The sequence below is a fragment of the Talpa europaea genome, assembly GCF_964194135.1.
Source record: "Talpa europaea genome assembly, chromosome: 15".
Classification (NCBI taxonomy): domain Eukaryota; kingdom Metazoa; phylum Chordata; class Mammalia; order Eulipotyphla; family Talpidae; genus Talpa; species Talpa europaea.
In genome coordinates this window covers 55,434,063-55,487,926 of record NC_140083.1, presented here as the reverse complement: position 1 = coordinate 55,487,926, position 53,864 = coordinate 55,434,063, and the positions used below count along the sequence as shown (strand labels likewise).

The 53,864-nt window shown below is 41.0% G+C and overlaps 1 pseudogene across 1 annotated transcript; it reads right to left on the bottom strand.

Moving 5' to 3' along the window:
* Window positions 1-17,220: 17,220 nt before the first annotated feature.
* LOC311185381 (sulfotransferase 6B1-like) lies at window positions 17,221-48,557 on the bottom strand (annotated as a pseudogene). The gene is made up of 7 exons: window positions 48,543-48,557; window positions 38,907-39,039; window positions 36,158-36,347; window positions 29,140-29,262; window positions 22,827-22,920; window positions 22,482-22,674; window positions 17,221-17,339 (listed from the first exon to the last, which is right to left on the bottom strand). The product of its transcript is annotated as a sulfotransferase 6B1-like (transcript).
* Window positions 48,558-53,864: the final 5,307 nt, after the last annotated feature.

Genomic DNA, 53,864 nt, shown 5'->3' with positions numbered 1-53,864 from the left:
GCTCCCTGGCCAGCCAGGGATCGAACTCCTATTGCAGAGGCTGCAGATTGCTTCATAGTGCGGTGCTTAACCCCTTGCCCCATGATGGAGGCCCAAGAAGGTGAGATTTAATGTTGCAACACATCTTGAGGGTTTCCTTAAAAGTCACATGTTTCAGCCCCAATTCTATTAGTTAATAAGTGAGGTAAAGTGCTGACCATCCAGTCCAGATGAGGGGTCAGGAAATTGATTCTACCTCCTGATGGAAGATCTACTTTTAATATAGTATATGAATTGATATAGTACATATGCATTGTCTCTTGATATGTCTCACTGATATGGAAGTTGGGGAAGCTGAAAGAAAAAGGTGTGCTTGAGGGTTTATTATTATGTATTTGTATTTTCCACTGTGTTGCAGTTATAACCTCTCTGTGCCTGAACTTCCTTACTCTAATTGAAGCTAATAATAATATTCTAATTGAAGTATCACTTCATAGGACTGTGAAAAAGTAACCATCATGTTTAGAAGTGTACTTGTTTCACAAAGGGTTTCTCAATGTTGATGACAACAATGATAACTGAGTTAGCAGTCAAGACATTTAGATTGTAGCTTCAACTTTGTCATTAACTACCAAAGAGACTGGTGGCAGATTATTTAACTTCCCCAGACCAGTATATTTGACTGTGAAGTGGGGAATTTATAATAGATGACTTCTATAGCTTCTCTAACTTTAGAGTTGGAAATGCACTCAAGTTTAGCTTAGAAGAAATCTTTCCTAGAGAAGAATATACACCATATTTATGATAAATGCACATAGTCAGGGCTCTGGGGATGACTGGCTATAAAATTAAAGTGCAGAAGTCTTGTAAATTTCTTCATATCACAATATACTTGGATAAGGAATAACGCTGATGAGACTCTGTGGCTCTTTTAAGGAGAGCAGCTCTTTAAAAAAGTAATTTTACTGTGAAGACTTATTTACTTTTTTTTTTCAACATAACAATGACACATCTATCATGTCAAAGACATTGTAATAGTCCCTGATGATAAAAAGGAAAACAAGACATAATTTCATCCCCGTGGCTGGCAGGTGAATATAGGGGAATGGGATAAGAGATTCATAAAGAGAGGTAAATTAACAGACCAGATCATAAGAGTCTTGTGAGTGACATTAAAAAGTTTTTACTTTATTCTAAGAATAGGGTAGAGAGAAGTCCTTAAAGGGCTTACAACAGGAAAAGCTTCTCAGTTGGAGGTGATAGTTGAGGTGAGCCTTAAAGATTGCAGAAAACTTGGTATCAAAAGATAAAAATAAAGAAATGGAAGACCTCCTTGGTGGTGAAGGTGGTTGAGCACAGCACTGTGAAGCTGTCCACAGCCTCTGCAGTGCGGGTTCAATCCTGGCTGGCCGCGGAGCTACCCACATGGCGCGGCAGACCTCTGCTGTCTCGCCTGCTGTTCCCCTCAGCAGTGTATTTCAGTCAGTCTGCCTGTTCTGCTCCCCACTCTGTCTCTGGTGAATCCTCTCACCCTCCTGCATATCTAGCCTATACCCTGGTTCTTGTATGCATGAATGAATAAATCTTAAAAAAAACTAAAGAAATGGAGTTAATACATGTTCAGAAAATGGAAGAGGCCTACTGTGTACAAGATCTATAAGACCTAAAAGGAAATGTTGAGAAATGAGAACATCTAGGACCAAATCAGGTGTGACTTTTAAAAGAAAATTCTTGATCCCTAAGCTGGGGTGTTGTCAGCAGACAAGCCTCAACAGTCAGCCCCGTTCAGCACTTCTTCAGCTATGAGAGTTGCTTCACCCAGGATAAATCCTTTCCTGGGGCTAACCCACATCCAGTGACAGGATGGCTGGCTGGCTTGACCAGGGTCCTGACCCCCTTGCAGAAGATAACACTGAGGGCCACAATAACTTCAGGGCGCTCCATGAAGACAGCTGGTACCATGAGATTATCACAGCCCCTCCCCCTCCATCCAACCCCCCCTTTTTCTCTTCCCCTTGCCCAAGAGTGACACCAAGAGCACTCCCTCACTGATCAACACTAATCTCCTCTCTGAGTCTGCTTCTCAAAGTGGGGCACCAGGAAATATTTCTTGAATGAGTTAATACAGAAGAACAGGTTCTAGACCAATCTAGTATGGGAAACAGGTAATTACTGTTCCTAAATCACCCACTGTTTCCTAAGGATTTAAAGGGCCATGTGTGACTACGGTGAAGCCTCAGTAGTCCCTGTTACACCCTCCTGTTGCTAGTCTGAGGTTTGTTTACTACATACTGAGACCACTCAAATCACTTCTTCCTAGTCTAAAAGCTTGAGGAATGTCACTTGTCTGCCTGAGCTGATTGAGAAAGCTCTACTACTAAAACAGTACTAAAGAATTTGGGTTTGCCCACATTTTATTGATGATCTTTCTACTGCAGGGGCATTTCATGCTTTGTTACTGACTTGCTCTCAAATTTAAAAGATAAAGTAGATGCAATTTTAATTATTTTTACACTGAGGAAAATACTTTCTATATTTAAAGAAAAAATCACAGTGGTTAATATTTTGGCCACTGGGTGTCATCACAAATCTAGCTTTTAAAATGATGGAGTTTTAACCAGCTGATGGGAAAGTAATTAATGGAGTCCAATGAGATTTAAAAAGATCCTTTCATGGTTGAACATTCACACATTGAACATTACCATCCATTAGAAGGAAGACTTTGTAAAGTGCAATTTCAGTATTTTTTTAGTCTTCCCAACAATCACATGGAAAAAAAGTTTCTTTTACTAGTGTTTGGAGTAGACCTGGAGGGAGGAGGGAAGTGGGGTGGGAAGGGTAAGACTGAATGAGGACATGGAAACAGTTGTACTGCTGACTTATCAGGAGACCAGAAGCAACTAAATAGAAAGACTATTTCCAAAGTTACCCACTCAGTCACCCAGTGACCTCAGGCCATAAAAATGACCTGTCTTAACTTTATTTCATCTGCTCAACCTCCATAAAGTAAGTCCTTTGGTTACAGATGGAGAAATGGAGGCACAGAGAGCTTAACAAATACCTGCAATAAGACTCTTAGGTGGCAGAGCCATGATGCAAGACATAGAACACTCCCAAGAGTAGCAGACCTCCTCTGGTGAAGGTCTCTGCAATGCTGTCAAAGGGTGGGCATCTTTCAACCACCTTTATCATAACTGTACATGGAAATCATTACATATAATCGATGTTAAAAGATCTATTTTAGGTGCATCCCAGCGCTACTCAATCAGAACCTTTGGGGTAAGATCTGGATATCTGCTTTTGAGTAAGGTTCTGGCAGCTGACTTTCCTGCTCACTGAATTTTGAGAATCCCTGAGAGTGGCACTGAAGGCCCCTTCCCCCAGAAAGGGAAGAGAGAGAATGGACTCTGGGTGCCTGAGCTTCCCAGAAGCTTCATTAGACTCTCTGAGTACACTGGAGGCGTGCCCCTGATTACTCAGGGGACCAGCCCACCAACCCACCCTTCCTGGGACACACTCTTGTTCACCTGTGGAGGCTCCTCTAACTCAGGGTTCTCAATCCTGCCTGCGCATCCAAGTCACTGTGCAGATCTGCAAAGTCACACCGATGCCTAGAACTAACCCAGATCAAGCAGGTCAAAACCTCTGTGTGTGGGGCCCAGAGAATTCTAAAAATTCTCATGTGCAGCCAGAGTTAAAAACTCAGTTTTGAGAATTAGATCTTCAGTGGAATCTTTAACAAGTACCTTGGAGTGATTGACATACCATTTCTGTGAAATACATACACCCCAAGAAATTGTCTTGAAGAATAAGAGGGAAGGACAGGGAACACCAAGGACATGTTTTTAAAGCTAGAAAAAGACACTTCTGGACAAAATTATACAATGATGTTTTCTGCTGCTCCAGAGACCAGGCAGGCTTGAATTCCACATCCCAGGAGTAAGAGTAAAGGTGCCAGCAGTTCAGCCATAGTCTTTGTGGTATACAATTTTATTATTACCATTCACTTACAAAGTGAAATATATGGGTGATTACCAAAGGGAGATGGAGAGGATGAGGGAAGAGGTTGTGGGGTAAGGTAACAGGCATGGGCCCTGAGCTTTGGTGGTGGGTAGGTAAAGCATGTTTATATGAGGGTGTTTACATGAAGACTCTGGAAACACTAACACATATGAAGGTCTCTGAACCCTTATGTTCCCAGCGGCATTAGTCACAATAGCCAGGACAATACATCAATCTAAATGCCCAATGATGAATGACTGGATAAAGGAATTGTAGTATGTATACTCGATGGAATATTACTCAGCTATTAAAAAAAATCGTGCCTTTTGCAACAATATGGATGGACCTGAAATGATTATAATGAGTAAAATAAGCCAGAAAAATGAAAGACAGTTACTAGATGGTTTCACTCATTTGTGGAATATAAATAGCCAAAGAAAACAAACAAGGCAAAACAGCCAGGTCTATTTCTCCTCATGCTTGACCATTTGGCCAGAAGGCAGCATTCTGCATATGACAAGACCTGATGGGCCATGTGGGCGGTCAGGACCACTGTCACCAGACACTGCACATCGAGTGGCTCCGCCACGTGTGGGGGTCCCCTGCCACCCAACTACAATCCCTAAGCTCCTTTATGGACCCCAGTCCCAATCCCACATGCAGGCATTCAGGAGGCTTGGAGAGCCCTATCATTGTACTTTACTTGTTTACATGCTGCTCTCCACTTCTCAAGGTAAGCACCAAAGAGGCAACACCTTCTGGTTTATTACAAATATTTTCCGGGTCTAGTATAGCACCTGGAGTGCGTTCTATGGGATTCTCAGTCCTTCTCCCATCACCTGTAAAAAGATCAGACTAATTCTCCAGGTGGAGGCCCTTTTGCATTTGCTTAGCAAAAAGGACTGTACTGGCAAGAGTAGGAGTAATAACAGGAGCCAACATGTCTAGGGAAATACTCTGACATTTCAATCTCCTGTCCCTTCCAGCCTCCACCCTACCCTGGACCCACAGTGCTCATTCTTCCCATTCCTCAGTGAGGTGTCCCAGAGGGAGGCAATTCAAGCATGGGAAAGGTGCTGACCCAGATGGGTCCTCAAGGGTCCTGTACAGTCTCCTTGTTCTGTAGAAATAAATACTGACCAAGTTCTCTTCCTTTGAATTTCATTTATTTTTTTTTATATATTTTATTGTTATATTCCCCATACAATTGCAGCCCCCCATTCTGACCCCAATCCCTCCCCTCCTGCCCCCGCCCCCCTAAAAGTGTCTCTGGTTCATAGTTTTTTGTTGATTTTGATTTTCACTTTCTTATAGTTATTCATTTTCCTGGTCCCTTATTTAAGTTTTCTAGATTCCTGCTATGAGTGAGACCATCCGGTATTTTTCTTTTTCTTTTTGGCTTATTTCGCTGAGCATGATCCCTTCCAGCGCCATCCATGTTGCAGCAAATTGCATGTGTTTATCTTTTTTGAATGCTGAGTAATATTCCATGGTATATATGTACCACATCTTCTTGATCCAGTCATCTATTTTTGGGCATTTGGGTTGTTTCCAAAGCTTAGTTATTGTAAACAGTGCTGCTATAAACATAGGGGTGCAGGTGTTCTTTGGAATTGATGTTTCTGTGTCCTTTGGGTAAATACCTAGGAGTGGAATTGCTGGGTCATATGGAAGCTCTATGTTTAGTAGGTCCAGAAATCTCCACACAGCTTTCCACAGTGGTTGGACCAGTTTGCACTCCCACCAACAGTGCAGAAGAGTTCCTTTTTCTCCACACCCTCGCCAACATTTGTTGTTGCTAGTTTTTTTAATATGTGCCATTCTCACTGGTGTAAGATGGTATCTCATGGTAGTTTTGATTTGCATTTCCCTGATGACAAGTGATGTTGAACATTTTTTCATATGCCTGTTGGCCATTTGCATTTCCTCTTCAGAGAAGTTTCTTTTTAGCTCTTCTGCCCATTTTTTGACTGGATTATTTTCTTTGTTGTTGTTGAGTCTCATCAGCTCTTTGCAGATTTTTGTGATCAGTCCTTTATCATTAGTGTTGGGTGCAAAAATGTTCTCCCAGTTGGTGGGGTTTCTCTTTGTTTTTGTTATTGTCTCTTTTGCTGTGCAAAAGCTCTTTAATTTGATATAGTCCCAGCTGTTTATCTTTGCCTTCACTATCACTGCTTTGGGTGATGTGTCTGTAAAGATGTCTTTGATGTGCAAATCACGTAGTGTTTCGCCTATATTTCCTTCTATATATTTTATGGTTTCAGGTCTTATGTCTAGTTCTTTAATCCATTTTGAGTTGATTTTTGTGTATGGTGTGAGGTGGTGGTCAAGCTTCATTCTTTTGCATGTAGCGACCCAGTTTTCCCAGCACCATTTATTGAACAAACTTTCTTTGCTCCAATGCATAGTCTTTGCTCCTTTGTCAAAGATTAGTTGACCATAAATCTGTGGGTTTATTTCTGGATTTTCTATTCGATTCCATTGGTCTGTATGTCTGTTCTTGTTCCAATACCATGCAGTTTTGATGATTATGGCTTTGTAGTATAGTTTGAAGTCTGGGAGTCTGATGCCTCCATTCCCTTCTTTTTTTTTCAGGAGAGCTTTGGCTATTCGGGGTTTTTTGTGATTCCATATGAATTTCATCAATAATTGTTCTATTTCTTTGAAGAATGACATTGAAATTTTGATTGGAATAGCATTGAATCTGTATATTGCTTTTGGAAGGATGGCCATTTTAATAATGTTTATTCTTCCAATCCATGAGCAGGGGATGTCTCTCCATTTCTTTGTGTCTTCTTCTATTTCTTTTAACAGTGTTTTATAGTTTTCTTTGTATAGGTCCTTTACCTCTTTTGTTAGATTTATTCCCAAATATTTGATTTTTTTTGTTTCAATAACAAAAGGGATGGTCTTTTTGATTTCTTCTTCTTCAGATTTATTGTTTGTGTATAGGAAGGCTACTGACTTTTGCGTGTTGATTTTGTATCCTGCCACTTTACTGAACTGATTGATGAGTTGAATTAGCTTTTCTGTGGAGTTTTTGGGGTTCTCTATGTATAATATCATATCGTCTGCAAATAGTGATAGTTTGACTTCTTCTTTTCCTATTTGGATTCCTTGGATGTCTTTCTCTTGTCTTATTGCCCTGGCTAGGACTTCCAGTATTATATTGAAAAGCAATGGTGAGAGTGGACATCCTTGTCTTGTTCCAGATCTTAATGGAATTGCTTTCAGCTTTTCACCATTGAGAATGATACTGGCTGTTGGCTTGTCATAGATGGCCTTTATGATGTTGAGGTATGTTCCTTGTATCCCAAGAATTTCAAGGGCTTTTATCATGAATGGGTGTTGCACTTTGTCGAAAGCTTTCTCAGCATCTATTGATATTATCATATGGTTTTTATATTTCTTTTTGTTGATGTGTTGGATAACGTTGATTGATTTTCGGATGTTAAACCATCCTTGTGCCCCTGGAATGAATCCAACTTGGTCGTGGTGAATTTCTTATGGATACATTGTTGGATTCTGATAGCTAAAATTTTATTGAGGATTTTTGCATCAGTGTTCATTAGGGAGATTGGCCTGTAGTTTTCCTTTTTTGTGTTGTCCTTGTTCGGTTTTGGTATTAGTGTAATGTTGGCTTCATAGAACGTGTTTGGTATTGTCCCTTCCTTCTCAATTTTTTGGAAGAGTTTGTGAAGGATAGGCACTAATTCGTCTCTGAATGTTTGGTAGAATTCATTTGTAAATCCATCAGGTCCTGGGCTTTTGTTTTTGGGGAGGTTTTTGATTACCATTTCAATTTCGCTAATTGTAATTGGTCTGTTTAGGTGTTCTATTTCTTCTTTATCTAGCTTTGGGTGATTGTAGAGTTGTAGGAATTTGTCCATCTCCTCTAGATTGTTAAACTTGTTTCCATATAACTGTTCATAGTAGTTACTGATTATTCTTTTGATTTCTGCTGTGTCCGTTGTGATTTCTCCTCTTTCATTGATGATCCTGTTTATTTGTGCTTTCTCCCTTTTTTCCTTTGTGAGCCTGGCTAGGGGTTTGTCTATTTTATTGATTTTTTCAAAGAACCAGCTCTTGGTTTCATTGATCTTTTGGATTGTTTTTTTAGTTTCAATTTCATTTATTTCTGCTTTGGTTTTTATTATTTCTTTTCTTCTACTGGTTTTGGGGTTTTTTTGTTGTTCTTTTTCTAGATCTTTGAGCTTCGAGATTAGGTTGTTTCTTTGCGTTCTTTCTTGTTTCTTGATGTGAGCTTCTATTGCTATATATTTTCCTCTTATTACTGCTTTTGCTGCATCCCATACATTTAGGATATTGGTGTCCTCCTTGTCGTTCAATTCAAAAAATTTTTTAATTTCTTCTTTGATCTCCTCATTAGTCCAATGGTCTTCCAGTAGTGTGGTTTTTAATCTCCATGAGGTAGGAAAGTTCCTTGCCTTCTTTTTATGGTTTATTTCTAGTTTGATGCCTTCATGGTCAGAAAAGATGGTTGATATGATTTCAATCTTGGTGTATCTGTTGATGTTTGTCTTGTGCCCCAGTATGTGATCGATCCTGGAGAATGATCCGTGTGCGCTTGAGAAAAATGTGTACTCCGTTTTTTTGGGGTTTAGTGTTCTATAGATGTCTGTTAAGCCCAATTGCTCTAGGTCTTTATTTAGAGCTTTGGTTTCTTTACTTATTTTTTGTCTTGTTGATCTATCCATTGTTGATAGTGGTGTGTTGAAGTCTCCCACTACGTATGTGTTTTCTCTTATGTCTGTTTTCAGAGAGGACAACAGTTGTCTGATATATTTTGGTGCTCCTTCGTTTGGTGAGTATATGTTAATGAGTGTTATTTCTTCTTGAAGTATTGTCCCCTTGATCATAATGTAGTGACCATTGGGGTCTCTTTTTATCTTTTTGAGTTTGAAATCTGTTTTATCTGATATAAGTATAGCTGTTCCTGCTTTCTTTTTTGGTCCATTTGCTTGTAGGATTGTTTTCCATCCTTTAACTTTGAGCCTATTTTTATCTTTTGTAGCTAAATGTGTTTCCTGGAGACAGCAAAAGGTTGGGTTTTGTTTCTTAATCCAGGCTGCAACTCTGTGTCTTTTTATTGAAGAGTTTAGTCCATTTACATTTAGAGTTAATATTGATATGTTAACATCTGTATTTGCCATTGTGTTTGTCTTTCCTTTGATTTTATTTATTTATTCTTTTAATAACTTTTTTTTTTTTTTGGCCTTCTTTCATTGTTATTCGTCGCTCTGAGGTTCTGGCTTTAGGACTCCTTGTAGTATTTTTTGGAGTGGGGGTTTAGTTGCAATGAAATTCCGGAGTTTCTGTTTGTCTGGGAAGGTCCATATTCTTTCTTCAAAGAGGAAGGAGAGCTTTGCGGGATAGAGTATTCTTGGTTGGCATCTGTTTTCTTGGAGTCTGTTGACTATGTCCCTCCACTCTCTCCTTGCCCGTAGTGTTTCTTCGGAGAAGTCTGATGTCAGCCTGATTGGTTTTCCTTTGAATGTTATCTGTTTCTTCCCTCTTGCCAGCTTCATTATTTTTTCCTTGTCCTGGATTCTTGGGAGCTTTACTATTATGTGTCTTGCTGTATTTTTCCTTTCGTCGTGGAAGTTTGGTGTTCTTCTTGCTTCTTGTATATCAATTTTCAGCTCCTTCTTCACATTTGGGAAGTTCTCTTCAATTATCTCTTTGAATATTTTCTCTGTTCCTACATCTCTCTCCTCTCCTTCTGGTATTCCTATAACTCTTATATTTCCTTTCCTCATGGAGTCAGATAGTTCCCGAAGTCTTTCTTCATTCTTTTTCCTTCGTACTTCTCTTTCCTTTTCTGTTTTGGTTCTTTTTATTTCTGTGTCTTCAAGATTACTTATTCGTTCTTCCATTTCATCTATTCTGCTTTCATTGCTTTTCCCAGAATTCTTTAGTTCTTCCATTAATTCTTTGATCTCCTGCATTTCTTTTACTTCCCTCTTTAGGGACTCAATTTCTTTCTTCTGACCATTGTTTTCCCTCTCTAGGGACTCAATTGCATTCTTCTGATCGTTGATTATTTTTCCCTTATCATTGTTTTCCTTTATGACTTCTGTCAGTTTTTTAATCACGGCAATTTTAAATTCTCTTTCTGGAAGGCTCAGAAATTCTTCCAAGTTATTGTCGTTGCAATCTGGGGGCTGGTTTTCTTTTTGTGGTGTGCTTTTTCTCTGGAGAGTTGCTAGGTTGCGTGTGGTTCTTCTCCTCCCTACTGTCTGTTTTCTAATTTGCCGTATGCATTGGGACACTGTGTTGTTGGGACTGGCCGGCATCTTGGGTGGGCTTCTCTGTTCCCCTCTGGTTCTTCCAGGAGTCATCTGTCAGTTTCAAGCAGCCTTTACTGGAGAAAGGTCCCTGTTCTAAAATGCCGATGTGGGGACACACTCCCCTGTGCGCCTGGTCTGCCCCGGCGGTGGGTTCCTGCTCCCCTCTGGGCTTGGACTGCAGGCCAGAGGGGGTCTGGCGTGGGCGAACTTCCCCCGCTCACCTCTGGCTCCTGAGGAAGCCTTCTGCAGGTAGTCTTTACTGAAGAAATGTCCCTGTTCTAAAATGGTGATGTGGGACACACTCCCTGCGCTTCTGGTCTCAGGCACACTCTTCTGCGCGCCTGGTCTGCCCCGGCTGTGGGTGCTCGCTCTCCCTGTGGGCTCAGACTACTTGTTCAGAAGGGGCCGGTGTGGGCTAACTCCCCAGCTGGCCACTAGCTCCTTCAGTAGCCTGTGCTGGGGTCAAGTCGCTAGGTGGCACCAGAGATCTCTCCTAGAGCCCTTGGGGAGCTGATTTTCCACCCCGTGGGACAGGGAGCAGAGCGGGGATGGTAGGGTACACCTCAACGGCTTTGGGGTGCTGTGTCTGCCTTGTGCCCCACCGTCGTGGGGAACCCACGCCCCTAATTTCGTGCCCCGGGTCTCAGTTCCAAAGCCCTCAGTTCCAGGACGCGGGCTGTAGCCCAGATCAGTAGCGCGGGAATGGCGCCTTTTGAATCCCGCTCCCCTGCCTGGGCGCCTTGTTCCTGCTCACTCAGGGAGGGCCTCCGCCCGGGTCTCAGTTCCAAAGCCCTCAGTTCCAGGACGCGGGCTGTAGCCCAGATCAGTGGCGCGGGAATGGCGCCTTTTGAATCCCGCTCCCCTGCCTGGGCACCTTGTTCCTGCTCACTCAGGGAGGGCCTCAGCCGTCTCCCCGCAAGCCTAGGTCGCAGGCGCGGGGACCTGGGCAGCTGCAATCCGAGCGCTGCTTTCGCGCAAGCTTACCGGGCGGCCGGGGCTGTGTGCTGGTGCTGGTCTCCTCCTGGTGGGCGGGGCTCTCTTTAATGGCGTGTGGAGCTCACCTCCGCGGCGGATCCTGCAGGGTTCGCCTCAGCTCCCGTTCGCGGGGTGTGGTGGCTGAAATAGTTCCTTTCCACTCACAGTCCCACTTGCTGCATCCGTTTTTCTTGTTGGGCGTTTTAGTTTGTTGTTTTCCTCCTCTCTGTTGGTCGGAGAGTGCCGCCTCTGTGGGCGGGGGAGGGGAGCAGGGTTCTGCGCTTCCCTCCCTTCTCGTCCTCTTTTATGGCAACTTTCTTCTTTGGGCAGTTTGCTGGAGTCGTCCGTTTATCTTCCGTGTCCCAGTTCTCACTGGGACCTGCCGCTTTTCCTCCCTATTAACTTTTTTTAATGGGAGATCTTACTCGCAGCGTATCCTCGCCGCCATGTTGCTCCGCCCCTCCCCATTTTTTTCATTTAAAAGGAAGACCCAGGATGACACAAAACTTTAGAGACAACACCTCTTCAACCGGGATCTCCTTGGGCCTGGAGAACACTGTTCTTAACTGCACATGTAACAAACAGGCCTGCTGGGTACACGCACTGGTCGTCCTTCCTGAGACGCGAGGCTCCCTAGCTTGAAAGTGTCCTACAAAGAGCAGCCTCCTTAACTGCGGCCTCAGTTGTGCTTGCACCATCCCAAGTGCTCAAAGAATTCCTACTTAGGTTTCATGAATTTCAAGGGGGAAACTCTACCTCTCCCCACTGGCCACTAAAGCCTTATAACTTCAGATAGAAATAAGAAGCTGACCTCTCATTAAACAGGATACAGAAGAATGAAGTGAAATACTTACTATTTAGCTAGATTAGCTAGAGCTGTCCTTTTGAACAACATTAACATTGTTAATTTATGCATTTACCTGATGATTTTAAAATATTTCTGTTTAAGCTACATGCAAAAAAATGAAATTAGGTCATTATTTAATGCCACACACAGAAGTTAGTATAAACTGGATTAAAAAATTGGCTATAAGACCTGCAACTATAAAATACATAGAAGAAAAGAGGGGACATATTCCTGGGCATCAGCCTCACAGATGTATTTGGGGACTCAACTTTAAAGGCATGGGAAACAAAAGCAAAAATAAACAAATGAGATTACATTAAATTAAAAAAAAAATTGTGCCGTGAAAGAAACCACCACAAAAACAAAAAAGGCAACCTATGCAGTGAAGATATTTACATATCACATGTAGAAGAGGTCAATTTACAAAACACATAAAGAATTTATCCAACTCAACAACAAAAAAAACAACTCAATCAAAAAATGGATAAGACATATACTCTTTTCCAAAGAAAACATAGAGAGGCCAACAGGCATCTAAAGAAATGTTCAACATCTCATATTATTCAGAAAAAGCAAATCAAAACCAAAGGGAGATACCAAGTCAACCCTGTGAGAATGGACTGCATCAAAAAGACTGGAAAGAAGTATTTGTAAGGTATTGTGAGAAAGGAACTCTTGTTCATTGTTGGTGGGAATGTAAATTGGTTCAACCTCTATAGTAAATGGCATGGAGTTTCCCTAAAAAACTAAAAATGGAGGGGCCTCCCTGGTGGCGCAGCGGGTTGAGCACAGTGCTGTGAAGCTGTCTGCAGCTTTTGTAGTGTGGGTCAATTCCCGGCCAGCCAGGGAGATCCCCACATGGCTCAGCAGACCTCTCCTGTCTCGCCCACTGCTCCCCTCAGCAGTGCTTTTGGTCTGTCTGCCTGTTCTGTTCCCCACTCTGTCTCTGGTGAATCTTCTCACCCTCCCAGGCCTCTGACCTGTACCCCAGTTCTTGTATAAAAATAAATCTTTATTTATGGTCAACTAATCTTTGACAAAGGAGCAAAGACTATGCATTGGAGCAAAGAAAGTTTGTTCAATAAATGGTGCTGGGAAAACTGGGTCGCTACATGCAAAAGAATGAAGCTTGACCACTACCTCACACCATACACAAAAATCAGCTCAAAATGGATTAAAGAACTAGACATAAGACCTGAAACCAAAAAATACATAGAAGGAAATATAGGCGAAACACTACGGGATTTGCACATCAAAGACATCTATACAGACACATCACCCAAAGCAGTGATAGTGAAGACAAAGATAAACAGCTGGGACTACATCAAATTAAAGAGCTTCTGCACAGCAAAAGAGACAATAACAAAAACAAAGAGAAACCCCACCAACTGGGAGAGCATTTTTGCACCCAACACTAATGATAAAGGACTGATCACAAAAATCTGCAGAGCTGATGAGACTCAGCAACAACAAAGAAAATAATCCAGTCAAAAAATGGGCAGAAGAGCTAAAAAGAAACTTCTCTGAAGAGGAAATGCAAATGGCCAACAGACATATGAAAAAATGTTCGACATCACTTGTAATCAGGGAAATGCAAATCAAAACTACCATGAGATACCATCTCACACCAGTGAGAATGGCACATATTAAAAAAACTAGCAACAACAAATGTTGGTGAGGGTGTGGAGAAAAAGGAACTCTCATGTACTGCTGGTGGGAGTGCAAACTGGTCCAACCGCTATGGACAGCTGTGTGGAGATTTCTAGACCTACTAAACATAGAGCTTCCATATGATCCAGCAATTCCACTCCTAGGTATTTACCCAAAGGACACAGAAACATCAATTCCAAAGAACACCTGCACCCCTATGTTTATAGCAGCACTATTTACAATAGCTAAGCTTTGGAAACAGCCCAAATGCCCAAAAATAGATGACTGGATCAAGAAGATGTGGTACATATACACCATGGAATATTACTCAGCATTCAAAAAAGATAAACACATGCAATTTGCAGCAACATGGATGGCGTTGGAAGGGATCATGCTCAGCAAAATAAGCCAAAAAGAAAAAGAAAAATACCGGATGGTCTCACTCATAGCAGGAATCTAGAAAACTTAAACAAGGGACCAGGAAAATGAATATAAGAAAGTGAAAATCAAAATCAACAAAAAACTATGAACCAGAGACAGTTTTTGGGGAGTTGGGGGCGGGAGGAGAGGGATTGGGGTCAGAATGGGGCGTTTGCAATTGTATGGGAGAATATAAAAATAAAATTTATTATTTTAAAAAAATATATAAGAATCAATATAGAGTAAGTAAAAAAATAAATAAAAATAAATCTTTAAAAAAATATATAAAATGGAAATACCATATGAACTATGCCACATGTAGTTACTTCTTTGAAGAATATGAAAACACTAATACAAAAAGACATATGCACCCTATGTCCACAGTAGAATTACTCACAATAGCCAAGATATGGAATCTACCTTAATGCCCCTCGGCAGACGACTAGATAAAAAATTTGCTGTATGTACTCAATGTAATACTGTTCAGTTATTAAAAAAGAGGCCATTGTGCCTTTTGTGGCAATACGGATGGAGTTTGTGGTGATTATGCTCAGTGAAGTAAGTCAGAAAGTAAAGACAATTGCTGAATGATTCCACTCATTTGTGGAATAAATAACCAAATGAACTGGCAGAACACAACAAAAATAACTGTTAGACTCTGAAAAATATGGTTACCATAGAGGAGGGGGATATAACCATATAAATATGGTTACCATAGAGGAGGGGGACATAACCATATAAATATGGTTACCACAGAGGAGAGGGATGGCGGGACAACAGGGTAAGCTGGTAGGGTACAGGCATTGGAGAATTGGTGGTAGGTCAATGAAGCATCTGCACATGTTAAGTGAACATGCACTCCCCAGAATTGTCTGTATTTTTGTAAGGAAAATGGTAAATCAAGATTTGATTAAAAAAGTTCTGTCTGGAATGAACAAACTTCTCTATATCATTTTCAGTTTAGTTGTATACTACCTAGTAGGATTTAGCTGGTCACACTAATTTATTTTAATTAAAATTCCGTGAGAGCCAATTACTCACAAACTGTCTAGTTATCAAAGGGTATTCTTCCTTCTGACCTACCTGTGACTCCCTGCAACTGTCAATTAAACAGATCCGAGTAGACTACGAAGTTTTCACAAAATGAAGGAGCAAGCAAACTATTTCAGAGCATCTAAAAACCATATTTTTTCATGTGTATTAGGGCAAATCTGATACTGTAAATTGAGATAAAAAGCCAATTTGAACTGAATCAAATCATATTGTTAAATATATATATATATACATATTATATATATACACATACACACACACACATAGACAGATTGACCTGGAAAGTACTGCTATTACTAATTATATTTTGAGATTTTTTTTTCATCCCAGGCATGATAACTTAGTCAACAATTAGGAAGTCTGCAGAGCAAGTCACAAAGATTGTAAACTATGACATTAAATTGTAAATGAAGAATAAAAAATTGCCCAGATTACTTTACCCAAATCTGGGTAAAGTAATAGAACTTGATAGAACTTGAAAATTTTCTCCTCAAACTTTGGAAAGATAATAATCCAAACTGACCTATCTAATTGGTGCACACACAGCATATCCCTATAATTGGCTGCCTAATTGGCAGTAGTAGGGGGAGGACTAGAGAGCTGAAGACTATTTACTCATGTTTTGTGTAGCTTTTCATCCAAAGTAGCCATATGGCCTGTTTCCGACTTCCTCCTCTGCTAAATCCTTAAAAATTTTCATCTCAGTCTGCCCTGCACATTTAGAAACAATTCTTTTATTAAACTAAAGTAAAAATAAGTAAAACCAATGTGAATGTTATTTAAATCCATTATTCTTTTTTAATCCTTTTTTCTATTTATTCATTTATTTAATTTTTTCAATTTTTTACATCCTTGTTCATTTTTAAACAATATTTGCTTCCCCCACCCCCTCAGGTATAGTCCCCATAGAGTTTTCTTCACCATCACCTAAGTCCCCTGTGCTCCTCCCTCCCTGCCTCTGATCCCTCTCCCGCCTCCTCCCCTGCAGGATGTCTCTGATTTATAATTGTCTGTTTTTGCTTTGCTGTGCTTTATACTATTATTATTTTTTTACACTGATGTCTTATTTGGTTCCCCTATATTCCTGCTATAAGTGAAACCATCCAATATTTTTCTTTTTCCCTCTGGCTTATTTCACTGAGCATAATTCCCTCTAGTTCCATTACATTGCTGCGAATGGCATGAGTTTATCTTTTTTGATTGCTGAATAATATTCCATTGTGTATATATGCCACATCTTCTTGATCCAATCATCTATTTTTGGGCTAAATGCTACATTGCTCTTTTTTGACACTGATTTTCAGTTCTGTGACACTGCAAAATAAATTATATTTTTCAAACCTAGGAAAAAAGAAATGTTTGTAACTAACTGATTTTATTAAAGATAAAGAAAATACTGGAATGCTAAGCTGGTGTTCATTAAATGTGAACAAGTATCTTTTCATTCTTCATTCTTGTCAATATTTGGAATATCATTTGATATCATTTACCTGTTTGGTGTTTCTCCTTTAGTAAGGTTACATTTGTCACTTTTTTGTCACCAGAGGATATTTCTACACAGATACCAGGGAATGTGGAACTGAAAATATTTGTTTTGAGGTCACAATGATCCAAACAGGCAGAAAATAGATTATTCTCAGCAGTTTGCTATTTTAGATAACCTCTTTCTTTTGTTGTACCTTAATGCATCCTATAAAACACCCACATGCTATGCTCTGAGTAGAATTAATCTCCTTGCCTTATGATATACTTAAAGCAGATGTATAATTCAGCCATTCAAAAATTATATGCTCCCTTTTATTAATAATTCTCTGCTATAGTCAAATAAAATAGTCTCTCACACACGCCAATTTTGACATGTTCATAAAGTGTCCATTTCTCACGGAAAGAATTAGATGCTTTCCACGTTGGTAGAAAAATATTTATGTATTCACCAAGCAGTGCATCACATCAAATGGAAATTGGTTTCATTTTCCATTTATACTAAAAGTAATCTTCAAAGTGTCTTACTAGTTCGCAGTGTTTCATTTTCTCTGTGAATAGTTCATCAAATACTCTCTTGTGCTTTGAAGTAAAGTAGTTTATCCAATCACCAACTGCTCCTGGGAAAATTAGAAACATATCAGATAAGGACAAATTTCAACATATAGTACTCACAAAAGAAATCTGTAAGATCTATAAGGAAATTTAAACGATTTCATCTCTTGGTGATAAGATATTGAGGGGTTCTTCTTTTATGTATCTATTGTTCTTTATCTCCTAGGTAGGGTTTACATATTAATTTTTGCAGTTTAAAAGGTTATTTCTTAAAAAGAAAGGAAGACTGAAAAATACATACATGCTATAAATGCCCTAGCGTTTAACAGAGCAGGCAAAGAGTACATCTCCTAATGTAATAAAAATATAAAGCAGACAAATGTGAGGGCTGGTTCCCTGCCCAGCTCCGTGGCAGTGGCTGAGCTCCTATCACACCACAGACTGTGCAAATGGTCTCATTTTAAGGATATTCATTCTACAAAATTGATAATAGACAATTGAGACCACAAACACCAGGTGAATTGTATGATGGCCTCACTTTCAACATAAGGTTTTTGGAGACTGAACTAAAATACACACTTCATTCCATCCACAGGCCCCTCCTGAATAAGAGCCAACCTCTCAGCCCAGGCCATGGCATCACACCCTCAGGACCACCTCCATTAAGTCGCTTTCCTGTTGCCCACAGCTATCTTACATACTATGGGCCCCAAACTTCATCCCTGGGATCAAGATGCCTGGGGCTGGTAATACATCATTTCACCCCTTCTTACAGACTATCTGATAATTGTTCTCTATTATCTTTTCTTTCCCATTAATACACACTTTCAAGTTAAGACTAGGAGATACTGTTGGTATGTAATCTGCAGGACCTGATCCTGAGTGGGTGCTCAATAAACATGCTGCCTGAGTAAATGTTGGACAGTCACCTGCAGCAAAGGAATATAATACGACCTAAGAATGTTTGGTGCTGTTGATGCCTGGGTCAAAAGACTGAGCTCCAGAAGAAAAGTCGAATTGGGAGGGGGGAAAAAAGGAAGAAAGTAGCATCTGAGGAAGACTGTGCAGCTAGGAAATGATTCTGCTTCTGAGACATACTGAGGAGTACAAAGTCAGTTTCCTGAGGTGGAAGTACACAGCCCTGAAAAGCAAGATTAATGCCATTAATGCTCCTTATTATTGTTCTTTGGTGCTTCTTGGTTCTCCCTTCAGCCTCTGGTAAAAAATTTGCCTGACCCACACCTGTCTTCTTTCATTTGACCTAACTAATGATTTTCTGTTAGTTTTGAATTTAGTCTATCACTCTTTCAATAAAGATTTAAAAAAATCTTAAAAAAATAATTTAGCAGCGATATTTGCGTGTAACAGAAAATACATACAAGTCAAAGATAAAAATCAAGAAAATATACTAGACTTATATAGCTAACAAACAGGCTGATATGAATTCTTTCAGATATTCTTCTTTGTCAATGTGTGTATATACATTACATATATTACATTTTAAAACTGTACAATTATAATCCATTTTTTCACTTATTATACATTGGTCATCTTCCTATATTAGTATTTATATACCTACAATAGAAGTTGTGGTTGAATATAGACTCAAGATTTTGAGTCTACCAGCTACTAGTGTATGACACTGATATGTTATCCAGATAGCTGGAGTCTTGTAAAGTGAGGAAAATATGATTCTCTTCCTAAAAGCCTCTTGTTGAGTAAGAGAAATCAAGTAATGTGCCAGTAAATAGCCAGAACTTGGGAACGCTAGTTATTCTCACTCTGCACCTCTCATGACTCCATGAATGGATGTGACTTAATATATTTAACAGTTTCTAATTAGTGGCCATTTAAGTGCATTCTAGGTTTTCTTTTTTTAAAAAAAATTATTTTTTTAATTTATACAATAGCTGGGGTACAGGCCAGAGGTGCGGGAGGGTGAGAGGATTCACCAGAGACAGAGCATGGAACAGAACAGGCAGACTGACGAAATACACTGCTGAGGGGAGCAGCGGGCGAGACAGGAGAGGTCTGCTGCGCCATGTGGGAATCTCCCTGGCCTGCCGAGGATTGAACCTACACTGCAGAGGCTGCAGACAGTTTCACAGCACGGCGCTTAACCTGCTGCGCCACGGGAGAGGCGCGCATTCTAGTTTTTCATTGTTATAAGCAGTATTGAAGCAAACGCTACTGTCCATACATATTTCTGCCCCGGTCACTTTCCCAAATTTTAGTATGTGTGAGCACTTGGATTCTGACATGCAAACACTACACTGTATCCTCACCTCATCTCTGTAATCCTTTTCTAGATGAGCTTATTTCTGACTTTAAAGACAACTGCACGTGGACACGTCCTCATGTGTGCCAAGGGTTCTGCATCAAGTCAACTAGTTAATTTGAGACAATTATTTTCAGAGAATGAATACCCCACTCCTAACCCATCCAGCCAATGGAAGAAATGAGAATGGGCTCTGCTGACCCTTCCTTGAGCTTAATTTCTCATGAAGTCCACATTTGCCAAGAGGCATTCACAGTGACTACTGTCAGTGAGGAAAATTCCATGGTGCTTGGTTAGATGTAAGGAAACTACTTACTAGACAGAATTTAACTGCATTAGAATTAATGTTGTTTGCTACAATTGTGTTGCTATATTAGCTGGGATGTTTGCTAGGGCAACCCAGATGGCCTAGTGGCTATGGCACCAGGTGGTCTGAGATTATTTTCATTAGCATAAAATTTCTCAAGTTTCTAGGATAACATATATTAACACTGAGAATGTAATCAGATCTCAGAGGGTGGTGACAAACGATGTAAGTGTGGACTGCAGTACTGGACTCCTGGAACTCTCAGAACTTCCTTCTTTTGCTCCATCCTCTTGACCACAGCCTCTCCCAATCTCTTTCTGTCTCTCTCGCTATTGCTATTTCATCACCCTTCATGGGTCTTATTCTAAGTTCTTTCTACCTGCTCTTTATCTTCTCCACCTAACCCCTTATTATCTTTGTCTTGACCCTGCCTCTCTCCTAAGCTCCATGTCATCTTGCTCCTGTGCTCCATTCTCAATTATCTTTGAAGAGTAGTCCTTGGTTGCTGCTCCCCTTCTTTACCTCTCATTTTGTCAACCCCCTTAATTTGGCCTCTATCCCCACTACTACGGAAACTGCACTCTCAAGAAACACATGATAAACAAGGGGCTAAGGGTGACAGTGACCTGCTTCTGGTTATCGTTGGCCTTCCTTGGCTTGGACTGTTTCATTCCCATTGAAGTTAGGGTCCCTAGTGCTCTCCCTGCTATCCCTTTCTGCACTAGCCTTCCTAGTCACTCTGCACAATTTTACTTGACTCCACAATATGCTGATGGCTCCTAAACTGATTTCTTAATGGAGGTCCATCACAAAGTAGGTCACTGCCCCTGCCCAAACAGTCACCCACTGGGTTTCTCACCAGGCTATACCAACATCCTCTTAACTGGACTTGTGCCTCTGCCTTCAGCCTCTTCCAGCCAGTTTTCTATCTGATTCTATTATTTTCTAGCACACAGGTCTGACCATGTCAGAGCCCTTCTTAAAATAGCAAGCCAGGGAGGGAGCGGGAAGGGAGAGACCTCAAGATGTCCATCCAAGTTTTTACTCTCTGGTCCACCCTTTATTCTTTCATTCTGCTTCACACATATATCACTCTAGCTGCCTGCTCTTTCTAGAAAATGACACCTAAATCCATGGTGATTCTGAGCTTTTCTTCTTGCTGGTAGCTCTTGCTGGAAGGGATTTACTGTCATTTCCCCAGTAAAACCCTGCTTGTGCTTCCAGTCCCAGATCCACTGTGACCTCCTCACCTACTTTGCTAGGAGAAAATCTCTTTCATTCACACTGCTCTATGAATCTGCTCACCTTGCTATGCAAGGACAGAGTGGCATTTGATTCCATTTTTGAATCTTAGTTCTTGGAAAATAGTTTATTAATAAATATTTGCTGAACTGATTCTCTCTCTTCCAGCCCTGGTTTTGCAACTCTAAGGCAATAAAAAAAAATGAGCCACCAACGAGGGCATAAGAAATTTGCAAAGTTAAGAAAATATCAGCTCCATGTGAGTTAGCAAACATTTACTTAGGGAGTAAATTTATCCAGCTGACCCCAAAGAATGGTGGGAAAATGGGCACTTTCTGAAACCTGAGTACATAAACAGAGAAAAATTTGTCATTGCAAGTTATGAAATACTTTTAAAATATTAAAATATTTCCTGCCCCAGACCGGAATTAAAATTCACATGGATTTCAAGGTGTTTCTCCATCCAGATGTGCCCAATCTTGTTCATATTTCCTTATTTTTTTTTAAGTTTTATTTATTTATTTATACAAGAACCAGGGTACAGGCCAGATGCACGGGAGGGTGAGAGGATTCACCAGAGACAGAGTGGGGAACACAACAGCCAGACTGACAAAATACACTGCTGAGGGGAATAGCGGGCAAGACAGGAGAGGTCTGCAGTGCCATGTGGGACCCTCGCTGGCCAGCCGGGATCGAACCGGTGCTGCAGAGGCTGTGGACAGCGTCACAGCACTGCGCTCAACCACCTGCACCACCAGGGGAGACCCCATATTTCCTTCTTTTTGTGTTTCCATGTGAAGGAGCATAGCTAGCAGTCTCTGCTTCTCTCCCCTTTCTTGACTTGTTTCTACAGGGTCAGCTATTTAACTGGTGACTTTAGGAAATGCACTGTCCACCTGCATCCACATCTTTCTCTCTCCTGAAGGAAATAGGTGTCATTATGCTCCCCACCGTGCTTCAGGGGGCCCACCAAGAGGGGCGACAAGACTGCATTTGACTGGCTGAGACAAAGCACACGTATTGTTTGTGTGTATGTGTGTGTGTGGGTGTATGTGTGTGTGATTCATAATTCAGGGTAAGTTGTCAGCAAACACACTAGGCTGTAGACCTGAGACACATTCTCAAAAAACTTGATCGCTTCCATCTGTGTGACACCTGGCTCTAAGGACCCGACTCTCAACTGGTTCCTAAGGGGACTTGGAAATCTCAATGTCTGTAGAAAATGCAATTCAAGAATTTCATTTAATAAACTTTCACTGAGGGATGACAATGGACAATCTATTGTGCAAGATATGAGGTGGAGGGAGGTGGGATGAGAGATTATAAACAGGAAAACTGAACCATTTCCAAATATGTGCCTCTTGAAATATCAGACACCACCTCTCTTGCATTTCCTAAAGACCAGCTTCCTGTCAGAGGTGAGGTCACAGATGGTGTGCTTTGGGTCAACTGTTTTCTTTTACTGCATTATTTTTCATTTCACTGAATGATGTTCTCCAAGCAATCTTATTTATTTCATTGTCACTCAAATTTATACCAAGGAAAGCAGTTTTTTTATGCTTTTAGAGATATCCTGAGCAATAAGCAAATTTTTAAAAAAGTATAAGTCTTATCAAAATATCAAATTCATGCCCTGAATCCTGAAAACAAAATTCACTGATGGGTGTCCTATTTTAACTTAATTTGACTTCCATCTTGATTATTGAAATATTAGGAAAGATTTACTTTTTTCATTTCTTCATAGAATAGAATTAGCATGTTTTTATCATTTGTGTGTTCTTCCCAACTTAAAACATGATCAAACCAGGATCATACACAACTTAAAGAAAAATGAATTTTTGTGTTAACATCAAACTTGATGGCTTTGTGTCCCTGGGTTATTTGCACTTGAGTAAAACAACCAACTAGGTAAGGCACAGACAGATTGGTCTCTGGAGGAAAAGAGCTTTCCCTGCAGGAGCTCAATTTCACCACTCTTCCAGATATACAGATATATACTAGATATACAGATACAATATTGTGAAATGAAGCTAGATGGCTATATCTTTCAATAAAACTGTAGTGTTTCTTCTCATTTCTCGGAATTTTTTTGCATCATCAGGAGAATTGACAGCAGAGATACAAATTTTCCCAGTCGCTGTGTTCTGTAACTACTTTGGAACTTGCTAGGAATAGAAAAACATGAAGGATTTTTTTGTGTCCTTTGGGTAAAGTGACATACTTTCCATGATTATACATTCTCAGCATAAAAGTTTATAACATCCTGGGCCTCCTTTGGTGGAGCAGGCGGTTGAGTGCAGTGCTGTGAAGCTGTCCACAGCCTCTGCAGCGCCAGTTCGATTCCAGCCGGCCAGCGAGGGTCCCACATGGTGCTGCAGACCTCTCCTGTCTTGCCCGTTGCTCCCCTCAGCAGTGTATTTTGTCAGTCTGCCTGTTCTGTTCCCCACTGTGTCTCTGGTGAATCCTCTCACCCTCCCGTGCATCTGGCCTGTACCCTGGTTCTTGTATAAATAAATAAATCTTTAAAAAAAGTGTTTATATCATCCTTAAAAAAATATTCACTTATTTTAGGGACGCAGATGTCGTGGATGTTATCTCTTTATTACTCTGTTAGACTGACAGCCTTAAAAAATCTTCAGAGTTTAGAAGTAAAATAATTATCACACAGAATAACCTCTGTAGCAGTGATGATGAAAAACCAAATATGAGCAATCTTGTCACCACAGAAATTTGACTACCTTAACAATCTAAAGCATACGATTTACTTAATTTAAAATACTAAGTATACTGCTTCCCTTGCGCCCTCATCATGCAACAATTTAATTCGTCCTAAAGCCCTGATCATAAAGAGCTACTGGATGAGCACTTTCCTGCAGATCTGCTGACTATTGCTTCATTTAATAAACATTGATCAAGCCATTAGTGTCTGCCAGACCTCATGCTACATACATTTTGAACATTAAAGCTTTGACTAAAGTATAATTAAGTCCAAACTAAGTGCCATTTTTCAAGACTTTAGCTCTGAGGAAATAAGGAAAATAACCATAATGCATTTCTAAAACAAGACTTTCTGGGACTATAGTGGTGTCATTAGTCAGTCCAATTTTCCACTTCATGGACCCAGAGGGCTGGGTAAGAAAAAATAAGAAGGATTAGTACTCAGAAAAGCTGCCGGATACAGTTTTTAGTCATCAGCAATATCATCACTATTTCAGTGACTTACCTAACACTTATTCTTAGAATTACCCCAAGTTACCATTTCTCTGATAAGGTGTTTATTTTCTTGGAATGGCCAACTTCTTTCCAGGCACTAATATATGGATGGAAGAAGACTGATTATCTCTCATGCAAATTTAAGAAGTTAGCTACCCCATTCTACGATCACAGTCTCAGCACATCAGACCACCTCCCCCAGAAGCTACTATCCAGACCTCATGAATGATATCACTGCCTCGAGTTCCAGGCCTTGCTGAGCCCAGAATATGGAAGGGGAGTCCAGACTTCTCTGGCTCGCAGGCTGGGCAAGGACAAAGATCTAGTGTCAGTGTCTTAAGAGGAGAGGGGTGTAGTTGACCTTGCGCATTATGTTTTTTCAGTGGGAAATGTATTCCAAACCACCCAAAATAGATTTAGGAATAAACTTTCAGATCACAGACTCATCATAACTTGAGGGCCAAATAGTCACTTATTGAAAACTTAATTTATACTGTGTTTCAAAGTATTTAAGCAGTCAGAAGAATCTTAAAATATTGGCTGCCTGAGTTTTTCTTAGGAATTAAGAAATTACATTTTTGGTTAATTTTTTCCATCACAATCCTCATTGTCTAGGTCATTAGAAGACCAAACATTTTAAAGAAAATATAGCTCCCCAAAGAGAGGTGTACAGTCTTTCTTTTATGGGAAACACTTTTCTTCACATCCTGCACTTAATTATAAACTTATTTTACCTCCTCCTGGCTTTAACATCCATGGAGATGCACCCTGAATGCAGGGACATTCCCCTGAAATGTCCCTGAATAGAAGGTGGCTCTTTCTCCTGCCTTTGAGTTGCAGGATTCAGCAATTTCATTGCTTCCAAACAACTTTCAGAAGACTTTCCTCCTATAGAACTCAAACCCCTTGAAGACTGATGTCCTTTGAATATTCCACTCTTCCCCTCCTTGTCTAGGTCATAAATTGATGTGGCCTCCCCCCTTAAAGTAATGGAAGAGATGTGTCCTCTCAGATCTTGCCACCAACTGGCTTGACTTTAATGGACAGTTTTTCCAACACCCCCCACACACTGACCATTTCCATACCTCTCTCTCTTTATTTTCTTTCCCTTGTTAATCCCCACAAAGATTTCTCAGTAATATCTTCAACTTCCTTGCCCTCTTAGTTCAATCACCTGAAAAATCACCGAGGATTAAATATATACATTTCATCTTCTTTTCTCAATGCTGGCTATTGAGATGTATTGAAAAAAATGTATATAGTTCTATGTGCACCCGCTGAAAATTCTGTCTCCAGCCTGAAGGGCCCCAAGGCTGCCTGCAAACCTATTTGTCCCGTATCCACACATTCTTCTAAGCTTCATATCAGCTACTTTAAACCGCCCACACTTTCTGCGAACCCTCTGCTCCACTTTCAGATCCTTCCTTTTTAGTTTTAGCAGGCACTTTGCTGATATGGTAATTGTGCAGAAAACAAAACCTACTGTGATGAAGTAGCTTAGGAAGTATAGAGTTCTAACATAAAACAACAGAAGTGGTGATAGAAAAAAGAGGTATAATATTAATACATATAGATGATTTCATTGAGCTATAACCTGTCAGGATATTGCCAGAACACAATTTGTCATTATTGTTTAACTTAAAAACCTATAACATATTTGTAAATGCAAAGATAAATTATATGATTAGATAAATGTGTAGCTATCTACATCTTTATGGCTCTGTCTTGTCATGTACTGTGTATTTATGTCTATGGTTTGGTGATGGGTACAGGATCTCATGATGCCTCATTTGGAAGATAATCTCTCTAAAGAAATATTCACGTGTAACATTTCCAACATAATGTGAAACTATTAAAAGTTTTCATCAGTGTGTCTTTAAAAAAAAACAAACACCTATGTCTGGGGCCTCCCTGGTGCTGCAGCAGGTTGAGCGCAGCGCTGTGAAGTCATCTGCAGCCTCTGTAGCTCAGGTTCGATTCCTGGCAAGCCCAGGAGATTCCCACATGGTGCAGCAGACCTCTCCTGTTGCACCCGCTGCTCCCCTCAGCAGTGCTTTCGGTCTGTCTGCCTGTTCTGCTCCCCACTCTGTCTCTGGTGAATCCTCTCACCCTCCCGTACCTCTGGCCTGTACCCCAGCTATTGTAGAAATAAAAAATAAATCTTAAAAAAAAAACAAACCCACGTCTGATGGAATAAGTAATTTTCTACAGCAAAGCTTCACCATGACTTAATTTGAACCTCAATAATGCTACAAAGCAGTTAAGTTTTATTAGTCCCATTTGATACCAGGACTCTTGGCCTAAAAATGGTTAAGCCACTTGTGCAAAGTCACCCAGGTAATAAAACCATACACAGGACTTGATCCAAGTTCTGCTTCCATAGTTTGTTATTTTTTTTTAAAGATTTATTTATTTATATAAGAACCGGGGTACAAGCCAGATGCACGGGAGGGTGAGAGGATTCACCAGAGACAGCGTGAGGAACAGAACAGACAGACTAACAAAATACACTGCTGAGGGGAGCAGTGGGTGCAACAGGAGAGGTGTGCCGCGCCATGTGGGATTCTCGCCAGCCGGCCGGGATCAAACCCACGGTGCAGAGACTGTGACAGCTTCACAGAGCAGCGCTCAACCACCTGCGCCACCAGGGAGGCCCCATAGTTTGTTATTTTTGCAAGAGAAAATGACCCTTCCCTCAAAAGGTATTGAAGAACATTTCTGAGATAGTCATATACATATCACACATACATACCCCCACACACACACACCCAGCTAATAAACAGTTAAAAGTGACGTCACTGCCCCCCACCCGAGTCAGTAATTTTCAGTTATTCAGAGACAATTCCTGTTGTTCATTGGGTTTGCCTGCAATGGATTACCTGACTGTAGAATATTTAAAAGTCAAATCCCTCTATAACTACAAATCCCTCTGGAACTGCAAAGGTGTAAAAGAATCTTAGAAAATTTTTCCTAACTACAATCCACCCTTCCTGGATATTTGGCTACAACCCTGATAACATGCTGGCACAAAGGTAGATGCTATGTGACAGCTCCTCCGCTCCTCCATCTGGACCAGACGGCCTTTCTGTGGCCTCACTCACAGACAAAGCATCTCCAGAATGGTAGTAGTAACAGGTCTGCTGTCCCTGACCTCATCGGACCACACCCAGAGGGTGCATTGTGTTCTAGGTACTGCAAAATCCTGGCCCTGTGAGAGCTGATGCAGAGTGAGGGCTGGTGAACCACAATGTGAAGCCATGGGGGATGAACACAGCTTTTCTTGTCTTGAGAAAAAGCAGACTCCAGATCTGTTTATGAAAAATAACTTATATGTAAACTCTGCTTATTCCTGAAATGGCTTTGAGGCAGAGGGAGGCATGCTATCTTCAAATATTTAGAAGGTTCTCATGTGGAAAAGGAAATAATGACCAGGAGGCAGATTTTTTTTTCTGGATGAGCGAAGGCAGAGTGATGAGAACAAAGGAATTTAAAACCTGGCTCTGCTCCCTGCTGGATAGGCATCTGCGGACAGGTTATTTTTCCTCCAGCGGTCTGCACTTTCCTCACCTGTAAAATGAGGATAATAACATCTACCTTCTGTGTTGTAATGAGGATGATATGAGCACTTAGCTAAGTGTCTATCACATGGCAAGACTTATTTTTTAACTTTAGCAGTACCAAGAAGGAATGTGTTGCTTTGGGACAAGAGTGTGGTGTGTGAGCAGGGTGTGAACTTACTCTCAAGGTTAAAAAGATCAAGTTTAGCTTTTACAATTCCTGGGGATGTTGTAAAGGTGATTCAAACATCATGTGGGTGTGTTAGCCCAATGACCTTTCATGTACTTGTCATTCCTGAAATTTTATGATTCCAACAATGGGTGCCATTAAATAAGAAGGAAAACAGGGGTAGAAATGGTGTGAGCAGAGCATATTCTTCCACAGCCAAAGTATTAAACTCTGTTGCTGTTGAGTTCCCAATGTCCTCCTGTTAAGGTTACACTTGCTGTGGCCTCTCTGAAATTAACAAGGAAAAGCTCAACAACTGCAAGTAAAATGGTGAACCAGACATCGGAAAGATCTACTGAAAGCCTAGCAAGAGGTCAGATTCTCTGAGTACACACCATTTCTGAACCGTGTCTCTTCTAAATTCTGTATTGTCTTGGTATCTTCTTTTGTTTAATAAAATGCTTGGGAATTCAGAATCTTTTTCTTTTTAAAAAATGCTTCCAATACCACTGGGTCACAGAAAAAGGAATAAATTCAAAGGTCATGCACAGTGGCAGGACTAAGGTGGGCTGTGTAACACAGAAAATGATGTATCCTTGTGATATCTTCAGGATATCACTTGTAAAACCAAGTGTCGAGATGACTTGTTCTTTCATATTTGCTTTATTTGGGGAATCTGGTGTGTATATATGTTGTTTATACATACACACACAGCAACACAAATATACATACATATATATTTATATATGTATGAATAAATGTTTCGGACTATCCATGTAGGTTTCAGCTATCTCTTGCTGTATTCTAATCCCTGTGCATAATTATTTCACTATAAAGACTGATGGTATATTTTTTAAAAAGATTGATCAAACTGTTGTGAAAGAGTGAAAACCACCTCAAGAAGTAATCGCTAATTTGCGTAACCCATAAGTGACATGATTGAAAAGCAAAGTAAGAAAGACATTGTTTAGAAGTAAATGTCTAAACTATTCAAGTGTATTTCTGGAAGTCAGTAGAAAGGCTCCATTTAAACTTCTGCTTTCACTTTGAACAGAAAATTTCACTGCATATTATAAATAAAAATCATTGTTATATTTACCATCTCCTCTGAGGAACAGCTCTAAAAATGCAGCCCATGTTTCAATGCTGGGAAGATGAAGGTTCTCTCTGTAGTAGTGGAATAGAGAAACAGCAGTATCTTCTGGATTCCTAATGATGTAATCTGTTAAAAAATATATTTATTTTTGGATGGAAATAGTCCCAGTGCAAACTAATTTCTAAAAAAAAAAAACATTGCAGCTAAACATTCCTGGGCAAGTCACAATATTTTGGGCAACTTTAGCTGATTATAAAACATAGACTTAGTTTAGTTTTATGGAAATTTAGTGTGCATTAGACTCATCAGGAATTGTATTAAAATACAGATTTTGATTCAGAAGGTCCAGCACAAGGCCTGGCACCCCTGATTTCTAACACTCCCAGGTAGGGAAACACCCTGACTTCTTCAATTTACCTGCTAAATTTGGCCCTATCTTTTCAGGGCAGGCATGAGAAAACCCTATGTTTGTATAGGAAGAATGATATTTTGGAGTTCCTTTTTCTACAATTCAATCTCCAAAAGAGTAGGGTATCTGAAATACCCTCCCCATTTATATAAACACTGCAACCGTAACTTAATTCAATTCACTAAACATTTTCTTAGTACCAACTAGATACCAGGCAGCAAGCACTGTTCCAAGGAATATAATGGTGAGCGAGACAGAAGTGGCTGCAGCCCTCTCAAAACTTGCAGTCCTCAGAGAGAGAGTAGTAGGACACACTCCAGGCAAAGCCCATTCTGAGGGTTGTGGTGAGGAAGTAAAGCGTGGAGAAGGAACATACTAAGAAGTCTCTAGAAACCAGTGTGAGATGCTGGGTGTGACAGGACAATCTTCAGTCACCGTCCACAGTGCACGAGCAACAGATACTTTTTATTTTTTATTTTATTTATTTTTAAAGATTAATTTATTCATGCATACAAGAACCAGGGCACAGGCCAGATGCGCGGGAGAGTGAGAGGATTCACCGGAGACAGAGCGGGGAACAGAACAAGCAGACTGACTGAAATACACTGCTGAAGGGAGTTGTGGGCGAGACAGGAGAGGTCTGCCTTGCCATGTGGGTTGCTCCGAGGCCGGCAGGGATCGAACTGGCACTGAAGAGGCTGCGGACAGCTTCCCAGCTCTGCGCTCAACCACCTGTGCCGCCAAGGGAGGTCCAACAGATGCTTTTTAACTGGCAGTCGTGGTGGGTGCCTTTTATGGGGGGTGTGTGTGTGTGCGTGTGTGTGTGTGTGTAACCTCTCACTCCCCCATGCCTCTGGTCTGTACCCCAGTTCTTGTATGCATAAATAAATAAATCTGAAAAAAAATTTTTTTACATGAACTTAGATTTAGGACTATAGGTTTAAAGTAAAACTTATAAGTAATCACCTAAAATATTTGGTATATTCTCCTATTTAGACAAGGATCATTAGACTAGGTTAAAACAAACAGCATTTTAATTTAACAAATATAAGCACAGAAAATTTGAAAATAAAAAGATTGAGAAACACATAGTATGAAAACATTGTCAAGAAAACTGAACTACATTTACTTAACATCAGCCTAAGTGTAACTATAGATTTTAAGTGTAGATTTTAAAGCCTAAGGATAACTAGACATATAGTAGAGCATTTCATTATTTAAAAAGAAAGGTGGATTCCCACGGGTCCTTTTTAATAACTCTTTCTGTACAGTGTTCGTGGTCCTTGTGGGGTCAGTGCACGTGCCTGACCATTAACTTGCTAACCTGTAATGAAAGCGCCTGCCGCTTCGCACTGCCAAGGCCTTCCCTGTGCAGCCAGCCATCTTGAAGAAACACCCCGCCAGCCTCGCAACTAGATCAAGAGTCAGGCCCTCCCAGCCTTGAGGCTCACCTTTTCTAGATAACTCACCTTTTGCCCAACAACTTGTTTTTCCCCTCCTGGGCTTTAAATCACACGCTTACGTTTTGTTTTATTTTGTTTTATATATTTTTTACATAATTTTTCATTTTTGCACAATGTGTGCATTTTCATCTTGGTTATAGTCCCCATACAATTCCCACCCCTCCATTTTGACTCTAATCCCTCCACCCCTCCCCCCACACTGTGTCTCTGGTTTATAGATGCTTGTTGATTTTTACTTTATTATAATTAGCCTTTTTCCTGGTCCCTTATTTAGGTTTTCTAAATTCCTGCTATGAGTGAGACCATCCGGTATTTTTCTTTTTCTTTCTGGCTTTTTTCGCTGAGCATGATCCCTTCCCGCTCCATCCATGTTGCTGCAAATTGCACTAGTTTATCTTTTTTGATTGCTGCGCACTCTCATGTTTTAAATCCACCACTAAAGACTGAACCTGGGAAAGCCTGGGCATTCACACTGTACCCCAAGAAATAGGAACCTAAGTCCCTGCACCCACCTCACTGTGTGATCCCAGGCTTTGGCAGTGCAAAGTGGCCTTGGCAGTGCAAAGCAGCAGGCACTTTCATTACAGGTTAGCAAGGGCGGGGTTCCCTTCATACCTGTTAAGCATTAAATCTCATTGTAAGGTCAGGAGGACATGGAGCAGGTTCTCTATGATCCGAGCAGACGAGGTAAGGAGGAGAGAGTCCTGGAGCCCTCGGTGGTTTCTCAGGCTTTTAGTGGGATTTACCACGTACTCGGCAGGCAGGGGTGCTGGGGGACTGGGAGGCTGGCAGGCCTGCCAGCCCCCAGCAAGTCTTCACTCTTCCTGGGCTCTCGTGTTCTTTGTTTCTCTGCTCTCCTCTCTAGTGGTTCTGCCGGTATCTCTGTGACGCCGCCCTTATAAGCTCAGGCTCTCAGCTCAGGAGCACCCACTTACGCATGCCACACCCCACTCCAGGTGCCCGCCATCAGGCATGCATTCAGGACCACAAGGATCCATCATCAATCCTAATGGCAAGAGGGCAGAAAAGTCTGATATTATTTACTTACCCTACACTCATTTTCTCTACGTCCCTTGGTGCTGACATGCATCTTGCTATCATATCAATCCACGCAGCCAGGACCCTGGTTCCGAAGTGGCTCAGCTCCTGCTAGGTGGGAGCCCAGGCATTGCAGCCGATAACGTGACTATCGATAGGGCGAGGCTGACCCCAAACGCTCTCCCTCTCTGAGATGTGTGAAGGCCACAGTGCAAGCAATGAAGAGCCAGCTTTATGCCCCCAACACCTCCATTATCTTCTCTCCACCTGTAGTGTAAGGAAAAATGTCAGGCTTTTCTGCCCTCCCGCCATCAGGATAGATGATGGATCCTTGAGGTCCTGAATGCATGCCTGATGGCGGACACCTGGAGTAGGGTGTGGGCATAGGTAGATGGGATTCACCTGGGCTGAGACTGTGCTTTTAAGGGCGGTGTCACGGTAATGCCAGCAGAAGCCAAGAACGAACGGAAGCAGGAGAGCAGAGAAGCAGAGGGAACACGAGAGAAGGCTGGAGAGTCCAGAGTGAAGACTTGCTGGGGGCTGGGAGGCCTGCCAGCCTCCCGCCCCTCCAGCACCCCTGCCTGCCATATACCTGGTAAATCTAAATAAAAGCTTGCAAAAGCCACTGAGGACTCTGACTTCTCCTTTACCCAGTCTGCTGGATCAGAAAACCAGCACTGTGTCCTTCCTGTCCTGCCCCTATATCACCCCAACAAGTTACGAGTACCCCAAACCTCAGGCATCTCTCTCACTGCTTCCAGCTAGCTTCCTGAGCTGGCTCTGAGCGCCAAGAGTCAAAGAGCATTTAAAAACCCACTGCCTTTACAATCAGGGATAAAATGGCAAAATGTGCGCAGTCATCCAGCTGGAGATTTTCTGTTTTGTAGAAAAAAAGAGGTTTTTCAGGACCTTTAGTGACACCTCCCCCTCCCAAAGTTCCATGTCAATATTACCTGGTGGGAAGACAATTCAAACCATCAATTTGTATTTTGCCCATAAAAGTTAAAAGAGGGTGTGTAGGGTAAAGAAAATGTCAGGCTTTTCTGCCCTCCCGCCATCAGGATAGATGATGGATCCTTGCGGTCCTGAATGCATGCCTGATGGCGGGCACCTGGAATAGGGTGTGAGCATCGGTAGATGGGATTCACCTGGGCTGAGACTGGGCTTTTAAGGGCGGCGTCACGGGGACGACAGCAGAAGCCAAGAGAGAAACCAAGAAGCAGAGAAGCGGAGAGAACGCCAGAGAATCCAGAAAGAGTAAAGACTTGCTGGGGGCTGGGAGGCCTGCCAGCCTACCAGCCCCCCAGTGCCCCTGCCTCCCATGTACCTGGTAATCCCGAAAAAAGACCTGCAAAACCACTGAGGACTCTGACTCCTCCTTTACCCGGTCTACTGGATCAGAAAACCTGCACTGTGTCCATTCCTGCCTCTACAGGGTATTCTAAAAGAAATGATAAGAAGTACTAAGGAATGGGTGCGCTATAGGAAGGGAAGGTGGAATAATATGGGGGGGAGGGGATTAAATACTAACTAAATATCAAGAAGTAAACTTTTTTTTTTAAGATTTTTTTATTTATATAAGCACTGGGTATAGTCAGAAGCACGGGAGGGTGAGAGAATTCACCAGAGCCAGAGCGGGGAACAGAACAGGCAGACTGACGAAATACACTGCTGAGGGGAGCAGTGGGCGTGGCAGGAGAGGTCTGTGTGCCATGTGGGACGCTCGCCCGGTGGCCAGGGATCAAACCGGTGCTGCAGAAGCTGTGGGCAGCTTCGCAGCCCAGCGCTCAACCGCTGCACTACCAGGGGAGGCCCAGTAAACTTTTTTTTTTAAGATTTATTCACCTATGCATACAAGAATTGGGGTACAGGCCAGAGATGTGGGGGGTGAGAGGATCCACCAGTGACAGAGTGGGGAACAGAACAGGCAGACTGACTGAAATACACTGCTGAGGGGAGCAGCGGGCTAGACAGGAGACGTCTGCTGCGCCATGTGGTCTCTCCCTGACCAGCAGGGATCGAACCTCAGCGGCAGAGGCTGGGTATTGCTCCAACTTCTTGTGCCACCAGGGGGGCCAAGAAAGAAACTTTTTGAATACAAAATTTCCTGAGAGTTTGGAAACATTAAAAAAGGAGTGGAAAGCATCAGGAAGAAAATAGGAGACCAAGGGTAGGGAAAGATGAGAGCAGGAACTGCTGTGTGATGGGGTCCTGCCCACAGGTGAGGAGGCTCCAGGCCCGCCTCCTGGTGCTCAGGTCTCCGCCATTAACAACAGCAGACAGTACTAGTTGGCGGAGACCAGGGTTCATCAGGGATCACTCGGAAGGCCTGTTCCTTGAGTGTGGTGGTTTTAAGAAGCACCCTAATATTTCTGAGCTTCAGTTTCCTTACGAAACAAAAAGAACCTACTCTTGTCACTGTTACAATGTTTGCAAAAACCGGACTCTCCACAACTGTTAGTTATCAGGGGGACTGCACAGCCCTGAGCAAGAGTTACTGAGTATGCAGACTCCTCTCCTCCCCAAGTCCTCTCTAAAGAATGGTTACCGTGCTAGAGATGGTCTATCTACACGACAATCCCTGGCAGAGTGAAGTTGCCTGTGCTGGCAGATGTGGCAAGGTTAAGGTAGAGCTATGTGACAGTTTGCCTTTGTTGATTGTCATCACTTATTTGCACAGAAGAGAAGTTGGCGTGTGTGGTGACACTGTGCTCACAGTCACAATCAAGATGATGTGATGGACATTGAACAGGGAGGTGATATTTGTTTTCATTTGATTACTGGGAACTAGTATACTTTGCTTTTTGAATATATTTTATCTCATCAAAACTGAATTTTAATCAGAATACTAACTGATATTTCTTAAAACCTGGTTTCTGCTCTTTTACAAACAAATAATGATTACTAGAGGGGAGCAGGAGAGTAAAAGGGGTCAAAGGAAACTGGTGTTCTGGAGTGAACATCAAGGTGTATATCCAGATGTGGATTTAAAAGGCTGTACAGGACCTCCCCGAGTGGCACAGTGGTTGAGCGCTGGGCTGCTAAGCTGTCCGCGACCTCTGCAGCGCTGGTTCGATCCCTGGCTGCCGGCAAGGGTCCCACATGGCGCACAGACCTCTCCTGCCGCCCGCTGCTCCCCTCAGCAGTGTACTTTGGTTCTTCTGCCTGCTCTGCTCCTCGCTCTGGCTCTGGTGAATTCTCTCACCCTCCCGCGCTTCTGACTGTACCCAGTGCTTGCATAAATAAATAAATAAATCTTTAAAAAAAAAAAGGCTGTACATTTGAAACCTAAATTATGTTGTAAACCAATATTGCTTCAATAAATGCTTTTTAAAAAGTTATCACAGTTAAGGTTAAAAAAATCACAGTTAAAATTAAAATTATAAAAATACTCTCAGACATTTATGAAGAAAATCAAATTTAATTCTAATACAATCCCATAGAAAATCAGTTGGTATGTTGATATATTTACATTTAGCCTTTTTAATGCATTGATAGGCATATTTTAATTAAATTGTGATTATTCAGGATTTAAAACCTGGTTTCTGCTGAATCTTATTCCACAAGTCTTTCTCTGTGAGAACATAAGTTCGGTAAGAAAGAAATGAAAATAGAAAACACTCTTCTAAATTGCAATTTAGTTTTATAATAATATGCATATTTTAGAAAAGACATTAAGGTAACCATTCTTTAGCATTATATATTACAGTTTATTTTTTATTCCTATAATCCCTTGCAAAATGATAGATAAAATAATTAACATAAAGTTATTAAAGCAGTTTTTCTTTCCTACACATCAATGTTTAAAGTGAAAAGTCAAAAACCAGACTCAGAATATAAAAAGACACTGTCTAATATAATTATGGTTGACACACCAATATAATAGCCATGTTTTTTATTACTGGAGGATTATTAAAATAATTTTTATATCCTCAATACTATAGTAACAACTATACATGCATTATTTTATTTAATCTTTGCTATACTTATCTATGAAGTAGATATTTCTGTTCTTCTATGGCATAAAGTAAGCTCAGAGAGAGTCAGCAATTTTCTAAGGTATCACAGGCCCAGAGCACCAGAACAAGAAGGGAAGCTCAGATGTGTGCACTTACCTGGTATTGTTTTTGTTTAATATTCATTGGTAGTATGTCATAGCTCAAATGTGTTGGAATAACTCTTCTCTTAACCATGCATTTTTAGCTCATCAAATTTAGAGAGGCCTCCCAATTCAACAGGAGATATTAGAGTGATTCTAGTATCAGGAATGTTCTCAAAGACTTCTGCAATCCAGTGAGTACCTTCACCCCAAAATAAAATGAAATGCATTTTTAAATTAAATGATACTCTTGATGAAAAATGATATAGAAAAATATGAAGTTATAAAAGAAATGAATGCCTCGCTTATTGTCAGTATTTACTACTACCTCTGGATGCTCATGGAAATTTATTGAAACATTTGAGATGTTAATTCATTTTACAGAAAGAGTCACATTTTAAATAGCATGAAGATATACTTGCTGCTTAAGACTGGGAAATATGGGGCCTCCCTGGTGGTGCAGGTGGTTGAGTGCCGCGCTGTGAAGCTGTCCGCAGCCTCTGCAATGCCGGTTCGATCCCCGCTGGCCTTGGTGCAACCCACATGGCGAACAGACCTCTCCTGTCTCACCCACTGCTCCCCTCAGCAGTGTATTTCGTCAGTCTGCCTGTGCTGTTCCCCGCTCTGTCTCTGGTGAATCCTCTCACTTCCTGCGCATCTGGTCTGTATCCCGGTTCTTGTATAAATAAAATAAATCTTTAAAAAAAAAAAGACTGGGAAGTGTTCTGAGAAATGCATCCTTAGTCCATGTTGTGCCAATATCATAGTGTAATTATGCCCACCGGATGGTCCCACCTTATTCAAATTCTCTGGCCCCTTCTATTAGGACCACCATTCATCTACATGGCATGTACCAAGGTGGGACCATATATGAGAAATTAACAGGCTGTTTCCTCAGCTTAAAATCCTCTCCTCTGCTACCACTCAACTTGGGTTTTTTTTTTTGTTCCATTGTGCAGACACACAGTTCTTTCTATACAGGATTCCTACTAGTCCTGTAGCGCATGCATTTTGCTCTTTTATAAACTGTTTTCTGAACCTTCACTCTCTTGACCAAATTGTTCATCCCTTTCTTTTCCTCCCAAGTGCACCCAGCACCCACCTTTAGAACACCTCCCAGAATATAGTTGCCCTTCTCACATTCATGTCCACCTGCCATATTCCACCTGAAGATGGACACAGAATCTTATTTCTATCTGTGTGTAGATTTAGAGCAACTGTTCAAACAAAGCATTTGAACAATGAACAAATGCTGTATCCCAGCATCACAGAGATGCAACCCTGGCACCGGGGAGCCTGGGAGGAATACCATTTTTGTTTATGTCTAGCAAATGTGGATACACCTCAGTGCTGTCGAGGATGGTCAATGCAGCAGAGAAGCAGGAGTGTGGGTGGGCAGGATGTTTGCTTGTTTGAAAGCAATGCCCCTAAATAGTTTAAATCAGGTCAAATTCCATTTATCTCATAGCAATTTCAATAACACACAATATTAATAAAATTACAGTTAAATAGGGTTAGTAGTGCTCTCATTTGCCTTGTGTATTAAGTTTAAGACCGTTTTAGCTTCTAATGGTAGTCAGTTGTAAATATTTATAATATTCATATAAATATGGCTCATAGAGTATGATATTTGCATTTCTGGAACAAAACATATTGATTTATTCTGTAGCAGATTCTCCTTAGCTATGATTTTACTTCCCATGATTTCAGTTACCTGTGTGGAAATATTATGTACAGTAAGATATTTTGAGAGAGACCACATTCACATAACCTTTATTACAGAATGTTATGATTTATAACATTTATAATTATTGTTGCTAATCTCTTACAGTGCCTAATTTATAAATTAAACTTCATCATAGGTCTGTACATATAGGAAAAAACAGTATAAAAGATTCTGTACTACAGTTTTAGGCATCCACTGGGGTCTGGTATTCCCTGCAGAAAAGGAAGGGACTACTTATTTATAGAGTTTATTATAGAGCAATCATTTTCCATGTGCAGCAACATTTTCCAATAAAAGAGATACAGGTATGGTTTATATTTATTCTCTAAAAGCACACTGGAATATCTGGCTCTTTGTGAACTCTGTGTTGCTTATGAGAAGGACCTCTTGGACCTGACTTCCAATTAGATAAACAAGAGGTTTACTCTGCACTCCCCACATTCTCCACTAGAAGGAAAATTAGCTCTTAGTTGCTGAACCCATGCCAATAGGGACATGCCCATCTGCACACTCCACTGTTCTAGAAACAGCAAGAGGCACTTGGGTATTCTAGATCCTGGCCACTTCTCAAAAGCAAAAATAATCTATCATTAATTTTGAATGGCTTCAGAATGACATTATTCATAATAATGGTCCCTTCATGAGAATAGATATGTACTGGGAATAAATTCTGAAGAATAAGGTATAAACTTGAACAGTAAAAATGTGTATGGTTTTCATTAACCCAGAAGAAAAAAATTATTTATAAGTCAATCATTAATATGAACTGAACAAACACTATTACTGGGCCTGGTACAATGTTCAAAGAGAACTTTATAATGCTATAGATATTTTGCTTATTATAGATCATGAATAAAAGAGTCCAGTAAGGTTCTAATTTCTCCAATTGAGTTTTCTCAAATTAAATCTTTTGGCTCTCTGATGTCAAGCTTTTTCATTAAAATAAGCATTTAGAATATTTTAATTTCCCGTGGAAAAATTCTGAAAGAGCATCGTTATTTTTTTCTACATTAAAGAAATTGAAATAAACTTTACCAGATTTTGGGTAGGAAACTAGGAACACGTCATCTTCTCTTGCATTGAAGGAATCTAGGGAATTTAGAAGTTCTTCTGAAGACATAGTAGAAAAGAGGATCCCCTTGAATTTATGAAGAAGTCTTGACTGGTTCTAGGATGACATCTTTCATTAAGTCAATCAAAAAGTGTTAAATAAATATTAACTTTACACAAGACACAAAGCAAGTATAGTCCTTGATGTTAACCCTAGCTCAGTGCCAATATCATCTTAGAGTAACTGAACTGGCATTCCAACTAAAGAACATATATATATACCTTTTGCAATTCTTTCCAAGAGTAATTTTTAAACCATAATTAAGCCAAAGTCTACTTGTGAAAATTCTCTGAATTTTACTGCTAACATATCTTACAAAATATTTCCTCAAATTTGATATTCAAAATGATTTGCATACAAAGCTATGAAGCTCTCACAATTATGTTATTATGTTAAGGAACTGAAGTTAATCACATCCTTTGACGTACATGAGGAAAGACTTTTAGTGACCGTAACAGATTATATCACCATGGAAATTATTGGAAGAAATGTTACTATTTAATACACTGTAGAGGAAGTAGTTAGACTTGCATTTCAGGAAGGTCAAAGGAATGGAATAAGAAAACATGAATGTTTATAGGAGTTAGCAGATAAAACTCTGACTAATGATAAACCTTACAGGAAATATTTTAGAGACGATAACGTGGTAATCAGGAAATCCAAAGCAGAAAAAAGATATCTTAAGCTTTGATGTACACAGGAAGTTTTTAACTGAACTAGATAAAATCTCATCTGAGTTGTTCTTAGCTTTTGTCACTTAATTGTTATATACTAGAATCAGTTAGATATGCCAATGAAGTGTCCAGTTTCAACTACAGTTCATTCAGGAAAATGATGCATATTATACTTGAACATTATAAAAGTAGAGCCCTATAGTGGAAGGAATAATTAACAATAAAAATATACACGACAGGGTAGAAATGAGATTTAGAGTGATTTGTCACAAAGAAAATTCAAACAAATAAATTTACAAATAATGAGTATGTAAATTGATCATAGTTGCTGGACTGTGAGATCAAAACATGACAGTAAATTGATACATTGCATTTCTTTACTGTAACAATTCCAATTAAAATTGAAAAACAATATTTATACAATAATATCAAAAAATCAAATTCCTCAAAATAAATCTAATAAAAGATGTGAAAGGCACTGAAAACTACCAAGTATTACTAAAACTAGCTAATTATGACCTAAGTAAATGAAGACTGTACCATCCATATCCAAGGAACAGATGATTCAACATTGTTAAAAGTCAAATTTTTCCTTATTGATCTATAATGTCAATTCTGTTTATTCAAAATCCCAACTGCAGTGTGTGTGTATGTATGTGTGTGTGTGTGCGTGTGCATGTACACATTGGCAAGCACTTTCATGGAAATGCAAAATCCAAGAATAGAAAAGAAAATCTTAAAGAACAAAGTTCTGAGATTTAGATCATTGGATTTCAAGATTTATCATATAATAGTGTTAATTAAGACAATATGGCCCAAACCCAATACTTTATCTGTAGACCAATGGAACAGAATAAAGAGTACAAAACAAGTTTCACATAGAAATGTCCATTTGATTCATGACACAAGCATAATTCGGCAAGAAAAAAATTATCTTTGATGAATGGTGCTCATTCAGATGGTTCCATATCAAGGGGAAAACCCAGAATCTTCTCTTGCCATAAACAAGGAAAAATTTGACATGGATCATAGAATTAATTTGAAGAAGAAAAAGAAAAGCTTCTAGAAGAAAACAGGAGACTACCTTCATAAATTTGGGGAAGACAAAGATTTCTTAAACAGTATACACAAAAGCACTAGTCTTTAAAGAAAAAATATATAACTGGACTTCATTAAATGAAGAGCCTCTGTTGATTAAAATTAACATTATAAGGAAGAGTCACTTATAGAATTTTGGCATAAGGGGCTCTGCACATCTACTCCCCAATGATACAACCATGAATGATAACTTACTTTCATAATTAAAGAAATAGGGCCTCCCCAGTGGAGCAGTGGGTTAAGCGCAGTGCTGTGAAGCTGTGCACAGCCTCTGCAGAGCCAGTTCGATTCCTGGCCAGGCAGGGAGATACCTACATGGCAAGGCAGAACTCTCCTGTCTTGCCGGTTGCTCCCCTCAGCAGTGTTTTCGGTCCTTCTGCCTGTTCTGCTCCCCACTCTGTCTCTGGTGAACTCTCTCACCCTCCTGCACCTCTGGCCTGTACCCCAGTGCTTGTATAAACAAATAAATCTTTAAAAAAATTTAAAAATTAAATTAAAGAAATAAGTAAACACCAAAATCTCTAGAAAAGGTCTAAAAGCAGACAGCAAATAAATATTCAAGAAAATCCACTGAATCTTCAAGAGAACGGCAAGTCTGTTACACTTGAGCTACAACCTGCTCCCTACTTCCCTGCCCCACTACCTACTAAGCATTGACACTCCACTGTAGGGTCATGTGGCCAACAAAATGGGACTTTCTCTCCCTTAGACTCCCAGGTAATAAAATAAAAAAAGAATAAATTCCAAGAAATACCTTCCTGGTACCTCCCTAGGAGGAACAAGTGAACAGTAGTTCTGATCTTCTCCAGCTCTGCTTTGCAGAGGCTAAATTCCTGGTGACTACAGCCAACAAAGAGATTTAGGATTTCCATCTTCTACCCAGTTCTTACCCTGACCCCTAAGTTACCTACTAAGGCTCTACTCATGCTGTGTCAGGCTGAAAACACTGGGGTCCTCATCACCCTTGGCCCAGCTTGCTCATAAACCAGAGGTTCCATATCAGGAGAGTCAAGCCAAAAAGATCAGCAGTGTCCACCCCTCACCAAAGCCCTGCATAGGGAAGGAGGAGGGAGAGGGAGCAGAGGGAGGGAGGAAGAAGCACAGGGGACTGTGGTGATAGTGCACGGGTTCACTGGTGAAGGAAATTCTATGGGGACTACACCGGAGGTGGAGGGGGGCTGGGGAAGCAAGCATTGTTTTAAAATGAAAATTGATGAAAAAATATATATAAAAAATTAAAAAATTAAACAAACAAACAAAGCCCTGCATAAAAACCCAGGTGTCATTCCAATGGGAATGAGCTGCTGTCCCTACCCAGCTCCAGAGCATTAGCTTGGAGAATTTTGCCCAGAGAAAGCTGGACTTAAGAACAAAGCACCTTCAACTTGTTTATATGTATATATATTTTTTAAAGATTTATTTATTTATTTATACAAGCACTGGGTACAGTCAGAAGTGCGGGAGGGTGAGAGAATTCACCAGAGCCAGAGCGGGGAGCAGAGCAGGCAGAAGGACCGAAGTACACTGCTGAGGGGAGCAGCGGGTGGCAGGAGAGGTCTGCGCACCATGTGGGACCCTCGCCTGGTGGCCGGGGAATTGAACTGGCACTGCAGAGGCTGCAGGCAGCTTCACAACCCAGCGCTTAACCGCTGCGCCACCAGGGGAGGCTCTTCAACTTGTTTATTTAGAAAAGAATGCATAAGCATTTAAGGCCAAAGATACTCTATAAAATGATGGAGACTTTGGTGGTAAGCTATTACAAGGAAGCTAGTAGTTCCATGAGAGCAATAAAATAAACTGTAGGCTACCTTATTTACCAGAGGGAACCAGGAAAAGAAACAGCTAAAGAGATCTCCTGGGGTCAGAACAAAATAAGAAGATTGCTTCCAAAGACTACCTTGCAAGGTATTCCAAATTGAATTAGATCTGAGAGTGGCTAAGTTTATATCCCAGGGCATTATTGCAAACAATAGAGCCATCAGCCAGCAGTTATTGGGGTCTAATAGCTGGATGTGTTATCAACAGAGGCAAAAAGCTTAAGAGAAAGATCAAGAAAAAATAGTCAGAGAAAGCCCTACAAAGACCACAGTCATCCAAGGTGACTGTACATGGCTAGTGATTCATCTCTGCAGGATGACATCAGAAGTTTCACAGTGTGAAGAGTATAGAGTTTATTAAAACAGTCAAGCCAAGAGGCAAACAAGCCAACAACAGCAACAAGAAGCCTCAGGGAAGGAGCAGAAATCAGTACCCAGAGTTGTTACGATATATTTTCTAAAGTATGAAGATTTCAAAAACAAAAAAGGAGACATGCAAAGAAATAGTAGTGTGAGATTCACATGGGGGTGAGATTCATATGCCAGTGATAGGGCGCAGGTGTCAGATGGAAGAGAAACTTACTTTAAGACACCAATTGTAAATATGCTCATGAAACTAAAGTTTAGTCAAGTTCTAAATCATGCTTAAAGAAGTAAAAGAAGGTATGATGACAATGTCTCATCATGCAAAGAAAAAAAAATTGTTTAAAAGCACCTAATGGAAATGCTGGAGTTGAACCATAACTGAAATAGAAACATCACTAAAGAGTTAAACGATAGAAATGGGGAAAAGTTAGGTCTTTCACGATTGTACATGGCACTGTAACAAGGTGGTCCCCAGGAAAAGGGGAGGTTCCATGTTCCCTGCACCACCCAAAGGAGGATGGAGCTAAGCGGGGAGGACAAGTAGCTGGAGAGGAGACTGGAGAAGGAAGGAAGCAGGATGGGGAGCCAGAAGGAGACCTGGAGGAGGCACGTGGAGCAGAGAGACATGTGAATAGGCTGTGCTTGTTTCTTGGTCCTGGACTGGCTGAAACAGATGTGGGTGAGAGACCCTTGGGGAGGTTAACAACGGCAGCATTGATCTTGATTTTGATTTTGCTCTTTTCCTCCCAGACCTGTCTGGCTGTTTCTGTCCCTTTCCTATGGGTCCCCACTGGAAGGTGCTTTAGACTTGGGGCAGGCTTTTGGGCAGGCTGTCTGAGCATTTACCCACAAGGGGATGGGTAACTTCAGAGCTTGATATGAAAACTCTCTTTTTCCCCTTTTCTGTATTGCACACTAACGGTATTAACATTTCTTTCCATCGAAGGTCTAAAGCACTAGAGTATGTTTTGTCTTGATGCAGTGGATGGTAGAACCGATTTAGAGATGTTAGGTTTGGGGGTTTTGGGGTGCCCCTCTCCCTGTCCTGTAACAATGCTAGCTGCTGGGTCTTGTGGGTGACCTTCAGCAGGTTGAGGAAGTTTCTTCTATTCCTAGTGTGTTGAGTGTATTTTTATTTTTTATTTTATTTTAATCCATTTATTTGTATTTGCATTTTCATTTTGCCTTATTTGTTTATTATTTTCTTTCGTCACTCCTCCCCCATTTAAGACTAAGTGGAGATGTGGTACCTCTTTATCTAAAAGTACATCAGTGTGCGCTTTCTCTTGTATTAACCAGAGCAGACTTAACACAATCAAGAAATTAAGCATCAATATAATATTTTTTGAGTGTATTTTTATCATGAAGGGTGTTGGATTTTGTTAGTTGCATTTCTACAACTATTAAGATCATGTGATTATTGTCCCTAACAATGCTCCAGTCATACTTCACTGAGTGACGTTTCAGTTAATGTTAAACCAAATATGTGCCAGTGGTCCCAATAGGCTGGAGCATATAGTCTAAGTGTGTGCTTGGCTCTAGCATCTGGTTTGTACATGTCTATGATCACACAATTACGAAATTGCCTAATGATACATTTCTCTCGTTAAGCAGTGTACTACATTAGTACATTAACATACATTAATCAATTCTGATTGTTAAACCAAACTTTCATTCTTAGGATAAATCCCCCAAATATGGTCACAGTGTAATCCTTTATCTACCTGGTCCCTGAAGGCATGTGAAGTCGAAAGCCTGTTGGGAATGACTTCTCGAGACAGTCTTTCAAAATTATTTGCTTATCCTGGGATAGAAGGAGAGACGGGTGCTTGCTTACTCTTCTTACTATTGCTTACTTACTACTATCCTTACTATTCCCTAAGAATAGTAGGTAAGGGTGACCTCATTCCTCTCCTCTGACTCTGACACATCCACAACCTCCATCCCATTCTCCTGATTGACCATTGTTGAATATTCTGCAGCAATATGTGAAAGAAGAAATGATCTGGACCTTTTCTCCCCTAGATGTCTTGAGAAGTACTTGTCATTATTCATGTACTAAGATCCATATCAGATGTCTAATCCTAATGGTAGCCCTTCCATAAGGGCTGCAGATTACTTTTGAAGATTACTTTTACTTACGGGCCTCCTCTGGTGGCGCAGAGATTGAGCACTGGACTGCAAAGCTGCCCACAGCCTCTGCAACGCCGGTTCGATCCCCGGCCGCCAGCGAGGGTCCCACATGGCACGCAGACCTCTCCTGCTGCGCCCGCTGCTCCCCTCAGCAGTGTATTTCGTCAGTCTGCCTGTTCTGTTCCCCGCTCTGGCTCTGCTGGATTTTCTCACCCTCCAGTGCTTCTGACTGTACCCAGTGCTTGTATAAATAAATAAATAAATCTTAAAAAAATTACTTTTACTTTATAGTTAAGTAAACTGAGACAATTTAATGGAAGCCAGGCTGTGGCTATGCTTTAGAATACTGCATTAAAATTTCTTAACAACTGATGATATAAAGCATGGCCTCATCCTTTCCCTAGGTATTGACCTCTTTCATGGCTCTGACTTACTTTTAGGTTAGATTCAGAGATACACACAATATTTTTATTCCAGCTGAACATGCCATGAAGTAGTATTTTAGCTTTCATTTAAAAAAAGGGGGGGTGGCCTCCTTGGTGGCACAAGGGGTTAAGCACAGCACTATGAAGCTATCTGCAGCTTCTGCAGCATGAATTTGATCCCCCGGGGGCCAGGGAGCTACGTACATGGTGCAGCAGACAGACCTCTTCCTGTCTCACCCGCTGCTCCCCTCAGCAGTGTATTTCAGCCAGTCAGCCTGTTCTACTCCTCACTTTGTCTCTGGTGAATACTCTCACCACCTGCACCTCTGACCTGTGTCCCAGTTCTTGTGTGCACAAATAAATAATCTTAAAAAAAAAAAAAGAATGGGCAGAATGGAAAGGAGTGGGACGCGATGAAATTGGAGAGCCTATGTTAGCATTTCCCAAGCTTTTCTGGCAGAAGAGATGGCCACTGTGCACATCAGCTGGACCTGAGCCAATGAAATTTGGAAACACTGATGGTGTCCTAGCATTCTAGAGGGCTGCTTAGGATCAGTCTGTGCCTGAGGACTGCAAACTGACTAAGGGAGTTAAAACAGCCCTGCTGGCTCCAGACATAAAGAGGCAGTTCATCCATGGTGAGGAATGGATCATCTTCAGAGTTTTGGTAAGTGGGTTCTAAGAACAACCCCCAGGAACATGACAGTGATTACCTGTTATTAATGCTGTGCAGTTTCCTTTTGATAATGACCACAGAGGTCTTGTCCATTTATCATGGACAGGGTAGGTGGATTTTGAGGAAAATCCAGATGATAAAAATATTGTCATTCTGATGGTTTGTTATTTTTTCCTCTGGAATTATGGGACCAGATTTTCTCTATGAACTTAGGTTTGGATTTCAGCTTTATCTTTTGGTGGTAGTTTGGTTCAGATCCCCAGCTCTTTATGTTTTGGGACTAGGAAGGATTTTGGGAGCCTAACTATAGAAAGATTCCAATTATTTAGCAAAATCTGCAAGCCCAATTCATATTTTGAAAGTTAAAATAGGAATATCTATTTTTAATATTACAATGCAGCCTCAAGGTTTAAAATAATATGTTTGAAAGATAAGCAACTTTTCTTTCTAAACAAAATAATGTGTGTTTATCAAAGAAATTAATAAATACTGAAAAAGTAAAGCAGAAAATTATTTTATCATTTTATCACCCCAAGGTAACATAAGTTGATGTATACCTTCTAAACAATTTTCCTGTGGATATTTGTAATATATGTGTGTTTACAACAATGGTACAATTCTGTTTTGTAACCTGTTTGACAAACCATAAATATAAATCACTATAAATAAAGAAATATAGTATAACCTCTAGTGCAGACTTAGTATGCTATTGCATATATAGCTAATCAATTCTCACTCTAGAATTTTTAGGTTCTTTCTAATTTTTAGTCAGCATAAATGATTAAACGTGTGTGTGTGTGTGTATAAATGATTCTTTGGAAAAAATGGGTAAAGTATCTAAATAGCCATTTCTTCAAAGATATACAAATGAACAATAAGCACATGAAAAGTTGCTCAATATTGTTAGTCACCAATGATATCAAGACCTTAATGAAAGATCACTTCATACCACAGGGATATTATAATAAACAAGACAGAAAATATTAGTAACTTGTGGAAAATTGGAACCCTCACACTATTAGTGACAATGTAAAATGGTACAATTGCTGTGGAAAACATTCTGTCAGTTCCTTAAAAGGGTAAATACAGGATTATCATATAATATAGAAAGTCCACACCCAATTTCCTATCCAAGAGAAATGAAAATATCTGCCCAGAAAAAATTGTAAACAGTGTTTATAGCCGCATTATTCATAACAGCCAAAAAAGAGGGAACCATCCAAATGTCTATCAAGGTAACAGATTCTAGGACTTAAGATATGGGCTTCTTTTGGGGCCATTATTCCATCTACCACACCATAAAATGGAATATTATTTGGCAATAAAAAAGAATGGAATACTCTTACGTGTGTCAACATGGATAACAATAGGAAATATTACACTAAGGGAAAGATACTGTAACAAAAGATACATATTCTATAATTCCACTAAATAAAGTGTCTAGAACATGGAAATATAGAGAGACAGAAGTAGGTTGGAGTGACCCACAGCTGGAGGAATTGGAAGGAAATGAGAACTGCTAATGAGCCTGAGTTTCTTTTTTTTTTTTTTTTAAGATTTATTTATTTATTTACACAAGCACTGGGCACAGTCAGAAGCACGGGAGGGAAAGAGAACTCACCAGAGCCAGAGCGGGGAGCAGAACAGGCAGACTGACAAAGTACACTGCTGAGGGGAGCAGCGGGCTTGGCAGGAGAGGTCTGTGCTCCATGTGGGACCCTTGCTGGTGGCTGGGGATTGAACCAGTGCTGCAGAGGCTGCAGGCAGCTTCGCAGCCCAGTGCTCAACCGCTGCACCACAGGGGAGGCCCTGGGCCTGAGTTTCTTTACTAAGGTGATAAAAATGCTCTTACATGATTGTGATGATGCTCACACAATTCTGTGAATATACCAGAAACCACTGAATTGGGCTCTTTAAATGGATGAATTGTGTTGTGATTCTATATAAAATTAAAAAAAAAAAAGACTAACGCTATCTATCCACCCAAATCTCTCACTAGTAAATATAAGAATGTACTCATATCATTGCCAACATATGATAATGTCCTACTTTCCTGGTAGGAGTATAAACAAGCTATAATCATGCTGGGAGTGTGTTTGGCAGTTTTCTATTTTCCTGCTAACAAGCCACCATAAAATGTAGTGACAGGCCACAGTTGTTCTCTTGCACAGTCTGGGTGGTCAGTGCTTAGCCCGGCAATCCTGCCGCAGGCATCCCATGCACTTGCTGTCCCTAGGTAGGAAAAGCTGGGTTTTCCGGAAGACCTGATTGGTTTTGACATTGGAGGTGGCTTGCTTAGTTACTGGCAGTGGATTCTGTTACTGGCAGTGGATTCTGGGAGTTTAGCTGGAGCTTCTATCAGAGTGCTTACACTGGTCATGCCCATCTGGGCTTTTTACATGTGGCTCCCAAGAGCCCAAAGTGAAACTGTGGTAGGAAACTTTTACAAAGTTGAAGCCAGTTGCACAAGGAATTGTCAAAGCCTGCTCGGTGTTCTTTTCTTCCAGTGCAGCCAACCCTTCCCTTACCCCACAAACTTTTGCAGGCTTGTTTTTGAAGCATCAGGAGGATCTCACCAGCAGAAACTGGTGGGAGCAAGTTCTAACAGGTTACCCAGTTCTCTATTCTAGGGAGCACGGGCAAACCCAGCAGTAACTTTATAATACCAAAACCTCCACATTCACCCAAGAGCACATGCTAAGCCCACAGGACAAAGCACATGGACCCATGAGGAGGCGTCAACACCCCACATGCTGTGGTGATGAAAACTCCACCCTTCCCTCTCCCTGACCAGCTGGTCCTTTCCACACAGGCTTTAAAGCCGCATGCCTGGTAATGGACAGGATGGCAGATTTGGGCTATGACTTCCCGATTTTGCTAAACCAATCCAGCAAAATAAAAGCTGCTCCTTACCTGAAAATCATGTGTCAGTTCCATGGGCAGCAGGCCCACCTCAAGTCCAGTGACAAATGCAGACCCCCACACTTGAGTCACAGTCTCCCAGTTATGCAGTTCAGTGTGGGTGGAACCCCCAGGCGTGCATCCTGGGAAGTGTCAGCTCTTTTCCTTCTCCTCCATCCACCAAAGATCCACTTCTCTCTGTCAGAAAAAATATCACCACCTGGTCCAGAGCTCCACGTACCACTCAGTCATCATCAGACCCAGTATGAATTCGGTGATGTCTTTATCTACCTCAGCTCCAGAGCTGAGTGGGGCTCCAGTGGTCAGTCTCTCTGTGGAAGTTCCTTAAAGGCAATTCCCAGAGCACAGGATGGTCTCCATAGGAAGACCTGTGACTTCAAGTTATCTTCCCACACACCAGTGGAGAGTGGTGAGAGAAGCATAAGAGAAGTGGGTGAGACATGTCCATTAAAAGGGGGCCAACTGGAAGCATGTCATCGTTGGTGATCTAAGGAATTTTTGTTGAATCTCATCCTCCTCCCTACAGCCCTCCTCTGTGATTCCAGGCTCTGTCTTTGGGTACTGGTTCTGTTACCAGGCAGGGGGAGGGACACCCCAGGAACCCCCAATATGCCTGCTTTAAAAAGGTTCTGCCTTCACCACATTGAGATAAAACATACTCTAGTATATAAGGCCTTTAATGCAAAGGAATTTTAATACAATTAGTGTGCAATAAAAAGAAGATAAGAAAAAAGACAAAGAATATGGTTTCCAAATAAAGCACCTGAAGTTACCCATCCCTTCGTGGGTAAATGCCCAGCTAAAAAGGGTTAGCCCAGTGCTCGCTTCGACAGCACATATACTAAAAAGGGTTAGCCCAAAGCAGGGCCACTGAGGCACAAGTCTAAGGCATCTCTTGGTGGGGACCCATAAGAAAGGGGCAAAAGAGACCAGAAGATTCTTGAAGGAAAAGAGCAAAATCAAAACCAGGTGTAAACACTGGCATTGTTAACCTCCCCATGGGTCTCTTACCCATGTCTGTTTCAAGTGTCTCCTTCCATGTCCAAATGCCTGGTACAAGTCCAAGGCCGAGAAGCAAGCACAGCTTCTTTACATGTCTCTCTGCTCCATGTGCCTCCTCCAGGCCTCCTTCTTGCTCCCCATCTTTCTTTTGAGTCCTAGGGCAAGTTAGGGTTAATTAGGCAGCTTCAGAGACAGTGCAGGCAGGCTTGGGGAGAGTTAAAGGGGTTTTAACCAAACATACTCCGGAGATAAGGACAGTAAACTCTAGGAGGTGCTAACCAAAACATACTCCAGGGATGAGGTCAGGAGAGATAATGGGGGCAGTAAAGTTTAAGAGACCTTGGACAGGAGAGGTGAAGGAGAAACTCTAAGACAAGCTGAGAAAATGGACACATCTGCCCCAAGGAATACAGACTCTAGGAGAAAGAGCCAATCACAAAATCACAAAGCAAAATGATGAGATTTTGGAATAGAGAAAAAAGGGTTTAAATATCTCCTAGACACAGGCCCATATGGCATCTTTTGCCCCTCCTTGCAATTGTTGCCTTAGAGTCTTTGCTTTTGTTCTTTCTCCTCTAAATAAACTTTACTCTTTAAAGAGTTGCTTCTTGGGCCTCCCTAGTGGTGCAAGGGGTTAAGCACAGCACTGTGAAGCTGTCTGCAGCCTCTGCACAGCAAATTGGATCCCTGCCGGCCAGGGAGCTACCCACACGGTGCAGCAGACCTCTCCTGCCTCGCCCACTGCTCCCCTCAGCAGTGTATTTCAGTCAGTCTGCCTGTTCTCGCTGCTCTGTCTCTGGTGAATCCTCTCACCCTCCTGTACCTCTGGCCTGTAACCCAGTTCTTGTATGCATAAATAAATAAATCTTTAAAAAATATACATAGATTTGCTTCTCTCCGCTTATTGATCTGAGGGTTTGTCTATGAATTTCTTTTTACCTCTTCGTGGGACATGAACTCATGGTGGTTTAAGGGCTGCCAGGGTGAACAACAGCAGCAGCGGCTGCTGTCATGCTAAGAGCGCACACCGGTTTCACTTCCTTCCTTTTCCAGTCTTCTCTACTCCCTGCTCAGCATCACCCTTCCTTGAGTGAGGCAGGGAACCTGGAACCTTCTCTTTCTCTGGGAACCACCCTGTTATAGTTCTGAATTCTGAGCCATCTTTAATTTTCATAAGAAATAGTATTCTTTCAAAAAAATCATTTTACCATTAATTTATAAAAATATATCATTTGAGGTACACAGCTTCATCCTCCGCATGTGCACAGGACTCAACAACCACCAAAGCTTTCCAGTGCCTGTCACATACCCCTTTTCCTGCTCCCCCTTCCACTTCCCCTCTAGAATCACTTATTTTTCAGAGTCTAGAAGTTATTTTTGTTGTGTTTCAACGGTTTGTTTGTTTTCAACGGTTATTTATGTTCTGCAAATCAGTGAAATTATCCAATGATTGTCTTTCACATTCTGATTTACTTCACTTACATAACTACCTCAAGATCCATCTATATTGTCCCAAAAGGCACTATTTCATCCACTAAGTGTATAGACCAGAATTTCTTTTTTTTTTTTAAAGAATTATTTATTTATTTATATATATATTTTAAAGATTTATTTATTTATTCATATAAGCACTGGGTACAGTCAGAAGCGCGGGAGGATGAGAGAATTCACCAGAGCCAGAGCGGAGAGCAGAACAGGCAGAGTGACGAAGTACACTGCTGAGGGGAGCAGCGGGCGGCAGGAGAGGTCTGCGAGCCATGTGGGACCCTCACCGGTGGTCAGGGATTGAACCGGTGCTGCTGAGGCTGTGCGCAGCTTCGCAGCCCAGTGCTCAACCACTGCACCACCAGGGGAGGCCCCAGAATTTCTTTTTTTTTAAAAGATTTATTTATTTATGCATACAAAAGCTGGGGTACAGGCCATAGATGTGGGGGTAAGAAGGTGAGAGGATTCACCAGAGACAGAGTGGGGAACAGAACAGGCAGATTGACCAAAGTACACTGCTGAGGGGAGCAGTGGGGGAGACAGGAGAGGTCTGCTTCACCATGTGGGTTGCTCCCTGTCTGGCAGAGGCTACGGATTGCTTCGTAGTGCGCTGCTTAACCCCTTGTGCCACCAGGGAGGCCCCCCACACCAGAATTTCTTTATCCAGTTGTTGATTGATGCACATTTAAGCTTGTTGCCATGTCTTGGCTACTGTGAATAATACTGTTATGGACACACTAATATAAAAAGAAATAGTACACTTAATAGCAAACTGATTTCTCAGCCAGAAAGTCGGCTAACAAATGCTTTTTAAAAAAAATGCCTGGGTTTTCTGTGATTATAAAGGGTGTTCCCTCAGGACACAAAAGCTACACCCATAAATATCTTCAGTGAGATTGACCACATTTTTCTTTGGAATGAGAAAAGGGGTGCTTAGTGATGATGGCTTTAAGATTCTTATATTCCTTTTAATCTTGCAGATAAGGTCTGAGAGACACACCCTTCAGATTCTTAAAAGTCTACTGTCTTAATCTTTCTGAGGTGTCAGCACAGAATCTCTGGGCACACCCTTGCCTTCATCTCTACTCTGAACCATGTTTTACAGGATTTCCATGGGCAAGAATTTTGCCCCCAGATCATTTCTTAACTTGGAGAGTTTTTAGCTGGCTACAAAAACTGTACAGGATCCTCCTTATCTCTACTAAAGTCAGTTGATTCTTAGTTCAAGTCCCTCTTCTATTTTATTGTAGCCAATAGAAGCCTGTCATCACTTCTACATTCTGCATGGAATCTCCCTAGTTAAGTCACATGATGGTTAAATACTTGTCTATTTTCCACTCCTACTCAGGGGTTAGTGTTGCTAATTGTTTTGCCAGCCACAACTCAAGTCCTCTTCCATCCTGCCTCCAATAATAACTCCCTGATTGTTCTTGAAGAGTTTGATAACAGTTTCCTTATAGCCTTTCAGCTTCTGCTCATTGTCTAGTGCCAAAGTCAATTTTACATGTTTTAGGTTTTTGTTATAAAAACACCTCATCTACAGGTACCAATTTTCACTTTATTATCTGTTTGCTGAATAACAAACCACTCCCAAGTGCAGTCTTACAACAACAGTGTATTAATTTTCATGGTCTCAGTGAAATAAGCCAGAAGGAAAAAGAAAAATATTGGATGGTTTTACTTACAGCAGGAATATAGGGGAACCAAATAAGACATCAGTGTAAAAAAAAATAATAACAGTACAAAACACAACAAAGCAAAAACAGACAATTATAAACCAGAGACATCCTGCAGGGGAGGAGGCAGGAGAGGGATCAGAGGGAGGGAGGGAGGAGCATAGGGAAACTGAGGTGATGGTGCACGGGTGCATTGGGGAAGGAAACTCTATGGGGACTACACCTGAGGGGGGTGGAGGGAAGCAAATATTGTTTAAAAATGAACAGCGATGTAAAAAAATAAAAAATTAAAAAAAATAGTTCTTATGGTCTCATGGTTTTACTGGGATTGGCTGAGCAATTTTCATTTGGAGTCTTGTGGCAAAGAGGGCTGGAGGCACCTGAAGGCTGAGCTGATGGCCACTCACAGGGTTAGGAGCTCATGCCAGGGTCACCCTGTTGCTCATGGAGGCTGCCTGCCAGAGAGGTCTACCAGAAAGCCTGCTTCCTTTCCAGTCCTGCCTTCCTTCGCCCACTTCTCTCTCCATCACCCCTTCCCCTCTCTTTCTCCCTATCCCCAGTCATTCTCCTTCCTTTTCTCGTCTCTGAGGCTTTCAGGATTTTAGTCT